Source organism: Pelodiscus sinensis, chromosome 22, assembly GCF_052426305.1.
Source record: "Pelodiscus sinensis isolate ZL-2025 chromosome 22, ASM5242630v1, whole genome shotgun sequence".
In the NCBI taxonomy this organism is placed as follows: Eukaryota; Metazoa; Chordata; order Testudines; family Trionychidae; genus Pelodiscus; species Pelodiscus sinensis.
Window position 1 is genome coordinate 20471819 of NC_143073.1, and position 70966 is coordinate 20542784.

Here is a 70966-nt window from a genome sequence, read left to right on the forward strand (position 1 = left end):
TTAAAAAAAATTAACATGGGCAAAACAAGGTATTCACCCTTAACATCGAAATGGCTAAACTGTTTATGCTGAAACAACACATACACACACAAATCCAGCAACCTTAGTCAGACACTCAACATGGAAGAATTCAGCCCAAATTTAGAAAAGTTATAAGCAACTGAAAATAGGCTGTTAAAACAGGACATGCCAGGTAACCTTAACTAAAGGAACACTACTAGTGCTGCTTATAATAAGGTGTATACCACCTTTTGTACACATTAAAGTAAATTGATTTTAATCTGATTTAAAGTTACAGCACAACTATGAATCTAGACAAGATGTCCATCCTTTATTGGCCATGAGCTCATTGTGTGTCCGGGCAGTGTCCAGCACACTTGGGCCCTGGTTTGGGTTATGATGTTTCTGTACCATGCCTGGCACAAGAGGGCCTGATTTTGGTTCCTGACACAGTGCCCGACACACTAGAGCTCCAATCTCAGTTGGCAATCTTCTAGGCCATGCTGTAATAGAAATATTAATAAGTAAATACATCTATATCACAATGTTTTGATGCACAAATCTCCAGCCTAGAAAAAAAAACTTTCAACAAGTATTTTCTGGCTCAGGATTGTGTTTTTATACAATCAAACTTTTCACTAATAAATAGAGAGCATTGCGTCCTGGAAAATGATTAAGTCCCAGCTGTTCCTTTGCTCAGCAATTATCAGAAGAAAAGGCAGAAGCGATAGTGTAGAGTTGACCCACTAGTGAATGGATAAAATCAGTCTGGGTAGCTCCATCTGGGTCACAGCCATTCAAACAAAGCACCATATCCCACATTCCACACTCCAACCAGCTGGCACTGAATGTACATTTGTGTCCTAATGGACCATGCTTTTCAGCAGGGGTTCGCGAGATGGAGAACAGCCTGGGATCTGCTCCCACAACTGGAAGAGAAGTTGGGTCTAGTGGGTCAGAGAACAGGGGGCTGGGAGTCAGGACTCCTGGGTTGTCCCCCTAGCTCTGGAAGTTGGGTGCTGTATAGTGATTAGCACTTAGACCTGAGAATCAGGCTTCTATTCTCAGCTCTGCTGTTAGAAACATTTCCACAGCAGCATGTAACTATCACCCGAGATCAGTGTTTCGTAGGGCCAGACACTGGACAGACACAAAAGAGACTGCCCCTGCCCAAGTCGAGATCAGGGCCCTGTTGTACCAAGCCTATGCAGCACTGTCCTAAAAAGCTCACAATATAAATAGACAAAGTGGGCTAAAGAGGGTGAGAGGGTTGTCCAAGGTCCCAGAGTACATCAGAGGCAATGCATATAACCCAGGAGCCCCTGATGCCTGGAGCAGCCACTGGGCCCCAGTGAAGAGATTTGCCAGAACATGAGCACGAACCAACCTCAGCCAAGGGATGGAGATTCCTGACAGGCTGCTCTTCATGGCTCTACCCAGTTCCAGCACTTCATGGCCTGAGCGATGGGGCTTTCACCCTCCCTCCCTCCCAAGGCCTCCAGTGCTGGGGAACAGACCTTGAGTCCCAGCATGACTTTCTTCTCATCTTTGTCCTCATGGTGAGGAGGCACTGGGCACTCTGAGGATGAATGTTAGTCAATAGGTGTGACGTGTCGGCCATTGGATGGATAGACAGGCAGACAGACAGACATCCCTCACCTAGCACTCATGGCTCCCCCTTGTGGGCAGCTGGCAGTATTTCCGCACAGCACTGGGTGGGTCCCACAGGTTCTCCAGCAGGCTCCTGCCCACTGTTCCCACCCACTGAGTCTCTGAGCAGCCAATGAGCAGAAGGCTCCGCCTACCCTAAAAGGGGCTGGGGATGAAATATTGCTGGAGGACGCCAAGTGGGCATGTCCCTCGTGCCATTGGCTGAGTCCCCGGATGCGGAAAGTACAAAAGCCTGAGAATCGAGATGGGGTTTCAGTCAGATGGCCCTGATGAGGTAAGTCCAGTCATGTGGTTGGGGGGGGGGTGCTAAGAGCCAGGGCTTCTGGGTACTATCCCTGGCATGGGGAGTGGGGACTAGTGAAGGGAGAGGCTGGGAGTCAGGACTTCTGGGTTCTATCTCCAACTCTGGAAGGAAGAGGGGTCTAGTGGTTGGAGCAGGGAGTGTCTGGGAGCTGGTACTCCTGGGCTCTTTCTGAAGTTTTGGGAGGGCAGTGGTGTCTATGGTTACAGTGTGTGTGGTGGGAGTTCCTGTTCCAGTTCCTGTTTCTTATTTTCCCTTGTTTGTTGTAGACATGGGGCCCATCGGAACACTACTGCTCTGGGCCTGGCTCACACTCCTCTGCGGTGAGTTGAACTGGGGGGCAGGTGCTGTATACAGGGGACATGTGCTATATGCCTGGACACATGGGGGGGGGGGCATTCTACAAGGATATGCCATGTGTTGGTGATAGGACTCTACCACATTCATGGCCATGAAAAACATCATGGACCTGAAATATGATCTCCCCTATGGAATCTGGCTGTTAGAGGTGTGTGGGGGGACGACGACACAGAATTGCCACCCTTACTTTTGTGCAGCCTTCAGAGTCAGACAGCTGGAGAGCGCAGCTGCTGGCTGGGCACCCAGCTCAGAAGTGAGGGTGGCATGACAATGGGAATGTTGTCACTTTTGTGGGTGAGTGAAGTGGGAAGCCATCTAAGGCACCCTGGTTGGGTGCTTCATGGTCACCACACACACACACACACACACACACACACACACACACACACCTAGCCAGCCCAAGGCCCTTTTCAAGGAGCAAGGCTGGATGGCACCACAGCCAGGGCCCCCTACTCGGCTCCAGCTGCTAATCCCAGCCAGGACGAGGAGCGTCAGGATTCCTTCATCTCCTGCCCCAAGGCCAGGTCAAACACATCTCCAGGACCTCCCTGGGCAGCAGAAAGCTCCATGGCTGTTGCTGGCAGCAGCGCAGAAGTACGGGTGACAATACCATAGCATGCCACTCCCACCTCTGCGCAGCTGCTGGCGACAGCGCTGCCTTCAGAGCTGGGCTCCAGGCCAGCAGCCGCCACTTTCCCACTGCCCAGATCTGAAGGCAGTGTGGCCAGCAGAAGCAGCTCTGGCTCTAAGGGTGGCAATACCGTAACCTTCCTACAATAGCTTGGTGACACTCCCTACCCCCCCGCTCCAAGACCCAGTTTTGGGTTAGAACCAATGTTCCCTCTAATTTTTTCCATCCATGTGCAAAATAAATGCTTACATGAACTCCGAGGCATATATAGATGAGCACTACCAAGAGATGCACATGCTGCCAGCTGTGATTGCTCTGATGATCAGCTGAATCTCTCCTGGAGGGCCACCTAAGAGCTCAGCGTACAGGGAATGTTGGTCAGGACCCCAATGGTTGCAATACTGAAACCTTTAAGTTTTAACTATCCGAAACCATGACATTTCAGATTCTTAAAATCCTGACTGTGAATTTTACCAGAATAGAGCATGAATTTGTAAGGTCCCTAGTTAGGGGGACATGCTGTGTGCAGGGGGGGTATACTGTATATGTGGGGGAGGATCTATGTACTGCGGGGACATGCAGTATACAGGGGGGATATGCTGTGTGCTGGGGGGCATACTGTATATGTGGGGGAGGATCTGTGTACTGTGGGGACATGCAGTGTATGTGGGGGAGGATCTATGTATCTGGGAGGACATCGGGTACATATGTGGGAGGATGTGCATATGGAAGGAGGGGACATGCCGTGTGCTGGGGAAGATGTGCTGCACGTGGGAAGTGTGAGCATTTGCTATATATGGCGAGATGCTCCCTGCCCTCACAATTCATCAGTATCAGTTACCAGGCAATGTGATTGTACCTTGGGCTTCCCCACTTCCCCCTGCCCTGGCTAAAGGATGGAGCCACAGGGCCTCCTCAACTGCCATGACACAGCCACCCTCTGCCCCCAGTGTTTGCATGCCCCTCACTGGCCAAAATAGCCCTTCTTCCCTCCCAGAGCCTCCCTCCTGCCCCCACACCTCCTGCTCTTCCCTCAGGCTGTGTCCAGACTCAGGGGTTTTTTCGAAAAAAGTAGCCTTTTTTCGAAAAAAACTTCACCTGCATCTAGACTGCAGCCGCGTTCTTTTGAAATTAAATCGAAAGAATGCGGCTTTTCTTTCGACGGCGGTAAACCTAATTCCATGAGGAAGAACGCCTTTTTTCGAAAGTGCTCTTTCGAAAAAAGGCGTTCTTGAAAGCAAACAGGCTTTTTAGAAAGAGAGCACTCACTCTGGACTCACTTGCTGCTTTCTTTCAAAAAAGCGGCTTGCTTTTTCGAAAGTTCCGTGTGCAGTCTGGACGCTCTCTTTCGAAAGAGGCTTGCAGTCTAGACATAGCCTCAGACGCCATCGTGCCCCACATCCCACGCTCATCCCTCAGCCTCCCTCCTACCAGCACACCTCCTGCTCCCCTCTCAGCCTCCCTCCTGCCCCACATGCCGCGCACCGCCTTCAGCTTCCCTCCTGCTCCCACATCCCGCTCTCTTCCCTCAGCCTCCCGCCTGCTCGCACACCTACTGCTTTTCCCTCAGACCTGCTCCTACCCCACATCCCACGCTCATCCCTCAACCTCCCTCCTACCCCCACACCTCCTGCTCTTCCCTCAGACTCCATCCTGACCCACATCCCACGCTCATCCCTCAGCCTCCCTCCTGCCCCCACACCTCCTGCTTTTCCCTCAGACTCGCTCCTACCCCACATCCTGCGCTCCTTCCTCAACGTCCTTTCTGCCCCCAGACCTCCTTCTCCCTTCTCAGACTCTCTCCTATCTCCACATCCCTCTGCCCCCTCACACACTCCTGCTCCCCCTCAGCCTCTCTCCTGCCCCCATATCTCCCTGCTCCCCCCTCAGCCACCTTCCTACACCCCATATCCTCTTGCTCCCCCTCAGCCTCACTTGTGTCCCCCATATTTCCCAACCCATGTGCCTACCTCCTGATCACACTGTTCCCCCCCAGCCTCCCTCCTGCCCTAAACATCCTCCTGCCCCCTCAGCATCATTTGTGCTCCTCACATTCCGCTACACCCATCATCCTACCCTCACACCTCCTGCTCCCCCCTCAGCGTCCCTCCTGCCATCTACATCACCCTGCCCCCTCATCATCATTGATACCCCCACCATCCTGCCCTCACATCTCATGCTCCCCCCTCAGTCTCCCTCTTGCCCCCGTATCACCATCCTCCCTCCTCTGCCTCTTTCTTTCCCCCATCACTGTGCTCCCCCACTCTCTCTCCTGCCCCTCATATCCTCTCATTCCCCCCTCTTCTAGATTTCCTCCTCTCCCCTTCTAAAAGGGGGCAAAAATGCCACCATGGGAGCAAAAGGGGTGGTTAGGGACCAAAGAGCATCCTTTATAAAACGGAGGTCAAATCCCAGTGAAAAAAAGAGATGAGAGTTTAGACCCTGGCACATCAAGCACAGCTGTAACAGGCCCAACACCGTATCTGAAGAGCAACTTTCAAAGACACAACAACTAACAGGAAAAATGACGAAGTGCATCAGCAGCAGGAGGCCTGCCAAAGAATCTATGGGCCCCTGGGCAGTTGAGGTGCACTCAGGGATGACAAGACCATTGCAGAGCAGCTAAATTAATTCTTTGCATCAGCCTTAATTGCAGGGGACGTGAGGGAGTGTCCCACCTCTGAGCCTTTCATTTTAGGTGAAAAATCTGAGGAATTGTCCCAGACTAAAGTGGTCATAGAGGAGGTTTTGTAATAAAGTGATAAGTTAAACAGTAATTCAAATATGAAATTGCAGACCTGCTAACTGTGGCATGTAACCTATTGCTTAAATCCACCTCTATACAAGAATACTGGAGTATAGTTCACACAGACTATTTAAAAGGCTTCAGAGAGGTGACTCTGACAATACCGCCAGTAAGTCTAACTTCAGTATCAGACAGATTGGTTGAAACTATTAGTAAATTGTCAGACACATAAATGAACACAATTTGTTGGGGGAGAGTCAAGGCAACTTTTGTAAAGGGAAATCATCTCGCCTCACCAATCTACTAGAATTCTTTTTGAGTCAACAAATGTGTGGCCAAGAGGGATCCAGTGGATATAGTGTACTTGGACTTGCTCTCACCAAAGGCTCTTCACAAAGTAAGTTGTCAGGGATAAGAGGGAAGGTTCTCTCATGGACTGGGACATGGGTAAAAGACAGGAAACAAAGGTAGGAATAGCAGCGAGGAGTCCTGTGGCACCTTATAGACTAACCGAAGTGTTGGAGCATAAGCTTTTGTGGGCAAAGACCCACTTCGTCAGATGCATGTCTGATGAATTGGGTCTTTGCCCATGAAAGCTTATGCTCCAACACTTCGGTTAGTCTATAAGGTGCCACAGGACTCCTCATCGCTTTTGCAGATTCAGACTAACATGGCTACCCCTCAGATACTTGACACCAAAGGTAGGAATAAATGGTTAGTTTTCAGTATGGAGAAAGTTAACTAGTGGTGTCCCTCAGAAGTCTGTACTGGGATCAGGGCTGTTCCAAACATCCATAAATGATCTGGAGAAAGGGATAAACAGTGAGGTGGCAAAGTTTGCAGATGATGCAAAACTATTCAAGATAGCAAAGTCCAAAGCAGACTGCAAAGAGCTACAAAGGGATCCTACATATCTGGGTGACTGGGCAATAAAATGCCAGATGAAATTCCGTATTGATTAATGCAAAATAATGGACACAGGAAATCATAATACAACTCTACATAATGATTGAGTCTAAATAATGATTGGAGGAGCTAAGGGAGGCAGAGAACTATGTTGATGAGACTTTCCGGGACACGGTAGTACTGTCCCACCTCCAGTCTGAGAGCTCCAGTGCTCTTAAGGAGGATGAAAGTCTCAAGGGAACAGAGCATTCAATGGGAGCAGAGGGAAACCATCCCGTAGTTGGGACCTGCCTCCCAGAGGATGTTGTGGTATCCTCTCGCACTGAGGATACCTCTGAGGGGGAGGTAATGCCAGTTAGGAAGAGGCAGGTGTTAGTAGTGGGTGATTCGATAATTAGAAACATAGATAGTTGGGTTTGTGATGACCGGGAGAACCGTATGGTCACTTGCCTGCCTGGTGAGAAGGTTGCGGATCTCTCGAGGCATCTAGATAGACTTATGTGTAGTGCTGGGGAGGAGCCGGTGGTCGTGGTACATGTAGGTACCAATGACGTAGGGAAGGGTAGGAGAGATGTCCTGGAGGCCAAATTTAGGCTGCTAGGAAAGAGACTGAAATCCAGGACCTCTATGGTGGCATTCTCGGAAATGCTTCCAGTTCCATGCGCGGGGCCAGGTAGGCAGGCAGAGCTTCAGAGTCTCAATGCGTGGATGAGACAATGTTGTAGGGAAGAGGGGTTTAGATTTATTAGGAACTGGGGACACTTTTGGGAGAGGGAGACTATACAGGAAGGATGGGCTCCACCTAAACCAGGGTGGAACCAGACTGCTGGCACTAAACATTAAAAAGGCCATAGAGCAGTTTTCAAACTAAGAGATAGGGGAAAGCTGATTGGTGCAGAGATGCACGTAAATCGGAGGGAGACTTCTCTTAGAGGAGAATCCATTGATAGAGATTCTCTATGCTGTACTCAGATAGAGAGGAGGGGAGAGGGCAAACCATGGGCCAGAGCAGACAAAAAACTGCATATAAAGGAATCCAATGCATCAGGGAAGGGCAGACAAATAAGCAGTGGCAAATTTTTAAAGTGCTTGTACACAAATGCTAGGAGTCTGACTGATAAGATGGGTGAACTATAGTACCTCGTATTAAATGAGGAGATTGACATAATAGGCATCACTGAAACCTGATGGAATGAGGAAAATCTTTGGGATACAATCATACCGGGATATAAAATATATCGAAAGGATAGAGCAGGCTGGCTGGGTGGCGAAGTGGCACTGTATGTGAAAGATAATGTAGAATCAAATGAAATAAAAATATTAAGTGAATCAACATGTTCAAGAGAATCGCTATGGATAGAAATTCCATGCTCCAATAATAAGAAATTAGCAGTAGGGATATATTACCAACCACGTGACCAGGACAGCGATACTGACATTGAAATGCTAAGGGAGATTAGAGAGGCTACCAAAACAAAGAACTCTATAATAATGGGGGATTTTAATTACCCCCATATTGACTGGATACATGTCACCTCAGGAAGAGAAGCGGAGGTAAAATTTCTCAATGGCTTAAATGACTGCTTCTTGGAGCAGCTGGTGCAGGAACCCACAAGGGGAGAGGCAATTCTCGATTTAGTCCTGAGTGGAGTGCAGGATCAGGTCCAGGATATAACCGTTACAGGACCGCTTGGGAATAGTGACCATAATATAATAACATTCAACATTCATAGAATCATAGAATAATAGGACTGGAAGGGACCTCGAGAGGTCATCGAGTCCAACCCCCCGCCCTCAAGGCAGGACCAAGCTCCATCTACACCATCCCTGACAGATGTCTATCTAACCTGTTCTTAAATATCTCCAGAGAGGGAGATTCCACCACCTCCCTTGGCAATTTATTCCAATATTTGACCACCCTGACAGTTAGGAATTTTTTCCTAATGTCCAATCTAAACCTCCCCTGCTGCACTTTAAGCCCATTACTCCTTGTCCTGTCCTCAGAAACCAAGAGGAACAAATTTTCTCCTTCCTCCTTGTGACACCCTTTTAGATATTTGAAAACCGCTATCATGTCCCCCCTTAATCTTCTTTTTTCCAAACTAAACAAGCCCAGTTCATGAAGCCTGGCTTCATAGGTCATGGTCTCTAAACCTTTAATCATTCTTGTTGCTCTTCTCTGTACCCTTTCCAATTTCTCCACATCTTTCTTGAAATGTGGCGCCCAGAACTGGACACAGTACTCCAGCTGAGGCCTAACTAGTGCAGAGTAGAGCGGCAGAATGACTTCACGAGTTTTGCTTACAACACACCTCTTGATACAACCTAGAATCATATTTGCTTTTTTTGCAACAGCATCACACTCTTGACTCATATTCAACTTGTGGTCCACTATGACCCCTAGATCTCTTTCCGCCATGCTCCTTCCTAGACAGTCGCTTCCCATCTTGTATGTATGGAACTGATTGTTCCTTCCTAAGTGGAGCACTCTGCATTTCTCCTTATTAAACCTCATCCTGTTTACCTCTGACCATTTCTCTAACTTGCTAAGGTCATTTTGAATTATGTCCCTATCCTCCAAAGAAGTTGCAACCCCACCCAGTTTGGTATCATCTGCAAACTTAATAAGCGTCCTCTCTATCCCAATATCTACATCATTGATGAAGATATTGAACAGTACGGGTTCCAAAACAGACCCTTGCGGAACTCCACTTGTTATCCCTTTCCAGCAGGATTTAGCACCATTAACAATAACTCTCTGACTATGGTTATCCAGCCAATTATGCACCCACCTTATCGTGGCCCTATCTAAGTTATATTTGCCTAGTTTATCAATAAGAATATCATGCGAGACCGTATCAAATGCCTTACTAAAGTCTAGGTATTTGACATCCACCGCTTCTCCCTTATCCACAAGGCTCGTTATCCTATCAAAGAAAGCTATCAGATTAGTTTGGCATGACTTGTACTTCACAAACCCATGCTTGCTATTCCCTATCACTTTATTACCTTCCAAGTGTTCGCATATGATTTCCTTAATTACCTGCTCCATTATCTTCCCTGGGTGTGTCTAGACTACATGCCTCCGTCGACAGAGGCATGTAGATTAGCCAGATCGGCAGAGGGAAATGAAGCCGTGATTAAAATAATCGCGGCTTCATTTAAATTTAAATGGCTGCCCCGCTCTGCCGATCAGCTGTTTGTCAGCAGATCGGGGCAGTCTGGACGCGCCGCGCCGACAAAGAAGCCTTTCTTGATCGGCACAGGTAAACCTGGTTTCACGAGGCATACCTGTGCCGATCAAGAAAGGCTTCTTTGTCGGCGCGGCGCGTCCAGACTGCCCCGATCTGCCGACAAACAGCTGATCGGCAGAGCAGGGCAGCCATTTAAATTTAAATGAAGCTGCGATTATTTTAATCACGGCTTCATTTCCCTCTGCCGATCTGGCTAATCTACATGCCTCCATCGACGGAGGCATGTAGTTTAGCCGTACCCCCTGTGACAGACGTTAACTGACCGGTCTGTAGTTTCCTGGGTTGTTCTTATTCCCCTTTTTATAGATGGGCACAATATTTGCCCTTTTCCAGTCTTCTCCCCTGTCTGCCATGATTTTTCAAAGATCATAGCTAAAGGCTCAGATACCTCCTCTATCAGCTTCTTGAGTATCCTGGGATGCATTTCATCAGGACTTGGTGACTTGCTGACATCTAACTTTCCTAAGTGATTTTTAACTTGTTCTTTGTGTATCCTATCTTCTAAACTTACCCTCTCTCTGCTTGTATTCACTACGTTAGGCACACCTCCAGACTTCTCCGTGAAGACCGAAACAAAGAAGTCATTGAGCATCTCCGCCATTTCCAAGTTTCCTGTTACTGCTTCTCCCTCCTCACTAAGCAGTGGGCCTACCCTGTCCTTGGTCTTCCTCTTGCTTTTAATGTATTTATAAAAGGTCTTCTTGTTTCCCTTTATGCCTGTAGCTAGTTTGATCTCATTTTGTGCCTTTGCCTTTCTAATCTTGCCCCTGCATTCCCGTGTTGCTTGCCTATATTCATCCTTTGTTATTTGTCCTAGTTTCCATTTTTTATATGACTCCTTTTTTATTTTGAGATCATGCAAGATCTCCTTGTTAAGCCAAGCTGGTCTTTTGCCATATTTTCTATCTTTCCTACACAGAGGAATTGTTTGCTTTTGGGCCCTTTGAAATACTTCCAACTCTCCTCAGTTGTTTTTCCCTTCAGTCTTGCTTCCCATGGGACCTTACCTACAAGTTCTCTGAGCTTATCAAAATCTGCCTTCCTGAAATCCATTACCTCAATTGTGCTGGTCTCCCTTCTACCTTTCCTTAAGATCATGAACTCTATTATTTCATGATCACTGTCCCCTATACTGTCTTCCACTTTCAAGTTCTCAACTAGTTCCTCCCTATTTGTTAAAACCAAATCCAGAACAGCTTCTCCTCTGGTAGCTTTTTCAACCTTCTGAAACAGAAAGTTGTCTCCAATGCAGTCCAGAAACTTATTGGATAGCCTGTGCCCCGCTGTGTTAGTTTCCCAACATATGTCTGGATAGTTGAAGTCCCCCATCACCGCCAAATCTTAGGCTTTGGATAGTTTTGTTAATTGTTTAAAAAAGGCCTCATCCACCTCTTCCACCTGGCTAGGTGGCCTGTGGTGGGAAGAACACCTCAGGAGTCCAGCACCCTGGCATTTAATTTCAAAAAGGGGAATTACACAAAAATGAGGAGGTTAATTAAACGGAAATTAAAAGGCACGGTGACTAGAGCCAAATCCCTGAAAGCTGCATGGAAACTTTTTAAAGACACCATAATAGAGGCCCAACTTAAATGTATACCCCAAATTAAAAAACATAGTAAGAGACCTAAAAAAGAGTCACCGTGGCTTAACCACCATGTAAAAGAAGCAGTGAGGGACAAAAAGGTAACTTTTAAGAAGTGGAAGTCCAATCCTAGTGAGATAAATAGAAAGGAACATTAACACTGTCAAATCAAGTGTAAAAATGTAATAAGAAAAGCAAAAAAAAGATTTTGAGGAACAGCTAGCCAAAAACTCAAAAAGAAATAACAAAATGTTTTTTAAGTACATTAGAAGCAGGAAGCCTGCTAAAAAACCTGTGGGTCCCCTAGATGATCGAGCTATAAAAGGAGCAATCAAAGACGATAAAGCCATTGCGGAGAATCTAAATGTTTTCTTTGCTTCAGTCTGAGGACATTGGGGAGATTCCTGAATCTGCACCATCCTTTGTGAGTGATGAATCTGAAGAACTGTCCCGGACTGAAGTGTCATTAGAGAAGGTTTTGGAACAAATAGAAAAACTTAATGTTAACAAATCTCTGGGACCGGATGGCATTCATCCAAGGGTTCTAAAAGAACTCAAATGGGAAATTGCTGAGCTATTAACTGTGGTTTGTAACCTATCCTTTAAATCGGCTTCCGTACCTAATGACTGGAAGGTAGCCAACGTGACACCAATATTTAAAAAGGGTCACTATCCTGACAATTACAGACCGGTAAGTCTAACTTCAGTACCGGGCAAATTAGTTGAAACAATAGTAAAGAATAAAATTGTGAAGCATGAAGAAGAAAATAATTTGTTGGACAAAAGTCAACATGGTTTCTGTAAAGGGAAATCCTGTCTTACTAATCTGTTAGAGTTCTTTGAAGGGGTTAACAAACATGTGGACAAGGGGGATCCAGTAGATATAGTATACTTGGATTTTCAGAAAGCCTTTGACAAGGTCCCTCACCAAAGGCTCTTGTGTAAATTACATGGCCATGGGATAAGAGGGAAGGTCCTTTCTTGGATTGAGAACTGGTTAAAAGACAGGAAACAAAGGGTAGGAATAAATGGTAAATTTTCAGATTGGAGAGGGGTAACTAGTGGTGTACCCCAAGGGTCAGTCCTGGGACCAATCCTTTTCAACTTATTCATAAATGATCTGGAGAAAGGGGTAAGCAGTGTGGTAGTAAAGTTTGCAGATGATACAAAACTGTTTAGGATAGTCACGACAGAAGCAGACTGTGAGGGACTCCAAGAAGATCTGACCAAACTGAGTGATTGGGCAACAAAATGACAAATGAAATTTAATGTGGATAAGTGTAAAGTAATGCACATCGGGAAAAATAACCCCAACTATACGTACAGTATGATGGGGGCTAATTTGCCTATGACAAATCAGGAAAGAGATCTTGGAGTTATCGTGGACAGTTCTCTGAAAACTTCCACGCAGTGTGCACCGGTGGTCAAAAAGGCAAATAGGATGCTAGGAATTATTAAGAAAGGGATAGAAAATAAGACCCAGAATATCTTACTGCCCCTGTATAAAACTATGGTATGCCCACATCTTGAATACTGTGTACAGATGTGGTCTCCTCACCTCAAAAAAGATATTTTGGCCTTGGAAAGGGTTCAGAAAAGGGCAACTAAAATTATTAGGGGTTTGGAATGGGTCCCATATGAGGAGAGGTTAAAGTGACTGGGACTTTTCCGTTTAGAAAAGAGGAGACTGAGGGGGGATATGATAAAGGTCTATAAAATCATGAGTGGTGTGGAGAAGGCCAATAAAGAAAAGTTATTTATTAGTTCCCTAAATAGAAGAACTAGAGGACACCAATGAAATTAATGGGGGGCAGGTTTAAAACTAATAAAAGAAAGTTCTTCTTCATACAGCATGTAGTCAACCTGTGGAACTCCTTGCCAGAGGAGGCTGTGAAGGCTCGGACTATAATAGTGTTTAAAGAGAAGCTAGATAATTTCATGGAGGTTAGGTCCATAAAAGGCTATTAGCCAGGGGATAAAATGGTGTCCTTGGCCTCTGTTTGTCAGAGGCTGGAGAGGGATGGTAGGAGACAAATCGCTTGATCATTGTCTTTGGTCCACCCTCTCTGGGGCACCTGGTGTTGGCCACTGTCGGTAGACAGGATACTGGGCTAGATGGACCTTTGTTCTGACCCAGTACGGCCATTCTTATGTTCTTAAATTAGATGTTACCACTGGAGACAGAGATCTTGGAGTCATCATTGATAGTTCTCTGAAAACTTCTAGTCAGCATGCTTCCCTAGTTTGTTAATGAGAAAATCATGTAAGATTGTATCAAATGCTTTACTAATGTCTAGAAATACCACATCTACCGCTTCCCCATTATCCACAAGGCTTGTTACCCTTTCAAAGAAAGCTATCAGGTGACAAGATTTGCTCTTGACTTATCTCCTTATTATTTTCTAGATGTTTCCTTAATTACTTGCTCCATTCTCTTTCCTGGCACAGAAGTTAAGCTGACTGATCTGTAGTTTCCTGGGTTGTTCTTATTTCCCTTTTTATAAATAGGCACTATATTTGCACTTTTCCAGTCTTCTGGAATTTCTCCTGTCTTCCATGACTTTTCAAAGATAATAGCTAATGGCTCAGATATCTCCTCAGTCAGCTCCTTGAGCAGCGAGGATGTATTTCATCAGGGCTTGGTGACCTGAAGACATCTAACTTCTCTAAGTCATTTTTAACTTTTTCTTTCCCTATTTTGGCCTCTGCACCTACTCCTTTTTCACTGATGTTCACCATGTTAGGCATCCAACCATCATCAAACTTTTGAGTGAAAGCTGAACAAAGAATCCAGTAAACACCTCCGCCATTTTCACATTTTCTGTTAGGCTATGTCTACACTGGTGGGTACTACTTGAAAGTAGGAATAAGGGATCTCCCGGAAAAGGGCTTATTTTCCGGAAAATCGCGTCTACACTGGCGCTTTTCTCCGGCAAAAACCCCGCGCCGGAAAAAAGCGGCAGCCATGTAAATGCAAATGCCGCGGGGGATATTTAAATCCCCCACGGATTTGCAATTCCGAAGTGTCTCATTAGCATCCCTTTTCCAGAAAGGGATGCCAATGTAGACACAGCCTTATTGTTTTTCCCTCTTCCTGGAGTAATGGGCCTACCCTGTCCTTGATCTTCCTCTTACTTCTAGGCCAGTGGTCCCCAACCTGTGGAGGTTGCCGGGCGCCAGGGGGCGTGGCCGTTCGCCCGCCGGGCTCCAGGGGGCGGGGACGGGGCCGTGCGGCCCCCCCCCATAGCCACGCGCCCTCCTCCAAGTGCCCTGGGCCACCTCCAAGGGCCGCGCGCCCGGGGCCGGCGCCCCCTCCCTTCCAAGCGCCGTGCGCCCAGGGCCGGCGCCCCCCATCCTCCAAGCGCCGGAAGTCGGGGCGGTGGCCGGCTCCCCCCCCTCCTCCAAGCGCCCGGGGCCGGGGCCGGCGCCCCCCCCTCCAAGCGCCGCGCGCCCGGCGCCCCCTCCCCCCCAAGCGCCACGCGCCCGGGGCCGGCGCCCCCCCCTCCAAGCGCCGCGCGCCCGGGGCCAGCGCCCTCCCCTCCAAGCGCCGCGCGCCTGGGGCCGGCGCCCCCTCCCCTCCAAGCGCCATGCGCCCAGGGCCGGCGCCCCCTCCTCCATGCGCCCGGGGCTGGCGCCCCCTCCTCTAAGCGCCTGGGGCCAGCGCCCCCCCTCCAAGCGCCGCGCGCCCAGGGCCAGCGCCCCGGGGCCGGCGCTCACCATGCGCCTGGAGCCGGCTCCGGCACTGTGCATGCGCTACGTGCCCAGAGCCAGGCCAGCCCCGAGCACGTGGCGGGCGCACACGAATGCCCCTATGGGCGCCATGGCACCCGCGGGCACCGTGTTGGGGACCACGGCTCTAGGCTATGTCTACACTGCAGGCTTCTTGTGCAAGAACAGCTGTTCCTGCACAAAAACTTGTGGAACATCCACACTACAAGCCAATTCTTGCACAAGAAAATTTACAGTAGATCGTCAGAAGAAAGGGCTTTTTGCACAGGAGTTATTCCTCTTCCCACGAGGAATAAGCCTTTTTACACAAGAGCTCTTGCGCAAAACGGCTAGTGTGGATGGAAACAGGGGTTTCTTGCACAAGAAACTCCTATGACTAAAATGGCCATCAGAGCTTTCTTACGCAAGAGAGCATCCACACTGCCATCTCTTGTTCAAAAAGATCTTGCACAAGAACTCTTGCACAAAAAGATCTTGCACAAGAAGCCTGCAGTGTAGACATAGCCCTAATGTATTTGTAGAAAGCTTTTTGTTACCCATTGGCTACATCTACAGTACGAGTTTTCTTGGCAAAATATATGCTAATGAGGGACTCATTTGCATGAGTCACCATCTCATTTGCGTATTTTCTGCCAATCCATTTTTTTGCTCGGGTTTTTGCGCAATAACAAGCAGTGTGGACATTTTCTTTTTGCACAAAAAACCCTTTTCCCGCAAGATCAGTAAACCTCCTTTTTTGGGGCATAAGGATCTTGCGCAAAAAGGAAACATCTACACTGCTTGGTTTTGTGCAAAAACCTTAGCAAAAAAAACGATCAGCTGCAAATATGCAAATGAGATCACAACTCATGAAAATGAATACCTCGTTAGCATATTTTTTGCTGAGAAAACTCGTAGTGTAGACGTAACCGTTATGTTTGTAGCTTCTTTGAGCTTGTAACCGTTATGTTTGTAGCTTCTTTGAGCTTGCTTTTTGCCTTTGCCTTTCTAATTTTACCCCTAGATACTTATATTATTGTTTATGTTCATCCTTTATATCATTTGACCTAGTTCCCACTTTTTGTAGGACTTACTTTTGATCATTCAAGATCCCCTAGTTAAGCCAGGGTGGTCTCTTGCCATACTGCCTATCTTTCCCTATGCAGTGGAATAGTTTATTCTTGTGCACTTAATTATGCCTCTTTGAAAAACTGTCAACTGTCTTCAGTTGTTTTTCTTCTTAGTCTTGCTCTCCATGGGATCTTACCCACCAATTCCTTCAGTTTGCTAAATTCTACCTTCTTGAAATCCATTGTCTTTGTTTTGCTGTTCTCTCTCCTACCGTTCCTTAAAATAATTTGTCATGATCACTTTCACTCAAGCTGCCTTCCACATTCAAATTCTCAACCAGCTCCTCCCTATTTGTCAAAATAAAATCTAGAACCACCTCCCCCTAATAGCTTTCTCTACTTTTTGAACATTTGTCTACAATACATTCCAAGAATTTATTGGATTATTTATGCCCCACTGTGTTCCAACAAACATCTGGATAGTTGAAATCCCCCATCTCCACCAAGTTCCGTGTTTTGGAAGCTTTTGTTTGTTGTTTAAAGAAAGCCTCATCCACCTCTTCTTCCTAGCTAGGTGGTATGTAGGAGACCCCTATTATGACATCATCCTTGGTTTTTACCCTTTTTAATCCATATCCAGACACTCTCAACAACTCTGTGTCTTATTTCCATCTCAACCTCAGTTCAGATGTGTACATTTGTAATATATAAGGCAATTCCTCTTCCCTTTTTTCCCTGTCTGTCCTTCCTAAGCAAGATGTACGCTTCCTGAATACTGTGTGCCATTCTGGTCACCCACTCTCGAAAAGACATATTAGAAATAGAATTGGGCACAGTACAGAGAAGGGCAACAGCAATGATGAGTGGTATAGAAGAGCTTCTGTGCGAGGAGCAATTAAAAAGACTGAGACTTTTCACTTGGAAAAGACAACTATGGGTATGTCAAGACTGCATCCCTCTGTTGGCAGAGGGATGCAGATTAGGCAGGTGGACACTGCAAATGAAGCAGGGATTTAAATATCCCGTGCCTAATTTGCATTAAAATGGCTGCCATTTTTGCTGACTCTACACTTTGTCGGCAAAAAGCGGCAGTCTAGAGGGGGATCTGTCGAGGAAGAAAGCCTTTTTTAACAGATCCTGTAAACCTCCTTGACGGGGGGTAGGATAAAGACTGATGTGGAGAAAGTCAGGAAGAAGGTGTTATTTAACCTTTTCAAGCAGGGATCATCCAGTGGAATTAACAGGCAGCTGATTTCAAACAAACAAAAGGAAGTGCTTGCTCACACAATGCATGGTCAGTTGAGGGGGGAGCAAGGAGATGGGGGCAGAAGGGAGGCTAAAGAGAGAGCAGGTGGAACTTTTTGTCAGGGGATATTGTGGCGGCCAAGAGTGTAAGGCTACATTTACACTGCAGAGTTTTTGTGCAAAAACAGCTACTTTTGCACAAAATCTTGCAGAGCGTCCACACTACAAGCACGTTTTTGTGCAAGAAAAAGTACAGTAGATCGTCAGAAGAGAGGATTTTTGCACAAGAGTTGTTCCTCTTTCTATGTGAATGGCCATCAGAGCTTTCTTGAGCAAGAGCATCCATGGCAGTGTGGACACTCTTGCACAAAAGCACATGGCAGTGGGGACGTTCTCTTGTGCAAGAACTTTTTGCGGAATATCTCTTCCACAAAAAGTTCTTGTGCAAGAAGTCTGCAGTGTAGACATAGCCCATGTGGGTTCAAAAAAAGAGTGGGCTATGTTCCTGGAGGCCAGGTTTATCACTGGCTATTAGCCACGAGGTGCAGGGATATAGTCCAATGCTCCAGAGAACTCGGTGTGGAGGGCAGGATGAATCGCACAATGATTGTCTGTTCTGTTCATTCCCTCTGAAGCATCTGGCACCAGCCATGGTCAGAAGACAGGATGTTGAACAAGATAGCCATGGGTCTGACCTAATCTGGCTGTTTTTATGTCCTCCACCCCTGCACACACACATCTTCCTGCCCCTCACAACCTCCCTCTTGCGCTCCATTGCCCCTGGATCACAGTGGGGTACCCTATCAGTAAAGCCAAAACCCATCTGGAGTCCAAGAAAGTGACCCCAGTTTAGGATTGTATGGGATGGTGGTTCCCAGCCATGGATACATGTACCTCTGGAGGTCCACAGAGGTCTTTCAGGCGTACTTTAACTCGTCTAGGTATTTGCCTCATTTTACAACAGGCTGCATAAAAAGTCAGCGCAAACTAAAACTTCACACAGACAATGATTTGCTCATACTGCTTTATATAGGATGCACTGAAATGTAAGTACAAGATGTATATTTCAGTTGGGTTATTTTATAATCTATAGGGTAAAAAGGAGAACGTTGCAATTTTTCCGTAATAGTGCATTGTGACATTTTTGTATTTTTATGTCTGATTTTGTAAGCAAGTCGTCTTTAAGTGAGGTAGAAGTTGGGGTGCACAAGACAAATTAGACTCCTCAAAGGAGAACCATAATCTGGAAAGACTGAGAGCCACTGATAGAGAGAATCCTGGAACTATAGAGTTGAAGACCTCACCGCCTGTATATCACAGTCCCCCAGCACCTCCCAGCACCCGCACACTCAACCCAACCACCAAATGAGACCAAAGTTACAGCTCACAGGAGACAGGACTAGAAGGGGCCAAGACCCACTAAGTGGGCCCCCAATGATAGGGCAATACCCAGATAATCTGACAATGGCAGTCCCCCATGTTGTGGAGGCAGGTGAAAAATCCCCCAAGGTCCCTTCCAGTCTTAGCTGGGGAGGGGGAATTACTTTCCTGACCCACCTATGGTGAGACCCAGCCAGCCAAGCGAAAATGCGGGGTGCCACCGCAGGGCCCGGGTGTGCGCTGCCCATTGTCCCCTCTGCAGCCACCAAAATCCCCCGTGTGTCAGAGGCAGGAGAAACATTGGAACCCAGAATACAGGTGGGGCTGGATCCCTTCCTGGCCTCTGCAGGACGCTGTCTGAGCCCAGAAGCACAAGAGTCTAGGAGCATCAGATGTAAACCAGAAGGCTGTGTCTAGACTGGCAAGTTTTTCCGCAAAATCTTCTGATTTTGCGGAAAAACTTGCCAGCTGTCCACACTGGCCGTTTGAATTTCCACAAGAACACTGACGATCTCACATAAGATTGTCAGTGTTCTTGCGGAAATACTGTGCTGCTCCCGTTCGGGCAAAAGCCCTCTTGCGCAAATCATTTGCACAAGAGGGCCAGTGTAAACAGCACAGTACTGTTTTCCGCAAAAAAGCCTCGATCGGGGCTTTTATGCGGAAAAGCGCGTCTAGATTGGCCACGGACGCTTTTCCGCAAAAAGTGCTTTTCCGAAAATGCTTTTAACGGATAACTTTTCCATTAAAAGCATTTTCAGAAAATCATGCCAGTGTAGACATAGCCAAAGTGTCCCCAAATCTGCTGAGCCCTGTGCCCCACTGCGAGAAGCAGCTCCGCCCTGCAATCCCATTCTGAAATGTGTCAAGATCTCTACAAAACAATTCAATAGTGCCTGCCCAACGCAGAGGCAATGCTGGGGGAGTGGAGGGGGGTTTGCCGGTGCCAGATCTAATTCTCTCTCTCTCTCTCTCACACATACCATATACCCCTCTCTCTCTCTCACACACACACACACACACACACATCTCTCTTTCTCGCACACACACACACACACACACACACACACACACACACACACACACAGACAACCGTCCTCTCACTCACACACATACATACCCCTCTCTGTCACACACACACACCCTTTCTCAGACACACCCCCTTCACACACCCACCCTCTCTCTCTCACCCCTTCCCCCAACACACACACACACACATACACACACACACACACACACACACACACACACACTTCTGTTTCTATTTAGCTCAGAGATTTTTCAAATTGTGTGCCAGGTCCCAAAACCATCAGAAGTTGGTGGATCTCACCCAGCTTGCTCCCCCCCCCCCTTCCCCACTCCCTGGCCTCCTGGCTGAGGGAGCTAGGATGCTGACTGGGTTCCCGCAGCCCTCCTGGCCCTGCTCCCTGAGCCAGGCCACCTCCACATGGCCAGGTGCTCCTGAGATAGGGCAGGCAGAACAACTCTGAGCTGCCCTGAAGGAGCCTCATGCCGGTTCCTTGGAGCCAGCCCCTGGCTGTGGAGCCCAGCGACATGAGATGCTGCCACGGTCCTCGCTCACCACTGTCCTGCTGCTCCTAGGTCGGCTGCTGCTCCTCAGGCCAAGGCAGCCTGTGGTGCAGTCACGTGCCTCCCAGAGCCCTTCAGTTGTGCCCCGACCACCAAGCGTTACTCATCATCTCTGGCCACGGGTCAGCTGTCCGCTCCCCGGCTGCAGGCTCCAAGCAGCTCTGCATGGCCTGTGCTGGCCCCTGCCACTCTGCAGTCAGCAGCAGGACACGCCAGCCTCCAAACTGCCATGCATGGGTGGCAAGTATAAGTGGCAAAGAGATGCAGTGCCTCCCCTGGGTCTTAGTGCTCAGCTCTCCCCACAGCCTATCCCGAGTCTGCATAACACTGAGCCTGCGACAGAGCTATTAAGTGGTAACAAAGCCATTTCACAGGCATGTGCCAACCCTGCTTTTACTGGCAAAACCAGGTGTGTGTTACTGTGTCTACCAGACCTTAGTATAAGACGTGCTTTAAATATTTCATTAGTTTGTGGCTGAAGATTCTAAAAACTCCTTGCAGAGAGATTCAGATGCACAGTCTGGGCTCGTCTACATTGGCCCCTTTTCCGGAAGGGGCATGTTAATTTCGCAGGTCGTAATAGGGAAATCCGCGGGGGATTTAAATATCCCCCACGGCATTTAAATAAAAATGTCTGCTGCTTTTTTCCGGCTTTTAGAAAAGCCGGAAAAGAGCGTCTACACTGGCCCCGATCCTCCAGAAAAAAAGCCCTTTTCCGGAGGATCTTATTCCTACTTCAAAGTACTTATTCCTTCAAAGTACTTCAAAGTAGGAATAAGATCCTCCAGAAAAGGGCTTTTTTTCCGGAGGATCGGGGCCAGTGTAGACGCTCTTTTCCGGCTTTTCTAAAAGCCGGAAAAAAGCGGCAGACATTTTTATTTAAATGCCGCGGGGGATATTTAAATCCCCCGCGGATTTCCCTATTACGACCTGTGAAATTAACATGCCCCTTCCGGAAAAGGGGCCAGTGTAGACGTAGCCTCTGAGTATTCAGCTTCAGTCTTAAATGCTTGGCTCTTCAGAGATGCAAGTTTTTAATGCATTCTTCAAAAGACCCCCCCCTTATCTAAAATACATGTGATAATTTTAATTTCGACAGTGCGAAACCTTGCTTCCAAAGTCTCCCTTGTCCTTTCTATTCTTCTTGACTCTTCTTTCACACACACACACCCCCTTGAAGAGAGCCTTAAAGGGACACCATTCCTTGTTCTTCCAGATAGCTGAACAAATGAGTTTCCCTTTTACTTCTTGTCTATTTGATGAACTAGTTTTAGAAGAACCCTCCACCAAAATCAGTACCTTACTAAGATACAAAACTCTTTGTTAGGCCTAAAATATTTGGAAACATATTTTTTGCATAATCACAGTGACATTTCATAAATATGCTTACTGTTCTTATGAAACTCATACAAAAGCAATTAGTGTTTCCTTTCTCTAAAATCAACGAACTTTGTAATAAACACACTAAGCTACTCTGACTGATTAGTTTAAAATAATGTCTTTGTTTCTGTGAATTTAAATATGTTGTAATCTGCAATGACTACTTTATGAAGGCTTAAGAGTATATAAAATATAAAATTTAAAATCAGCATAAATGAAGCAAATGTAAAACAGAGGGGCTGCACTAGTTGTTCCACAGTATTTACTGTTGTACCCACTGGACAACTGACTTGCCCTCACTACAAAGTTTTGCAAATAAATCTCTGATTTCACTTTAGGGTATAGCAATAAACCCAAGCCGGACATTTTTTATTCCCAAAGTTCATGCTTTTAATGAAGTACCTTCTGCATGTCCAGCTGTCACAGACTGGCAGGCAGAGGGAAAGAGGCTGTTTTCTTTAGAAAGATATTTTGGAAAGAACCCTTGGCTGCATTTGGGGTCAGGGATTTCGCTAGAAGGGGTGAGCAGAGAGAGGAGGGAGAAAGTGGGGAGGGACGGGGGGTCTGGGCAGAGCAGAGGTGGGGTTATGGGTGGGGGCCACAGGCTTGGGAGCTCTGCAAGCAGCAGTTTCACCAAGCATTAAGCAGCCCCCCAGCATCTCAAACGCCTGTTCCCCTGGGTGCTCACAGAGTCGTGGCTCCCAAAGGACCAGAACAGCACAGTTTACCAGTTGTGCCTCCCACCATCACTCCACAGACCACACAGCCCTTACCTGTGGAACAGGCACAGAACAAAGGGCTCTACCATGGCCATCAGCATGGGGGAGGGGGGAGGGCTTGTTAGGTAAAAGGTTTGAACCAAAGTCCCGGAGCCACCTCCCAAAGGGGCAATGGGGCAAAGAACTGAACTGGCTTCCAGACTGAGTTTGCTGAGGCTGGGGAGGGGATGGCAGGACGAGGCTGCCTACACGGGCAAGCAGCCCACTGGTGGCTGCTGGCAGCCAATATCCCCATAGCTGGAGAGGGAACAGAGGCGGGGAGGGCTCTGAGTTACTACTGAGAACTCGTTCCCAGGGGTCTGGCTGCCAGGTTTCACTCACATGCTCGGGGGTGTAACTGACCATCATGCCCTCAGATTAGATTGGCAGGGGCCAGGGGGAGCGGAGACCCATGGGCGTGGATTCCCTGCAACTACCAAGTTTTGTTGCCAAAAACTGCCTTTTGTCACCAAAAACAGAGAAAACATTTACACTGCAATGCAACTTTTGTGGGGAAAACACCCACTTTGGGCAACAAAAAGCTTTCACCCGGTGAAAGACTTTTTTCTTTCCCCCTCCCTTTATTTTCAACAAAGAGCTGTCAACAACGACAGTTCGGCTGTTTGTCTTCTGCCAGTATCCCAAAAGGGCTGCACTGATGGCTCTGCTCAGTGCTTTGTGATCTCTGCTGCCCTGTAGGCATGTGCCCCTCCCCTTTCAAAGCTCTAGGAAATACCCAGAAGCTGAGTGAGCCGCTCTGTTTGGGGAACAAACAAAGAGCAAATCATTGGAGTGCTCCTATTCTGTCCTGATAAAAACACAGTGGCAAGGCAGGCTGCTGCTGCAGGGGGAAGGGGGGAGGACACAGACACTGTGCTGGTTTGACATTGCTCAGCACGGAAAGCTCCCAGATCTACTCATGATGCTACTCCCAGAATCCCAAGAAGTGCAGGGATTAGCTGGGCCTTCCCACTACACTGCCCTGCTTACCCACAGTGCTTTGCTCTATCTGCCGACAGGGAAGTTGGCAACGTGGCCATGCAATGTCAACAATGGGAAGCTAAAAAACATGGTTTGACCTATTTTCATTTTTGGCAACTTTTGCGTGTCGACAGCACTTTTGTCACCAAACCTTCCCAGTGTCGCCATAGCCTGAGCCAGCCAGAGCTGGGGGGTCTGTTACAGGAGTGGCTGGGAGAGGTTCCGTAGACTGTGATGTGCAGGAGGCCTGGTGGGGGAGGTGAGAGCTTTCACGGGCCCAGTTTCTGTAGGAGGACGAGACACACTTCCAAGCTTCACCAAGTTCATCCTCAGCTCTGGGAAGCACAAAATCTGGTGCAGCAAAGATAGCGCGCCATGCAGAAGCTGTCTCTCATATCCTGGGGCTGATGCTGCAAAGAGCACTTGGAGTTTCTAGGGGGAACAAGTTTCTTTAGCAAACACTGAAATTCAAATGCCAGCAAGTAGCAATATTGGGAACAGGAGGTTATGTAAAAAATAAAAACCTAACATACAAGACCACAGACCTACCTAACCAGGCAGCCTTCTCTGAGCAGAGAATCAGCTGAACACACGCTCCACGTGTGACCACGATGGCCCAAAGTGCTAATGGGACCCTGGAATGCACAAAGGGGACAATCTGATATTTGGTGCAGTCCTGGGACCCCCGATGAATCAGGAGGTTGATAAACTGGAGAGGGTTCAGAGAAGAGGAGCAAGAGGGATTAAAGGGCTAGGAAACCAACCTGGAGAACAAATGTTTAATAAGGGCTCTTCAGTCTAGCAGAGAGGAAGGTCCAGCGGCTGTGAGCTGAAGCTAAAGAGCCTTGAAATAAGGGTAAAATTCTTGACACGGTGAGAAGTGAAGCATGGGAACAGCTTGCCAAGCAAGGAGCAGGGCCGATTTCCATCAGTAACAATTTTTAACCGGAAACTGGCTGGTTTTCTAACCTAGATATCGGGGGGGGGGGGGGGGGGGGGGGGGGAGAACGACGACTCTCTGGCCTGGGTGACACAGGAGTTCTGACTGGATGGTCTCAATTGACCCATCTGGCCTTTGAACCTATGAATCTATGAACTGTTATGTCTCATAAGCAGTGAAGCCGACCGAACTGCCAAGCCCCTGGACGAGGTATAGAATCATAGGACTGGAAGGGACCTCGAGAGGTCATTGAGTCCAGCCCCCCACCCTCAAGGCAGGACCAAGCTCCATCTACACCATCCCTGACAGATGTCTATCTAACCTGTTCTTAAATATCTCCAGAGAGGGAGATTCCACCACCTCCCTTGGCAATTTATTCCAATATTTGACCAACCTGACAGTTAGGAATTTTTTCCTCATGTCCAATCGAAAGCTCCCTTACTGCACTTTAAGCCCGTTACTCCTTGTCCTGTCCTCAGAAACCAAGAGGAACAAATTTTCTCCTTCCTCCTTGTGACACCCTTTTAGATATTTGAAAACCGCTATCATGTCCCCCCTTAATCTTCTTTTTTCCAAACTAAACAAGCCCAGTTCATGAAGCCTGGCTTCATAGGTCATGGTCTCTAAACCTTTAATCATTCTTGTCGCTCTTCTCTGTACCCTTTCCAATTTCTCCACATCTTTCTTGAAATGTGGCGCCCAGAACTGGACACAGTACTCCAGCTGAGGCCTAACTAGTGCAGAGTAGAGCGGCAGAATGACTTCACGAGTTTTGCTTACAACACACCTGTTGATACAACTTAGAATCATATTTGCTTTTTTTGCAGCAGCATCACACTGTTGACTCATATTCAACTTGTGGTCCACTATGACCCCTAGATCCCTTTCCGCCATGCTCCTTCCTAGACAGTCGCTTCCCATCTTGTATGTATGGAACTGATTGTTCCTTCCTAAGTGGAGCACTTTGCATTTCTCTTTATTAAACCTCATCCTGTTTACCTCTGACCATTTCTCTAACTTGCTAAGGTCATTTTGAATTATGTCCCTATCCTCCAAAGAAGTTGCAACCCCACCCAGTTTGGTATCATCTGCAAACTTAATAAGCGTACTCTCTATCCCAATATCTACATCATTGATGAAAATATTGAACAGTACGGGTCCCAAAACAGACCCTTGTGGAACTCCACAAGGTAGGAGGGTGGCTCGGTGCTCCTGGAAATGGCAGGGCCTTGAGTGGGTGGGGTAGGGTTGGGGGCTCGTCTCCCCTGCCAAGCCCTTCAGCACCCCCAGGAGCACTCCACCCAGGGCTCCAGTGGCGATTTAAAGGAGCCACCACCACTGCCACGGTAACAGCCACCAGGGGTCATTATGAATTGCCGGGCCCATGTTAGTTTCCCCCTGTGACGTAGTGGGGGTACTTGCTGGGCTGTGGTGACCTCTGCTGTCTGGAGCAAGACCCAGCAGGGAAAACCTCACTATGCAAAGGTGATGCCAAACCTGTTGAACCAGATAAACCCCATGGAGAGGAACAAAGGAAGGGGGAATGCTGCCCTGGCTGGGGGGCAGGGCGGGAAGAGAGTTAGTTAGAATGGCTGGCTGGGAGCATGGAGGAGACAGCCTAGGGAAAGGGGCTGGAGTTTAGGGGCCCAGTCTCCCCCCATTTCAAGGGGGCCTGAGGCATCCTAGCCCAGCTCTGTGACCAGATTACATCTGTGCTGTGCAGTATCCTGGAGAGGGAATAAAGTTCCTCTATTCCACCGGCTGGTGCAGTCTGTTTGTGCCATTTCGGGGCTGCAGGAGACAGGGGACCCCCAACTCGCCGTCACACCCCCTTTGCCCCCACCCTCGAAATCTTGCCTGCCTCTTACAGACAGGCCTTTCCAGCGTCGTCTCCATTCCCGGGACAGGCCATGCTGTCAGCTTGTCTTCCCGATGGAACGATCCAGGGTGTTCCAGGATCATGGCCACAAAGCCATTGTCTTTCCTCGTGACTTTCTTGGGTGCCTCTGTCCTGCCAATTCCACAGTCTTTTGATGAGCACTCAGCTGGCTCTGTAGCAAGCGGACAAGCCCTGATGCACTAAGGACCAGCCAGAGAGCAATAAGTATCTCTCCCTCCTACCTCCCAGAAGCATGTTTATCACCCTGTTACCTGGGGTTTGCTGAACCAAAACCATGAAAACTAGCCTGTGCTTCCCAGGTAGTTTCAGGACATAAATCAATGGGCACCCAGCTCCTCTGTCTGCTAAGTGATTGCTACACACAGGAATGCTTTCACCCCCAAATCTGTGTTTTTACTGGGTCTAAAGGACACATCAAAAATAACAATACTCTGGAGCACACTAAAAACTATAGTTCCCCAAAATGTGAGGAGGTGTTGAGTTGTCAGCAGTAGGGTTCCAGTGGCCAGCCTTCCTTCTAGCCCTGGGGAAGTTGGATACCAGTCTCCTAGTCTGTCAAAATCTCTTGGCCACTGTCTCCCAAATACACACTCTGCTTTGTATAGGTTGTTCAAAAGAAAGCACATAATTCATAATAACCTTTTCCTTAGCAACACCAACAGAACTAATAATTCTAATGATCAGTAAAGCAGCTTCCCCCTCCCTCCCCAACACCCTCCCAAAGAGTCAGACACACCCTAATTCAAAGTCAGCTATTCATACTCCTTCCCAGTGCAGCGGATCTGCTACTTTATCATTCCTTGCTAGCAACACCAAACCAGTGCAGCAGTTGTGGGCGATTCTTAGACAAAGGCCAAATGATTCCATGGTGTTCGCACTTCTAGGTAATTGTGGCTCAATACACAGAAAGGTGATGGCTATGTCAAGTCCAGCTCTCTCATAACATGGGGTCCTGCCTCATCTCACTGGCTTTCAGAGCATAATTCCTTCCGTGTGATCCAGACGTACATTTTGTTACAACTAAGATGACCTACAGTTTTCTGGGTCCTGGTAGAACTCACATCCGCCACCTTTTGGTAACCGCCATAGGCATACATCTGACTATGAAACTCTAGTGCCTCCTGCCAGCTGGAATCAAGACGTTCCTGGATCATAGCATCCACAGTTCCTAGTGGGAGGTCATTCCACAGACTCTCTGCACTGGTGGTTAAAATTTCCAGCCGTAGCCAGTTTCTCCATATTGGTTCTTGTGCCGGTGTTCCCTTCAGTTTCATAGAGCTTCCTCCTCCCAGACTTTTACCCTCCTCATGTATTACATATTGGAGTCAACCAGGAGCAGAGATGCAGGCCAACTAGCGCAATCCCATAGCTGGCCCAGTGGGTCCCTGTGCTGCCCTGCCTCACACTCCTCTGTGTAGAAGTCAGCTTCACCCTGGTGGCAAATCTTGCCATGTGCATGACTAATTCTTCCACGGCATCCTTTTCAATGAACTGTGTTTATTTTTCTTCATCAGCTGCTAGTCCCGAGCATCCCAAGCACCCAGATTCCTGCAGCGAGGTGCAGTGTCAACCAGGGTACCAGTGCATCGACAAGGATGGAGAGCCAGATTGCATCCCTACGTTTCAAACCTGCAACAAAATGCGCTGCAAAGATGGGACTACTTGTGAAATTGTTCATGGCCAGCCCAAGTGTATCCCCAAACCACTGTCCTGCCATCACATCAAATGCAACCCAGGCACAGTGTGTGAAGTTCAGAAAGGCTGGCCCAGATGTGTCCCCGTGCCGTCCTGTCAGACCATCCTTTGCATGGAAGGGACCTTTTGCCGGATGGCAGACGGTGAACCCAAGTGCGTCCCTATACCATCCTGCCAGAACACCCCATGCCCAGAGGGGAAAATATGCAATGTCATAAATGGTTGGCCCAAGTGTGTCCCAGTGCTGACCTGCAAGAACATTCACTGCAGGAAAGGCATGTTCTGCACCATTGTAGAAGGCTCACCTACATGTGTCCCAATTCCATCCTGCCAGGACACCCCGTGTGAAAAAGGCACCATGTGTAAAGAGAAAGACGGCTGGCCCAAGTGTGTGCCTGTGCTTTCCTGCAAGCACAAACACTGTAAAAAAGGGACTTTCTGTAGCATAGTAAAGGGTTCACCTACGTGCGTCCCCGTGCCAACCTGCAAGCACAAATATTGCAAAAAGGGGACTTTCTGTAGCATAGTGAATGGTTCGCCTACGTGTGTCCCAATTCCATCCTGCCAAAACACCCAGTGTGAAAAAGGCACCGTGTGCAAAGAGAAAGATGGCTGGCCTGAGTGTGTCCCTGTGCTCTCCTGCAAGCACAAGCACTGCAAAAAGGGGACTTTCTGTAGTATAGTGAGTGGTTTGCCTACGTGCGTCCCTGTGCCCTCCTGCAAGCACAAACACTGTAAAAAAGGGACTTTTTGTAGCGTAGTAAAGGGTTCACCTACGTGTCTCCCCGTGCCAACCTGCAAGCACAAGCACTGCAAAAAGGGGACTTTCTGTAGCATAGTGAATGGTTCGCCTACGTGTGTTCCCATACCGTCCTGCCAGGACACCCCATGTGAAAAGGGCACCGTGTGTAAAATCAAAGACGGCTGGCCCAAGTGTGTGCCTGTGCTATCCTGCAAGCACAAACACTGTAAAAAAGGGACTTTTTGTAGCATAGTAAAGGGTTCACCTACGTGCGTCCCCGTGCCAACCTGCAAACACAAACACTGCAAAAAGGGGACTTTCTGTAGTATAGTAAATGGTGCACCTATGTGTGTTCCCGTGCCATCCTGCCATAACACCCCGTGTGAAAAGGGCACCGTGTGCAAAATCAAAGACGGCTGGCCCAAGTGTGTGCCTGTGCCCTCCTGCAAGCACAAACATTGCAAAAAGGGGACTTTCTGTAGCATAGTGAATGGTTCGCCTACGTGTGTTCCCGTGCCATCCTGCCATAACACCCCGTGTGAAAAGGGCACCGTGTGCAAAATCAAAGACGGCTGGCCCAAGTGTGTGCCTGTGCCCTCCTGCAAGTACAAACACTGCAAAAAGGGGACTTTCTGTAGCATAGTAAAGGGTTCACCTACGTGTGTCCCTGTGCCCTCCTGCAAGCACAAACATTGCAAAAAGGGGACTTTCTGTAGCATAGTGAATGGTTCGCCTACGTGTGTTCCCATACCGTCCTGCCAGGACACCTTGTGTGAAAAAGGCACCGTGTGCAAAGAGAAAGACGGCTGGCCTGAGTGTGTCCCTGTGCCCTCCTGCAAGCACAAACACTGCAAAAAGGGGACTTTCTGTAGCATAGTGAATGGTTCGCCTATGTGTGTTCCCATACCGTCCTGCCAGGACACCCCGTGTGAAAAGGGCACCGTGTGCAAAGAGAAAGACGGCTGGCCCAAGTGTGTGCCTGTGCCATCCTGCCACAATATGCATTGTGCAGAGGGGAGCGTCTGTCAGGAGGACGGTGGCTGGCCCAAATGTGTCCCTGTACCATCCTGCAAGACCGTCCGCTGCAAAGAGGGGACCGTGTGCAAGGTTGAAGATGGTTGGCCCAAGTGTGTTCACATTCTACCTTCCTGCAAAGGCATTCGGTGCAGAGAAGGAACTCTCTGCCAGATGGTAAATGGCTGGCCCAGCTGCCTCCCCGTGCCGTCCTGCCAGAACACCCACTGCAAGGAGGGCATGGTGTGTGAGATGGTTCAGGGTGAGCCCATGTGTGTTTCTTCCTTACCTGTGTCATGTGCTGCCGTTTTGTGCCAAGAAGGGACCATGTGTGAGATGGGGAAGCATGGCCCCAGGTGTGTTCCTGTGCCACCATCCTGCCTGAATTTCCCATGCCCACCAGAGACCGTGTGCGAGATTGTTCACAGCTGGCCCACGTGTGTCCCAGTGCCCTCCTGCCACCACGTCAAGTGCCCAGAGGGCACTGTGTGCAAGCTGGTGAATGGCCAGCCCGAGTGTGTGCCCGCCCCTCTGGCCTGCGAAGGAGTGCACTGCCAGGACGGCACGGTGTGCAAGGCCATCGATGGCTGGCCTAAGTGCATGCGCTTCTTTAGAGCTGCCCCAGTATCTCCACCGTCTTGTGCTAAAATGACCTGCAAGCCAGGCCGCGTGTGCCGGGTTCTGGACGGCTGGCCCAAGTGTGTGAAGCCCTCCTGTAAGGGTGTGTATTGCAAGCCGGGCACCCTGTGCCAAGTGGTGAACGGCTGGCCCAAGTGCATGCCCACCCACCGCTCCTGCGACACGGTCCAGTGCAGCAAAGGGATGGTGTGTGAGGTGGCAGGCGGCTGGCCCCAGTGTGTCCCAGTGTCGCGCTCCCAGCCCGTCTGCTGGGCCTCGGGCCACCCTCACTACCACACGTTTGACGGGCACAGCTACGACTTCCATGGCACCTGCAGCTACACGGTGGTCAGGACCTGCCGCCACAAGGCCAAGCTCCCTGCCTTCCACATCATCGCCAAGAGCCAGAAGCGCGGCAACACCCGGGTCTCCTTTGTCAGCCAGGTCACCGTCAAGGCCTACCACTACAACATCACCATGGTGAAGTACGAATACGGGCTCGCCAGGGTAAGAACCAAGCGCGGTCCGGGGGCAGCCTGCGGCCAGGTCCCCAGGGTCCCTCTCACTCACTTGGTGGCAACCCAGAGGGACTCCCCGGGAGTTAATGGAGTCACCTTTGTGGGTGAGAGTCAGGTTCCATTGATTATAACAGAGCAGATCAGATGCATCTAGTGGCCACCCTTTTGTGGTGGGCCCTGCCCAGGTGGAGAGAGACACAGTCCCAGCCACAGCTGAGATTGGGGCCTCCTCATTCTGGGCACTGCCCAGACCCAGCCAGAGACAGACCCTGCCCAGCTGGGATCAGGGCCCCGTTGTGCCAGGTGCTGCCCAGACAGATGCTGCCCCAAAGACCTCACAGTCCTCTAAATCCTGCAACGGGGAGGCATTGCCAGTGGGAGAGCCAGGGTTACAATTTCCTGCTGTGCAAGAGAGTCTCTGTTTGACCCCTGTACTCTGGGGATAATGGTCCAGCTCTCCCTCCCTGGGGTTATGACGTTAAGTCCATTAATGGTTGTGAGGGGCCTAGATGCTCCAGTGGAGGAGATCGGGTGAGCCCCCAAGAGACAAGCGTTTCAAAGGCAGCGGGGGGAGACAACAGCTTAGTTCTTCCTGTGATGCTGCTGGGTTCCTGTGGGAAATTGGCACCCAGAGTCCTTGTAAAGGGTTGTGGGAAAACATCCCACCCCTCCGTAAGGGGTCAGGAATCCACCCTGTCGAGGCCTAGCACAGCTCTAAAGCCAGGCCTGAGGGATGACCCTGGTAGCACAGGTAGGGCTTAAACTCATGTTTTGAGAGACCCTGCCAAGGCCGTAGCCACAAGGCTGCTCTTTCCCTCTCTGCGGAGCGGGGCGTTTAGCCTGATGGAGGCTGTTCCCTTAACCCTCTCCAGGTGAACGGCCAGCGGACCCGCCTGCCCGTCTCCCTGTTCGATGGGAAGCTCTGGCTCCATCAACGGGGAGGCCAGCTGGTGTTGGAGGCCGAGTTTGGCCTGAAGGTCTACTATGACTGGAACTACTACCTGGTGGTCAAGGTCACCAAGGCCTTCCTGGGCCGGCTGTGTGGCCTGTGCGGCAACTACAATGGTGACCCCAGCGATGACTTCCTCACCTCTTCGGGGAAGCTGGCCACCAATGCCGTGGAGTTTGGCAAGAGCTGGAAGGTGGAGGATGGTGACAAAAAGTGCCGGCATGGCTGCAAGGGCAAGTGCGGGGGCTGCTCGCCAGAGCAAGTGAAGCGCTACCGCAGAGAGGCCTACTGTGGCCTGATCACCAAGGCAGCCAAAAATGGCCCCTTCCGGCATTGCCATGCCCTGATCAACCCCAAGACCTTCCTGGATGACTGCGTGGCTGACCTCTGTGCCTACGATGGCTACAAGCAGATCCTCTGCCGGGCACTCAAGACCTACGTGGATGCCTGCCAGCGGGAGGGCGCCGTGGTGACTGACTGGAGGAAGCAGGCTGGCTGCCGTGAGTAACCAGAGGATATGGAGCCATGGGCAACCATATCATTGAGTGCTGAAGGGTGGGGGACATGGGTTCTGCACCCAGTGAGTGCATTTCACTAGGTTTCCATCAGCACGGGGCTCTGAGTCCTGATGTGATGGAGTGGGGTGTCAGTGTGAGAATGGAAAGAGAGGGACAGATCCTGCGGAAGGGTGGATAGACAGAGTAGACGGATCTATAGATAGACATGGATAGATGGGTGGGTACCATGGATGGATGGAGAGATGAATGGATACATTGAGACAGATGGAAAATGGATGGAGGGATGAACAGGTGGAAGATGGATGGATACTTCAGCAAGGTGGTTAGATGTATGCTGTGGCTGGAGAGGCACTGTGGATGGATGGATGGATGGATGGATGGACTATGTGTGGTGTGCATGTGTATAAATACCACCTTCCACAGGGTGTGTTGCATCTGTTCTGTGTGTGTGGGTTTACATACATGGGCACACCCTCTGCTGCATAGAATCACGTTTGAGCATCTGTGTGTCATACTCACCCATACTGTTGCCAAGAGAAAGCGATTCCCCTTTAGTTTAGGAGGCCCAGGCCTGGTTGCACAGCAGGAGGCTCTGAGGCCTCTGACCTGCGCTAGAGCCCCAGGGGAAACAGAAAATGTAGCAGAGACTCTGGTGGCCTTGGCTTTGTTAGCAAACTGCATTCACTGTCCCTTTGTCAGCTCTGCCCTGCCCAGAGAACAGCAAGTACCAGCTCTGCGGCTCTGCCTGTCCTGCCACCTGCAATGCCTTCTCATCCCTGGACAAGTGCCTCTTGCCCTGCATGGAGACCTGCCAGTGCAAGCCGGGCTACATGCTGGATGGGGGTCAGTGCATCCCCAAGGGGCGCTGCGGCTGTGTCCACAGAGGGCGTCTCTACACCCCTGGGGAGCATTTCTGGGGGGACAAGAAGTGCCGGCAGAAGTGCCAGTGCAACCTGCAGAGCCGGAAGGTCACCTGCCAGGCCTCGCGGTGCCGGGAGGGCGAGAAATGCCGAGTGGTCAATGGCATCCGGGGCTGCTACCCCACCAGCTACGGCACCTGCTCCACCCTGGGGGAGTCGCACTACATCACCTTTGACGGGCTGCACTACGACTTCCGTGGCACTTGTGTCTATCTCCTGGCTGGCTTGTGCCACAAGAATTCCAAGCTGGTTAAGTTCCAGATCCTGGTGCAGCACGAAAGGAAGGGCAGCAAGAGCATCTCTGGCAGCAAGGTGGTAGAGATCCAGGTCTATGGAGTGAAGCTCATCATCATCCATGGAAAGGCCAGGGTAAGTGTGCAATCACTTTGGGTAAGTGTGAACTCATTGCAGAGTAAGTGTGCAGTAGGAGCATGTAGCTGCACACATGCAGGCACTTTCTTTTGACATCAAGGAGTCAAGTAAAGAGTGAGTAAATACAGAATAAAGAATGAGGAAAGGAACAAGGGAAAAGTGAGTAGCCACAGAGTACAGAATGAGTAAACAGTGAGTAAGCACAGAATATAGAATGATGCAGAAGCAAGGAAGTACTGAGTAAGGAATAAGCCAATAATGAGTAAGAAGTAACCATGGAGGAAGGAAGGAGTAATGAGAAAACAATGAGTGAGGACAGAATATTGAGAAAAGGAGTAACTGCTGAACAAGTGATGAGTAATGAATTATTAATGAGTAGCTAATAAGTCCTGCGTAAGAAGTGAGTAAGGAATATGTAACGAGTAGCTACCAAGTAAAGAACAAGTGTCGAGTAACGTGTGGGCAATTCAATAAATACCACGGATCAAGAAATGAATTTACTACTAAGGAGTAGTGAATGAGTAAATAGCAAATAAATACTGAGAAAGGAAGGAGTAAGCACTGGATAAGGAGCAAAGAAGTAGTAACTACAGAGTAAGAACTCAGTAAGGACAGAGTAAGAAATGGATGCATAAGGCATACATATTAATGGAAATGTAACTTCTTAAGTAAGTAGTGAATACTGAAAAAGGAGTGTGTAAGGCAGGAATACACAGTGAGGAACAAGGAAGTTATAACTCTTTACTAGGTAATGAGTAACTATTGAGTAAGGAATGAGTATGGAATGAATCACTGAGGCTACATCTACACTACATGCCTCTTGCACAAAAAGCCTTTTGCGCAAGAGTTTTTGCACAAAAACTTCTTGCTCAAGAGCACATCCACACCTTAAAGCACATCGCAAAAGCCACACTGCATGGATGCTCTTTCTCAAGAAAGCACTGATTGGCAATTACAGAATGGCCATCAGAACACCTGTACTTTTTCCCTCTGGAGCATCCACACTTGCCTTTTTGCGTAATAGCTGTAGCACTAAAAGGAGCTATACCTTGTAAAAGGAGGTTTACCTTTGCCAGAAAAAGCCCTTTCTTCTGCCGTTTTACTGTTGATTTACTTGCGCAAACACGTATTTGAGGTATGGATGCACCATGTGGTTTTGCGCGAAAACCTTGCACTGTAGACATAGTCTAAGGGTAGTAAGTAGGAAATGAGTAACTCCCAGTAAGGAATGAAAAATGGTGAATGTGAAATGAGTAACTACGGCATAAATTGTGAGTAGAGAATGAATAACTATTGAGTAAGGAATGAGTATGTAATGAGTAGCAGATGAGTAACTACTGAGCTAGGAATGAATCGTGAGTAAGTCATGAGCAATGAATAAAAATCTATTAACTAAACACCCAGGACTCAGGATTAGGCTTCATGAGTCAAAGATCTACATGATTTTCCATGTTCCTGTCCACATTTGTGTGGGATCTGCATTGACCTAGACACCTATGGATGCTTTCTCCTGTGCTAAAGATATTTCCATGGCTGGAGGTCAGTTTTAATCCCACTGTGTTTTCTCTCTCTTCATACCCACTGCTGCTCCCCTCAGCTGAATGGCCTTCAGATCAACCTTCCCTACAACATTGACTATGACAAGATCACGGCCTACCACCGGGGCTGGGACATAGTAGTGAGAACAGACTTTGGCTTGACAGTGACCTTTGACGGCCAGAACCACATCCGCATCAAGGTGCCGGCCACCTACAGACGCTCAATGTGTGGTCTGTGTGGCAATTTCGACGGGGAAGATGACAACGACATGACCATGAGTAACATGCTGCTGGCACCCACCCCCTCAGACTTCGGGAGGAGCTGGAAGATCCGGGACATCCCGGGCTGCATGGAGATGGAAAAGGAAGACTGCATGGACATAGAGAGCGTGGAAAAGAAGCACAGGGAGGACAAAAAGGAATGTGGGCTCCTTCTAGACAAGGATGGCCCATTCAAGAAGTGTCACAGCAAGGTGAATCCAGAAGGGTACTTCAAAGACTGCATCTACGACTGCTGCTCCCACAAGAACGACCAGTCTGTGGTCTGCCACATCCTCGCTTGCTATGCTGCAGCCTGCCAAGCAGCTGGTGCCAAGGTCTCTAAGTGGAGGACCAAAAAATTCTGCAGTGAGTATGCCCACAGCATAGTGTGTCCTCGACCCCGCTGGTACTTGTGCGTTTAGATCTGAGGGTCCCAGGTTCAATTCTTGCTAGAGCAAGGATGGGCAAGATCCAGCCCAGGGCCTGCGCTGCCACGCCCCCACCCCCAGGTCAAATGGGACTCGGGGGAAGGGGAGTGTACAAAGTCATTCGCTGTTCAAAGCGGCTGGCAGCTCCCTCCTCCCCTCAGGGGAGCTCAGTGCCTACAGGGAGCCACTAGCCATTTTGAACAGCGAATTACTTTGTGCACTCCCTGCCCCTGGGTCTGGATTGGCCTGGAGAGGGGGGAGTGAGCGAAGCCTCCTCTCCCCACCACAGGCACGCAGCACCTAGAGGGAGCTAGCTGCTGTTCAAAAGGGCTGGAGGTTCACTCTAGGCCATGGGTTCCCAAACTGGGGGGCATGAAGAACTTCCGGGGGGGGGATGAGGCAACCCAGCCCCACACACACCCATCAATCCCACCCCAAGTTTTTCTGCTATTTTTTTGGGAGGGGGGGCATAAGGGTTTCTCAAAAATCAAAAAGGGTGCGTGATGCTGAAAAGTTTGGGAATCACTGCTCTAGGCGTTGTGTACCCCTGTAGGGTGGAGGCAAGAGACTTTGTGTGTTCCTCTGCCCCCAAGTGGTGCCTAAAGGGAACTGCCCCTTCTGCCCAAGGCCCTACCCCTTCTGTCCAGTGCCCCGCCTTTTGTGGGTGGAGCCACCCTGTGCCCACTACCCACAATTCCTGAAGTGGCCCTCCAGCAAAAATTATTGCCCACCCCTGTACTAGAAGCTCCATCTAAATCCATTCCCATGGACAAGTCAGCTGACTGCACTTCCACAATCTACTTCTCCCGTGGGCCCTGTCCTAGCTGTCCAGGAAGCGGGTAGAATCTAAGGGCTGGTTGGGTGGGAGAGGGGCAGGCGCATGCAGGAGAAGGGGGTGGATGGGAGTCTGGATAAGAGGTATTGGGAGAATAGAAGGGATGGGAACAGGTGTCAGGGTCAGCACCAGGAAGTTGGGCCATCCACGTCCATCTGATGTTCCCTCATAGGGCCACCTTGCCCCAAGAACAGCCATTACGAGATGTGCTCCAGCAGCTGTCCAGCCACCTGCCGCAGCCTCTACGCTCCATCCCGCTGTCCCAGCAAGTGCCGAGAGGGCTGTGAGTGTGATGAGGGCTTTGTGCTGAGCGGTGACCAGTGTGTGCCCATCTCTCAGTGCGGCTGCGTCCACCGGGGCTTCTACTACAAACCAGGCGAAACCTTTTACCCCAGTGGCTTCTGCAAGCAGAAGTGCTCGTGCCAGGTGGGCGGGATTGTGGAGTGCCACCAGTTCTCTTGCGGCCCCAATGAGGAATGCCGGGTAGTGGATGGCATCCAGAAGTGCCACCCAGTGGTGCCCAGGACTGGCACATGCCATGCTGCTGGTGACCCCCACTACCTGACCTTCGACGGCTTCCCCTATGATTTTCAAGGCAACTGCACCTACGTCCTTGCCAAGAGCTGTGTCCGAAAAGGCTACCTGCCCTCCTTTGCTATCCATGTGAAGAATGAACGGCTGGGCAAGAGCAAAGCTGCTGTCACCCACTCCGTGTCCGTCATTGTCTACAAACACACGTTCACCCTGGTACGGAAAAGGCACGGCGTGGTGCAGGTAAGAGCACAAGCAGGGCTCTGATTGGTGGCAGGAACGTGGTAGATGGAGGGTGCAGAGAGAGGAGCGGAGAGATAGTTACTAGAATGGTGGGTAGGTGGGTTAGTGGATGGATGAGGAGAAGCATGAATGGAAACGAGTGGAAGAAAGATACAGCTCATTTGGTGAGTGGATTCTGGTGGATGGATGGATGGATGGATGGATGGATGGATGGATGGATAGGAGTGTGTGGGGATAGGTGGATATGGTGAATGGGTGGATGGATGGATCAGAGAGATGGATGGATAATGTGGATGAATGGATGGATGATGGAGGAATGGAGTGGGTGGGTATATGACAGAGAGATGGACAGATGAGGAGGATGGAAGGGTAAGGGGGAGGGTGAATGGATATATGAACAGACAAGAGGAATGGATGGATAAAGTAGGTGGCTGGACAGACAAATGCAGGTGGATGGATGGACAGATGGATGGATGGATGGATGAGTGGATGAGCAATGGAAGAAATAGTGTATATGGGATGGATGGATGGATGAGTGGCTGAGCAATGGAAGGGGTGGTGTATATGGGATGGAGGGAGGAATGGTGAAGCACTGGGATGGGTTATCTAGGGAGGGGGTGGAATCACCCTCCCTAGAGGTATTTAAGTCCCAGCTTGACAATGTTCTTCTGAGGTCTCTTCCAATTCTGGGATTCTCTGACTCTGCTGGTGAGGGGAATAGGCTGGATAGACAAAGTGGGAGGATGGAAAGATACGTAAGGGGGCCTCTCATAGACAGTAGCTGCCTTACACAGTAAATGCCACAATTCCTATTAATCTCACTCTCTCCCCTCCCCTGCCCAGATGGACGGCGTCTTGTACTACCTTCCCTTCCAGCTGGAGAGCGGCTTGGTGCGTGTCTACTACCACGGTGCCAATGTGGTGTTGCACACCAAATTTGGCCTGCACCTCTCCTTTGACCTGTACTACTACTTGGCCATCACCGTGCCCAAGAGCTACCGTAGCCAGACCTGTGGCCTGTGTGGCAACTACAATGGCAAACCACGGGATGATCTCCTGCGGCCCAATGGCCACATGGCCCGGGACCTGCGGGACTTGGGTGTCTCCTGGAGGGTAAAAGTCCCCAAGGAAGTGTGTGACCACGGCTGTTCCAGCCTGGTCTGCCCTGCCTGCCAGGAGTCCCGGAAGGCCGGCTACGTCCACAACAACTACTGTGGCATCATCCGGGCACCCTATGGGCCCTTCAGTGCCTGCTACTCCACCCTCAACCCTACCATCTTCTTCAACAACTGCGTGCACGACCTGTGTAAGGCTGGGGGGAACCGGCAGCTGATGTGCAGGGCCATCCACAGCTACGTCACTGCTTGCCAGACAGCAGGGGTCAAGATCAAGCCCTGGAGGACCAAGAAGTTCTGCCGTAAGTGTTGCCCATAGCTGATACCAATCCATCCCTCCTCAATATCGCACTGCTTGTGTCTGTGTCCCTTCAGCCATGTCTTTCTTGGCCCAGACATTCATGGCATCATCCATCTTCAGAATCTATTTCTCTCTTCTTCCACACAGCCACAGTATTCCTTTCCTGCCAATACCTATGTATCTACCCAACTGTCCATCCAGCCTTCCTCCGAATCCTTCCCTCCACATCCATCTGTTTGTAAACTCTCCTACTTGCTCCATATCTGCGCAGTATCTATAGATCCCTCGGTCCACAGTGTTTGTCCACCCATCCATTCACAGTATCCATCCATGAGATCTCTCTCCATCCTTTCATTCATTTGCAGTAGCCACCCAGCTATCCACCCACAATAGCTTTCTCTCCATTTATTCACTAATCCAGCCATTTACCCCTTCATGTGCAATATCTCTGTCCACCCAGTCATCCCTCAGCAGAATCTGCATCCCTGCACTGATCTATCCACGGTATCCATCCATCCATCCATCCATCCATCCCTTCATCTATCCTTTGCTCCTTCCCTTCACCCACCCATCCCTCCACAGTGCCTCCACTCATCTCTTCCTCCATCCTTCCATCCATCAGCCTTATCTCTGTCCATCCATCCACCCTTTCACTCAAGTGTAGCTCATAAAATCCCTTCTTCCCTCTGTTACTGCTCCCTTCCACCCCCATCCCATCTCTCCTCTCTCCCTGCACTAACCCCTCCATTGCCCTCTCTTCCCCTCTAGCCATGAAGTGCCCGGCCAACAGCCATTACAAACTCTGTGCCAACCCCTGCTCCAGCAGCTGCAAAGGAGTGTCCGACGTCACCAAGTGCCCCAAGCGCTGTGCTGAGGGGTGCCAGTGCAACAAAGGCTATTTCTGGGCTGGCAACGAGTGTGTCCCCATTCGGCACTGCCACTGCTTCCGCAAGGGCAGGTACTACAAGGTGAGCCCTCCCCTGAGAGGTCCCGCCCAGCTCACCAGGCAGCTGGAGGCAGAGAAGGACCCGTAGCTGCCCCATGGAACTGGGGGACCAGGGTTGCTGTGTGAGGGGAGCAGGGGCTGTGGGGAGACCGAGAATGGGGTGAGACTGGGGATGGATAGCTTGACATGCCCCAACATTGGAACCCCCCAGCCTGAAGCAGCTGCTATGGAATCAGAAAGGATGTAACATTCCATTCTGGAGAGTCCTACAGCTGCGGATAGAACCCAGGAGTCCTGACTCCCAGTCCTCCCTTTCCAGCCCACCAAACCTCTTCCCTCCAGAACCTGGGACTCCTAGTCTGGCCCCTCCTCACCCCACACACACAGACTCTAAGCAGCAGCCCCCATCCTCCTCCCAGAGCTAGGGGCAAAACCCCAGCAGCTGCTCCCCCTCCAACCATGTCTTTCTTTCCGGCAGCCAGGGGAGAGGGTGCTCACGGCACGGTGCCGGCAGCAGTGCAGGTGCTTCCCAAAGGGCGGGGTGATGTGCCAGCCATTCCAGTGCCCGGCGGGGGAGTTCTGCGAGCTGAACCAAGGCCGGTGGGGCTGCGTGAGACGGGATGGGAAGTGCACCATCACCCGTGGTGGCGTCTTCACCTCCTATGACGGGGTCTCCGGGAGGGTGCCCCTGGATGGCACCTACGAGATCTCCACGCTCATCGACATCAAGTCTGCCAGCTGGTTCCGAGTGGTGGTAGAATTCCAGACCTGCAAAAAGTGCCGTGCACCCAAAGTCACGTCCGTCACCATCTCCTTCCATAAGCTCACCATCCTGGTCAACCGCAACGGCAAAGTCTTGGTGAGGAGAAAGGCAGGGGAGGTTCCTGTCACTTTGTCTGCCTATTGGTCCACCCACCCACCCATCCATAGCATCTGTCCATGCGTCTAACCCTCCCTCTTTTGTATCTCAAGTCCCCAGCTGTCCATAGCACTTACAATGTCCACCCATTCAACCCACTTATGGCATCTGTCCATCCATTTAACCATCTGTACATTGTATCTTCCATCAATATCCACCCATAATGCCCACCCACCCAACCAACCACACGTAGCACCTGATGTCCATCCATCCATCCATCCATCCATCCATCCATCCATCCATCCACATATTTACAGCATCTGTCTATCCATTTAGCCATCCTCCTGTTTATTGTATCTGGAGCATCCCTCCATCCCTTGCACCCACAGTGTTCGTGTCTGTGCCCACCTGCTGCTACCCTCTCCCCTCAGTCTCAGCTCTTTGTGTGTCTGGAGTCCTTGGCAGTGACCGCTCCATCTGCCATTCCAGGTGAATGGCCGTGCAGTGCGACTCCCGGCCAGGCCCTCCAAAGCCGTGTCAGTGAGCCGGGCAGGAAACGTGGTGACTGTGGCCCAGGGCTCGGTGCTGCGGGTTCTCTTCAGCACCAGCGGGGACGTGACGGTGAGAATTAGCGGGAAGCTAGCCAGGAAGGTGCAAGCCGCCTGTGGGAACTACAACAGGAACCGTGCCGACGACCTGCGCCTGCCCGATGGGACAGTCGTGGAGAACATCAGCGAGGTCCTCAGCTACTGGAGAATCTCCGAGAAGCCCGAGGAAGGTACGTGAGTGGAGCAGAACCAAGAGCCTATGTCCAAGGGAGCTACAGGGCCAATGTCACAGACTGGTATCCCCTGCCCCAGACCAGATCAATGGTCCTATCTCCACCCTGCCATTCACTGACCCATCTACCCTGGCATCCCACCTCCATCCTGCCATTCACTGACCCATCTACCCTGGCATCCTGCCTCCATCCTGCCATTCACTGACCCATCTACACTGGCATCCCACCTCCATCCTGCCATTCACTGACCCATCTACCCTGGCATCCTGCCTCCATCCTGCCATTCACTGACCCATCTACACTGGCATCCCACCTCCATCCTGCCATTCACTGACCCATCTACCCTGGCATCCCACCTCCATCCTGCCATTCACTGACCCATCTACCCTGGCATCCCACCTCCATCCTGCCATTCACTGACCCATCTACCCTGGCATCCTGCCTCCATCCTGCCATTCACTGACCCATCTACACTGGCATCCCACCTCCATCCTGCCATTCACTGACCCATCTACCCTGGCATCCTGCCTCCATCCTGCCATTCACTGACCCATCTACACTGGCATCCCACCTCCATCCTGCCATTCACTGACCCATCTACCCTGGCATCCTGCCTCCATCCTGCCATTCACTGACCCATCTACACTGGCATCCCACCTCCATCCTGCCATTCACTGACCCATCTACCCTGGCATCCCACCTCCATCCTGCCATTCACTGACCCATCTACCCTGGCATCCCACCTCCATCCTGCCATTCACTGGCCCATCTACACTGGCATCCTGCCTCCACCTTTCCATTGATAGGTCCATCTATTGTTCCCCACAACCTACATTCCCCCCCCAAGTCAGACCAGTGGGCCTATCCTACCCAGTATTCCCCCTGTCCCACTTCAGATTTATGGGCCCCAAAAATACAGGAACACCAGACAGTTTTGGGGAATTTTTGGTACACCAGAATTATGACTCTCAAACAAAAAGAAAGTGAAATGATTCCCTTTTTTTTTTTTTTTTTTTTTTAAGATTACGACTGAGATACAAATGTCTGAAGCCCTCCAAGGATTTGGGTTGCCTTCTGAAAATCCAACAGGCTCTGAGACACAACGGATTCCAGCTTAGCACAAAGCACTAAATTCCCTTGCCTAGATCCCTGTGCAGAGAAGCTGACTTTGTGAATTGCTTGCTATGCAGAGATGCTGTTTAAAAGCTGCTGTCAATCAGCGATGAATTTCCACCAGCTGAAGAGCCTAGTCTACATTACAGACGAGTGCCTGATTTCCAAACGCTCCGTGTTTTTTTACTCAATATTACCAAGCCCCTTTTTGTCTCAAAGTGTTACGCAAATTATTTATGTCGGGCTCACTTTCCCTGCCACTGCACCTCTGGGGAGGCTCCTTGTGGAACAGCCTTGCAGCAACACTGCATGGGGATGGTTCTGCCAGCACTGAGATGCAGCCACCTCTGGGGCAGGGCAGCTAGGGAACAGCTGCCTGGGGATGGCTCATCCATTGTTGAGATGCAGCCTCCTCTGGGGTGGGGTGCAACAGGGGTTGCAAACACAGGTGCGCAGCAACACTTTGGGACAGGAAATGAGGGAGAATCCTGGATTCTCGACTGAAAGCGCTGTAAGAATCTACTAATCAATAAATGCTTCCAGCAATGGCTTTGGGTTTGCTTCTGTGAAGTTATTTTTCTCCCAGCTACGTCTCAGGCTATGTCTAGACTACAGGCTTCTTTCAGAAGAAGCTTTTCCAGAAGAGATCTTCTGAAAAACCTTTTTTCCGAAAGAAAGCGTCTGAACAACAAAAGTGCATCGAAAAAACAATCTTCTTTTCGAAAGATAGCATCCATTGAGTGTGGACGCTCTCTCGCGCGTAAGCTGTGATTACTATGGGCAGAGTGGCCACCAGGGCACCTGTGCTTTTTCCTCTTTCCTCTTCTTCCAAAAGAACTCCCTCTTCCCCACCCCCACACACCTTTTTCCAAAGAGCTCTTTCGCAAAAAGGCTTCTACCTTGTAGAAAGAGGTTTACTAATGTTGGAAAAACCCCTCTGCTCTTTTGATTTTTTTTCGAAAGAATGTGATTGCAGAGTGGACGTAACTGGAGTTTTTTGGAAAAACATCCGTTTCTTGGAAAAAAACCTCTGCAGTGTAGACATAGTCCAATTAGCCATTTCTCTTTGCCCATGGCTAGACAGACAAACAGCCTCCTACTCAGCCTCCTGAGTCTCTGGATAGATCAACAGAGTGAGCAGCGGATGCTGGATGGAGCAATAGGTCAATGAAGTGATGGCTGGGCTGGTGAAAGACAGGATTACACTGACCCCGAGCATCATAGAAAGAAATTCAGGGAAATGCATAAAAAGAGGGGCCAGCTTGGGAGAGGAAGCAGATTCACAGCTTCAAGGTGCAATGTCAGAAGGGAACTTGGTGACCATCCAATCTGAGCTCCTGGAGCTCAGGATCCAGGGAACTGCCCCATAACAATCCCAAGAGCAAATCTATTAGCAAAGTAGCCAACCTGGAGTTCAAAATGGCCAGGGAGAGGGAGTCCACCATGCTCCTTGCCACTGATTAATTCCCCTCTGTGCTGGGATGGTATCTTTCCTCTGGGCTACGTCTACACTGCCATGATTTTCCAGAAATGCTTTTAACGGAAAAGTTTTCCGTTAAAAGCATTTTCGGAACAGAGCGTCTAGATTGGCACGGACGCTTTTCTGCAAAAGCACTTTTTGTGGAAAAGCGTCCGTGCCAATCTAGACGCACTTTTCCGCAAAACAAATCTGAGCTGTCTACACTGGCCCTTTTGCGCAAAAGTTTTGCACAAAAGGACTTTTGCCTGAACAGGAGCAGCATAGTATTTCTGCAAGAACACTGACAATCTTACATGAGATCCTCAGTGCTTTTGCGGAAATTCAAGCGGCCAGTGTAGACAGCTGGCAAGTTTTTCTGGAAAAGAGGCTGATTTTCTGGAAAAACTGGCCAGTCGAGACACAGCCCTGGAGTATAAAGGGTTAAAACAGGCCTGGGAAAGGGCTGAGGCTGTGAGCCAATTGGGAGAGGGTTTGTGGCAGCCAGTCAGAGCCCAGCGGGGCTGTATAAAAAGATGGCGGGGCAGGAAGAACTCATTTTTGCTCCAGCTCTGGAGTGAGAGAGACTGAGCTGCCTGCTAGCAGGGATACCTGGGGCACAGCAGTGCTGGGGTGATCCAGGGAGCTCAGGCCTGACTAAACCCCAGGCTGAGGCCCAGCGACAGGGGCCCAGGGAAGTACTAGGGCTGCAGAGGAGCAGCCAGGGCAGCAGAAGGCAGCAGGTCCACACCCCTTCGCCCCTGAGGCAGGGCCTAGATGATGAGTGTCAGTGGGTCAGTGAGGCAAGGTGGGTACAGAGGACGGGGGTTCTCTGGCAAGGGAGAACCCCGGAGCATGGGGCTCTGCTGAGGGACAGTCCTCTGAGGGAAGGGGGCCCCTTCAGTCAGGATGGGCTAAGCACCCTCTGTGCCTCAAAGCAACTCCTGGTACCCCCACAGAACACGGCCCTAGAATTATGTGCAGCATGTTTTGTACAAACCAGGTCTCGTGAAGCGTCGTTCTAAATGTCCAGATCTGTTGACCATTCATGTCCTATTGGATCACAGGTGCTGTCAGTGGATGTGGAAATAGGAAGAGCGTGTGTGTGTGTTAGTTACTCAAACAGGCTGGAAGTTGGAAACCCCCACTACCAGCCTCTCAGGGTATGTCTACACTAGCCCCCTAGTTCGAACTAGGGAGGCTAATGTAGGCATTTGAAGTTGCAAATGAAGCCCGGGATTTAAATATCCCGGGCTTCATTTGCATCTTCCCAAGCGCCACCATTTTTAAATGTCCCTTAGTCTGAACTCCGTGCCCATGGCTACACGCGACACGGAGTAGGTAGTTCGAATTAGGATCTCTAATTTGAACTATCGGTACGCCTCATTCCAGATACAACAGTGAAGAAGCCAGACCACGCTGAGAGCCCCATTAAAGGGAGCCCACACGCCCAGGGATGATCACAGGATTGGCTGCCACAGGGCAGCAGTCGGCGCCTTTTCAAACCAAAGAGCCAGACTACATCCAAATTTGGAACAAGGGGTCCGTGCCAGTCTGCGAATGCCCATTTGCATGACAGAAAATAGACAGCTGAATACTACTGAGAATGGACATGCAGATTCCTAACAGCATCAATGGGCCATCGCACTCACAGACTTTATTTCATGGGACTTCTGCGGCTGCGGTGCAGTTTGTGGATGCTGGCTGCAAGAGTCAGGTTTGGGCTTTCAGAGGGGTTCAGGGCAGGGGGTTGGTGTATGGGAGGCAGGGCAGGGCACTGGGGGTGGGAAGTAGAGAATGGGGGAGGGAGGTCCTGGGGCTGGATTACCTCACCTGGCCACGGCTGGGCTGCTGCACCCAGAGGGCAATGGCTAGACGAGGGACGGGGCCAGGATCACCGCAGCTGGATCGTGGCCTCCCCTCCTACCTGTGCTGCAGCAAGAGGGGGGCTGCCACTCCTGCCCTTCCTGTGGCCTGATGGGGATCAGACCGGGGGGCCTGTCCCAGGATTGGGGCCAGGGACAGGACGCTGTGGCCAGATGGGGTCTGGGCACTTTTACTTCCTCATGTTAGTTTGCCAAACTTCATTTTAAATAAAATACAATATTACGTCTGATAGAAAAGGTTCCAACATTGTCTTTATTTATGGCAGGGGTGCAAAGTTTTTGGGGGTGGGAGGCCACTGACCCACAGAAAAATCAGTCAGGACCACACAAGTGAGGAGCAAATTAAAAAACTCCAAAAGCCCCACCCCTCACTCCCCTGGTCCCCAGCTGAGACACCTCACTCACCTGCACTCCAGCCTCAGGGGAGGAGGAGCAGGGAGGACAGAGGTTCAAGGCCTCAGGCCAGATTAATTTTTCTGGGGTTCAGGGCTAGTGGATTTTGTGGGCTCCCCTGATCTCTGGGTTGGGGCCAAAAATGAGGGGTGCAGTATGGGGGATAGAGCTGCCAGTGAGTGGGCTAGGGATGAGGGTACAGAATCTGGGTGGGAGGTGGGGTGTAGGAGCAGACTGGCAGCAGCTAAATTAATGATTAGGGTTTGATAATTAGAAAAAATTTTTATTGGAAACCAAATTGTTAAATCCTAGCAAATGATAAGAGTTTATGGGGATGAACTAAAAAAATACATGATGGAATCCCCATTTAAAAAAAAATCCACTAAAATTAACTACATAAAAATACAATCATTTCAATAAAGCATGTGCAATTTCCTTTTATTTTTCAGAAAAAATTAATCAAATTAAGGACCTGAACAATGCCAGGTAAATCTGCCAGTAGTTCTATAAGTACAAAGAATGGTGTGTAGTCTAGGCCTCTAAACATTAGGAAACACCAGAGTTAAGGGTATATGTGCAACCTTCACACAGGCTGTTGTGTTATGATACAGACTCACAGATCTGGCCATGAGGTCAATTCCCTTCCCATTACTGCATCAATTTCCTCCAAACTACTAAAGGAAAATGGTTCTTTCTCCATCCCTTGATGTCTAAGGGTATGTCTACACTACAAAGTTAGTTCGAACTAACGGACGTTAGTTCGAACTAACTTTCATAGGCGCTACACTAGCGCTCCGTTAGTTCGAACTTAATTCGAACTAACGGAGCGCTTAGTTTGAACTAGGTAATCCTCATTTTACGAGGATTAAGCCTAGTTTGAACTAGCTAGTTCGAATTAAGGGCTGTGTAGACTAGGCTAGGCTAGCCCTCCCCAGATTTCCCTGGTGGCCACTCTGGCCAACACCAGGGAAACTCTATTGCCCCCCTCCCGGCCCCAGAGCCCTTAAAGGGCCACGGGCTGGCTACACAGTTTGTGCCAGTTGCAAGGCTGCAAGCACCCGTGCCAGCAGACCCTGCACCTGCCACAGGATGAGCCAGCCACCCGAGGGCTCCCAGCCTTCCACTGCTCCCCAGGACCAGCCTGGCGGCTCCCAGGAGCCTGCCCAGGGGCGCAAAAGGCGGGTGCCCGCTTGGTCAAGTGCGGAGATCGTGGACCTCATCGAGGTTTGGGGGGAAGCCTCCAATGTCCACGATCTCCGCACTAGCCACAGGAACGCGGCAGTCTACGGCCGCATGGCTGACAGCCTGGCCGCCAGGGGCCACCAGCGCAGCCGGGAGCAGGTGCGCTGCAAGATCAAAGACCTGCGGCAGTCCTACTCCCGGGCCTGCCTGCCAGGGGCCGACCCGGAGGCCTGCCCCCACTTCCACGCACTGGACCGCCTCCTGGGGGCTCATGCCGTCCCTGACCCCCGGGACGTGATAGACCCCGGAGCAGAGGGCCCGCTCGAGGAGACGGAGGAGGAGGAGGGCTCCGAGAGCCAGGAGCCTGCCGCCAGCCTGCCAAGGACCCGGGACCCCCGAGGCACGCCACAGAGCCGCTTGCCTGTGTCGTCCGAGGCCGGGGAGGCGTCCACCTGTGAGTACCCTCGTGTTCCCCTTATGTGTATGGGGGGCTGGGGCGAGAGGGAGCCCCGGGACCGTGCGCCTGGGCCTTGCCCACCACGGAGCAGCAGCTGGGGAGCCTGCAGAGGCCCTGGCCTTGCAGAGGGGAGCTGGGTTTCACACACCTGGGCCCCTGGGGTAATTGACCGCTGGTCTTGTTGCACCACAGCCGCAGCACCTGGGCCTGCAGGGCGCACCACACCGCCTGCAGCAGCTGCCCGTGCCCGGGCAAGCAGGAGAGCCAGGAACAAGGAGGACTACCAGAGGCGGCACCTCTGGTTCATGGACCACCAGCTCCGCAACCAGGACCACTGGGTCCAGGAGGACCTGAGGCTGCGCCGGAGGAGTTTGGAGGCCCTGGAGGAGCAGGGCCATGCCCTGCAAGGCCACCTCCAGAGCCTGTTCGACCGCTTCCCATTTCCTCCTGCTCCTGCTGCTCCTGCTCCTCCTGCTGCTCCCGTTCCTGCTTCCTCCACACCCCCTGTCCCTCCTGCCTCTCCCTCCACAACCATTCCCCACCGACGCCCCCGGACCCACAGTGTGGCGAGACGGGAGAGGCAGCTGGACTCCCACCCCTGAGCTTTCCTTTCCATTCCTCCCTTCCCTCCCCTTCCAGCTCCCTCATCCCAGGTTTCCCCCTCCCCTCTCCCACCCTCATTCCTCCCTCCCCCCACCCCAGTTATGTGAAATAAACAGACAGTTTTGGTTGAAAAACAGGTGTCTTTATTTTACAGTAGGTAGGGAGGGGAAAGGGGAAGGGGGGTTGGGTGGAAGAAGTCCCCAGTGGGGCATGCAGGGAGAGGTCAGTCCTCCTCCTCCACCAGGAAGCTCTCCCGCAGGGCTTCCCGGATCCGGACGGCCCCCCACTGGGCTTTCCAGATGGCGGCGGTGCGGGGCTGACCGTAGTGTCCAGCCATGCGGTCAACCTCAGCCATCCAGGCTGGCAGGAAAACCTCCCCCTTTCTCTCAAATAAATTGTGGAGCATACAACATGCTGCCACCACGGGAGGGATGTTGTGCTCGGCCAGGTCCAGACGGGTGAGGAGGCATCGAAAGAGGGCTTTAAGTCGCCCGAAGGCCCCCTCCACCACGATGCGGGCCCTGGTCAGCCTGGCATTGAAGGCCTGGCGGGAGGGATTGAGGTGCCCCGTGTAGGGCTTCATCAGCCATGGCTGCAGTGGGTATGCGGCATCCCCCACCAGGCACACGGGCATGTCCACGTCCCCGACCCTGATGTGGCGGTCGGGGAAGAAGGTCCCGGCCTGCAGCCGCTGGCACACGGAGGAGTTGCGGTACACCCGGGCCTCGTGTGCTTTGCCGGACCAGCCCACATTAATGTCCGTGAACTGTCCCCGGTGGTCACACACGGCCTGCAGGATCACGGAGAAGTACCCCTTGCGGTTCACGTAACAGGACGCCTGGTGTTCCGGGGCACGGATGGGGATGTGCATCCCGTCGATGGCCCCCCCGCAGTTGGGGAAGCCGAGGGCGCTGAACCCCCGGATGATGGCCTTGACCACCTGCGGAGAGAGACACAGCAAAGCGCCAATCATTGGGGCGCCCAGGTGGCTGGGAGCGTTCGTGCCCTGGCAGTGCCCCACGCCCCACTCCCGGAAGCAACCCCCCTGGCGGCGCGTAGTACGGCCGGGACAGACCGACCCCCTCCGGTGCAGGGCGCTTTCGCCTCCTCCCGCCCCCCCTTTGTCCCTGGGGTGGCCCATCCCCTCCTTGCAGCCCCCCTCCCCCCGGCTCGGTGGCCGACGAGTGCCATACCTGCATGAGCACCGCTCTGACGGTGGATCTCCCCACGCCGAACTGGTTCCCGACGGATCGGTAGCTGTCCGGCGTGGAGAGCTTCCAGTGGGCGATGGCCACCCGCTTCTGGAGGGGGATGGCGGGTCTCATGCGAGTGTCCCTTCTGCGCAGGGCAGGGGCGAGCCACTCGCAGATCTCCAGGAAGGTGTCCCTCCTCATCCTGAAGTTCTGGGTCCACTGTCGGTCCTCCCAGCACTCCAGGACGGTGCGGTCCCACCAGTCGCTGCTGGTGTCCACACCCCAGACGCGGCGGGGCACGCCAGTGCCGGGGCGCCGCCGCGGCTCCTCCACGGCCCCCAGGGCGGCCAGGCGGAGAGGCAGGGGGCTGACGTGCACCAGGAGGTGCCAGGCAGCCTCGAGCCATTGCTGGCAGGCTTGCAGCAGCAAGTCCAGAACGTGCACCAGAAGGTGCAGGGCGAGCCGTGGCTCCATGTTGCCACCTGCGGTGGCCCCCCCGAAGGGAAGCACCGACACAGACGGGCACAGAGACCAACGCTTTGCTGTCCCTCGGCGAGGTTGGCAAGCAAGCAGGAAAAGCTGAGAACCGGCTGTCCATGGGGGTCCCTTTAAGCTCGAGCCTCAGATAGCCTCAGACAGCAGCCTCACAAAGCAACTACTGACCTGATGCCCTGCAAGAACCAGTTTCAGCTGCCCTTAAATGCCCTCCTGCGTCCAATCAGTGTGGACGCGCTAGTTCGAATTAGCAAAACGCTAATTTGAACTAGTTTTTAGTTCTAGATGCGCTAGTTCGAATTAGCTTAGTTCGAATTAACTAATTCGAACTAAGTTAGTTCGAATTATCGCTGTAGTGTAGACATACCCTGAGTCAAGACCAGCTGCCTTTCTGGAGTGTACTTTGTTTCAAAACTCACTACTGCCCCATACAATAGGCCTGCAGGAAGGTGAGGGAGGGCAGATCTAACAGACTCTTCTGGCCTTAAAGTCCACAAATTTAGGAAAAAAAATGAATGTGACACTGAGTGGCTGGCCAGAGGCAGGGTATTAGCTCTGCAAGGCAGGTGTGAGTGTGGCAGTGACATCACAAAGGCTTTTTGCAGCATGTCACCTTATTGCTCAAAAGTAGTTGTGAGTCAATGATATCAGAGCATCCATGACAACAGCCAGGTGGGACAGGCTGCAGGGCAGGGGCAATCTCGGAGACCCCCATGGCTTTGCCGCAGGTAGTCTCCTTGCAGTTTGCCCGTGAGATCATAGAATCATAGAATCACAGAGCTGGAAGAGACCTCAGAAGGTCATCAAGGCCAGACCTCTGCCCAACTAAATCAACCCAGCCAGGGCTTTGTCAAGCTGAGACTTAAACACCTCTAGGGATGGAGACTCCACTCCTTCCCTAGGTAACCCATTCCAGTGCTTCACCACCCTCCTAGTCAAATTGATTTTCCTAATATCCGACCTGGACCTCTCCCACCGTAACTTGAGACCATTGTTCCTTGTTCTGCCATCCATCACTACTGAGAACAGCCTCTCTCCATCCTCTTTGGAACCTCCCTTCAGGAAGTTGAAGGCTGCTATCAAATCCCCAGTCAATCTTTTCTTTTGTAGACTAAATAGACCCAACCCCCTCAGCCTCTCCTCGTAGGTCATATGCTCCAGCCCCCTAATCATTTTGGTTGCCCTCCGCTGGACCCTCTCCAATGCATCCACATCCTTCCTGTAATTGGGGGCCCAGAACTGGACACAATACTCCAGGGCCATGTCTACACTGGCCACTTGATTTTGCGCAAAAGCACCGAAGTTCTACTGTCCGAAATCAGTGCTTCTTGCGCAAATGCTTTGACGTTCCCGTTTGGGCAAAAGCCCTTTTCCGGAATTGCTTTTGCGCAAGAGGGCCAGTGTAGACAGCTAAAAAGTGTTTTGCGCAAAAAAGCCCCGATGGCTAAAATGGTGATCGGGGTTTTCTTGCACAAAACGTGTCTAGATTGGCACGGACACTTTTCCGCAAAAAGTGCTTTTGTGCAAAAGCGTCCGTGCCAATCTAGACGCTCTTTTCTGCAAATGCTTTTAATGGAAAATCTTTTCCGTTAAAAGCATTTGCAGAAAATCATGCCAGTCTAGACATAGCCCAGATGTGGCCTCACCAGAGCCGAATAAAAAGGAATAATGACATCTCTGGATCTGCTGGCAATGCTCCTCTAAATGCACCCTAATATGCTATTAGCCTCTTGGCTACAAGGGCGCACTGTTGACTCATATCCAGCTTCTCATCCATTGTAACCCCAGGTCCTTTTCTGCAGAACTACTACTTAGCTGGTTGGTCCCCAGCCTGTAACTATGCTTCGGATTCTTCCGTCCCAAGTGCAGGACTCTACACTTGTCCTTGTTGAACCTCATCAGATTTCTTGTGGCCCAATACTCCAATGTGTCTAAGTCACTCTGGACCCTATCTCTGCCCTCAAGTGTATCTACCTCTCCCCCTAGCTTAGTGTCATCCGCAAACTTGCTGAGGGTGCAATCTATCCCCTCATCCAGGTCGTTAATAAAGACATTGAACAAAACCGGTCCCAGAACCAAACCTTGGGGAACTCCGCTAGAAACCGACCACCATCCTGACATCGAGCCATTGATCACTACCCGCTGGACCCGACCTTCTAGCCATCTTTCTATCCACCTTACCGTCCATTTATCCAATCCACATTCCCTTAACTTGCTGGCAAGAATATTGCGGGAGGTCTGCCCTCGGCCTGGAGAGAATTCACCAACATGGGTGTGAGGAGGAGCCTCTATGGAGTGATCTCCTTTCCAACGACTAATTGAGCTCTGATGGCAGATGATCCTGTAGAGAAGGTAAAAGCCTCTGTCTGATCCACCTGGTGCAGGCCACACTGAAGGCAGGGAAAACACTAGGCTAACATGGGAGAATTTTTTCCCACCTAAGCCTTTGTCCTGTGTTACCACTGGGGACATTAGGGTCTGTCTTCTATGGTTTCCCTTTTCTCTGCTTCTCTGCCTCCACTGGTGAGGAGGGGGCTGCTCTCAAGCTCTCTTGGTGGAGGGGACAAAGAGCTGGGACAGGAAGAGTGCTTTGAGAGTGACCTGAGCTGTCCCTGGGCCATCTGGGGGAACCTTCTGCCCCTCAGAGTCTCAGAGCTGATTAGCTGATCTGGAGCAACACAGAGCTCCTCTCCCCAAGGGCCCCCCGCCCTCTGCGTTCTGATGGCCTTTAGCTGGCCCAGCAGGAACCCCCAGTTCCTGCCCCTCAGACACTCAGGGCTGATTGGTTGAACCAAGGGGCCAGAGAAGACTCAGGACTTTGTTGTTCTCTAAGGCCCAGTGAATGGGCCAGAACCACTTGCCGCACAGTCGCCAGAAGGGTTGTGGGTCTGTAGCTCCTCTGGCATCCCTTGATTCTGATCAGCCAGGGTGTGAACCTCCAGGCCCATGGTGAGTGTGACAGTCAGGGCTTCTGGTCCTGTTCCCAGGGCTGCCCCTGCCTGGCTGTGGGACGTCAGACAAGGCCCTTCGCCTTCCACGGCTTCATTTCTCCCTCTGTCAGTCGGGTGTAACAGCCCTCTCCTTCCTGCCCCATGGCGGGGCGCCTGGGGAGCTGTGAGGAGCCGTGTGAGGGTGTCACCGGCGGTAGGGTGTAAGATGAGGCGTCCTATCATGTGGAGTCATTTCAGATGCTGGGGGGAGGGGTGCAGTAGAGGCCTGTTCTTCCCCCCTTCCATTGTGCAGTTTCCCAGTGCACCCGCCAGCCAGCGCCCAGGGCCAGAAGCCGTCAATTCCTCCTGCGGCCACTAGAGGGCGAAACATCCTCACAAGTCCCCTTTCTCCTGATCATCACATTTTGGAGGCTCCGATCTGTCCCCTGCCCAGTTTGATGGGACAAATGGGGTTTTGCTGCTGCGTAATAGCTGAAAGAAAATCGGTATTTCATGACGTTTAAATCATTAAGAGGAGCCACTCCTTAGTCCAGGCTGAAGCATCTTCCCCGGTGCCTGCACCAAGGCGTCTCCCCTGCGGGTGCCACGCGACACTGTCACCCCACCTGACAAACAGGAGACACTTTGGTTTCATAAAACAAAATAGTTTTGCAAAGAATTTTCATCCAACTCGATTCACGTGGAAAACAAACTTGTTCAATGCTCGTGGGATTTCCCAACAGAATGGTTTCCTGGGCTCTGTCCCTGCCCGTCAGAGTAAGAGTGAGAACCGCGGACCCTGCCCTCGCCTTGCCGTGTGACCTGGGCAGGGCACTTCCCGCCTCTGTACCTCACAGCCCAGTCTGGCCGTGGGACGAGAGGCACCTGCGTGACCCTGGCAGCAGAGAGTCTGGCTGAGCAAAGGGGCACTAAAGCACCTGCAGGAGGGGCTGTTTCATGGTGCCGAGTGCCAAGGCAGGTCCATATGCAGGAGTTTCTGTGGAGGGAGGGTTTTTTTGTAAATGTGGACCACAAGGGTGTGAATTTCCTCCCCATGGTCCTCCAAGTAAGCAGGGAAATCAGCCCCAGCCTTCCTCTGCCGGCCTGAGCACGCTTACTCCGGGGACGCTGGGGGGTACTTTTGCATCCTTTGTACCCCCCTGTGCACAGGCCTGCAAGGCATCTGGCATTTGCTAAATTGTGCAGCCCAGAGGTACAAGAAATGGTTGGGGCCAAGTCCTCAGTAGGATTGAATGAGAGGCCAGGGAGTGTGTGTGTGGGGGGGGGGGTCTCCCCAGGGCTTCACACCTCACTGTGGTGGCAGGTGCAGCCCCTGGATGTCCCTGGTTGTGGCAAACCTCCTGGCTGCCAGCCTGGGGCACCTGCTAGCAGAACCCCGTCTCCCCCGTCCCCCCGTCCCCACACAGGCTCCAATGCATGTCGGGGGGGCACCCAATGAGGAGGGCTGGGAGGCAATTTTGCCTTAACTCTGGGGAGGCCTGGAAAGGAGAGACTGGAAGATCCAATTTCCTGCCTTTCCTGCTAACTGGGATCCCACTGGGCCCTCCTGGGCCAGGACTACCAGGGCCACACAACATTGGGCCCCTCCTCCTCCAGGGCCAGGGGAAGGGCTGGGACTTGGAGCCAGACTCTGCCAGGCTCAGTGGGCGCTGATCACAGGGCCCAGGCTGGCCCAGGCGTCCCACTCCCTGCCACCGTGGGGAAGTGCAGCGGCCTGGCTGGGACTGGGCAGCAGAGCAGAGCAGGTTAGTGAGTCGCTCCACTGCCCGCGGCTTCCACCGCCGTGGGGAGCATGGGGAGCCCGGCCCTGCTGCTGCCCTGCACCGGGCCACGGCAGGGCCCCGCTTGCGACTCTCCGAGGAGCATTCTCAGGGAGGGGCTGGCGGCAGGGCCGTCCGTAGATGCAGCCTCTCGGCGGGCACTCTGGGGAGGTCCAGCCTCTCCATGGGGGCACTGGGGTGGCAGGAGATGTGGGGGGAGGCCCAGAGTTGTGGGGCAGGAGCAGGGCAGGAAGGCAGCAGGAGTCAGACTGATCGCTGGTGGCGGGAGGCCGTGCGGCCTGGCTGGGAGATGGCAGAGCAGGCCGAGTCCCTCTGCTTTCTGAGAGCGGAGAGGCGGGCATGACCCCAGCCGGCATGATCCCAGCTGGCCCCCTGCTAATCCCTCAGCCCACATCGCTTTGGGGGGAGTTTGGGGGAAGGGGTGGAGTGAGGTGGAGGAGGGGCAGGAATAGGTGGGGTGGAAATGGGGGCTGGGGAACAGGCTTGCACTGCCCTGTCCCCTGCCCTCAGGGGCAGCTCCCATTGGCTGGGGCAGGCAGGAAGGCGAAGAACTACTCTGGGAAGCAGAATGAGCAGGGGCAGGCCGCAATCTGGCCCCTTGCCCCTTCCCTCCCCCCGCAGCAGTTTCCCCAATGGCTAAGCCTAAGCAGTACAGGGGCGTTTCCCAGGCCCTGGTGCTCCAGGCAGCGTGGGCAGGGGGCAGGGCCAGTGAGATTGGGGGCAGAGGGGACCCAGGGGACGGGGAACAGGGCAGTTGGCTAGTGAGGATCTCATGGGTGGGGGTCAATAACTTTGTATTAAGATATATAGATCTTGTAAGAAAAAAATGTCTTTTGAGCTCCTCCCTTTCCTTGATGGCCCTGTTGAAATGAATGAGGTGTGAATAGAGAATGAAAGGGGAGCCCCTCCAGCAGCAGCTGCAAGGTTGGAGAAGGTCTGGGAGCCAGATCCAAGATAATACCTGTAAAGCAGCTCAGTAAAAAGACTGGACATACAGATGCCTTTGGAGTGATGCAGCAAGTGCTGCCCTTGGAAGAACTCTCTTTGAAGCAGTATTAAGAAAGGCCAGGTGATGACTAACTGGCGGCATGAGAGGGATAAACAGGAGGCATCTTGCAAAGGGACCCCGGGTTTTTGTCTTGTCAACTTGGGAGGATTCAGATCAGCAGAAGCCCAGCTCCACCTCTTCCCCATCTAACTCACCTGGCCAGTGCAGTTAGGGGGAGCAACTATTGGTAACAACAAGATGGGGTGTGCTTGTGTGTGTGTGAGTGCATGAGTGTAATGTGTCCTATGCATATGATAAAGTGTTGATTGATCTATGTATGTTCAATAAATGTGGCGTGTTGCCTTATCCCCCTGAAAAATATCCCGGGTGCTTCTTTTAAGCACAACAAGGACGTAGGGCTAAGTGTGGAAGCACTGGGTGGGGCTGGCAAAGGTGTTGCACCTGGGCCCCAAGGCACGGAGCGGCTGCCTAAGGGCACAAGCAGCTAAGATGGAGGCTGTCATGGCTCCTTCCCCACTCTGGCATGATAAATGCAGAAGTGGGGGCCAGCAAGTGTACCCCAAAGTCTTATCTACCAGGCTTTGGTATAAAACTTCCCCCCGAGATCTTAAAAACCTAGATCTTGGGAATAAAACTTCCGCTGCCACCACCCAAATGTTGATAAAGAAATCAGGGGAAAGATCATTTGGGAAATCTTACCCCTAAAATAAAAATCAAGGCCCACAATTAACCACTGCCAGTTAATAAAAAGAAAAGAAAGAACTTTTATTATTACAACAATATTCCTGTTGCAACCATAATGACGAGATAGGGAGGTAACAAAATATACTCATGGAGAAACTCCATGGGCCTAGAACTTAGTTACAAAGAAAAGCCAAAACATCTTTTAAGCAGTGCCAGATCTCAGATCCCATACCCAATCCTTAAAACAATAAAACCTAACGAAACTGCCTAAACTTTACCCTACTTACAGAAAATGAAGAATGGTGTCTTGGAGAGAGAGAGAGACATGCTTGTCCCTCTCTGTAGTTGCAGAGAACTCCCTCAGAGACAAAAAGGAGAAGAGAGAGAAACCCAAATTCCTTTGTCCCAGTTTGAAAAATCCCACCTACATTCCTATTGGTCACTCCACCTGGCTAGGTGTAGTTAACCCCTTAATCCCCAGGCTGCTGGCTAACCCTCATAATCATGACAGAGGCCATCAGAGACTGGGGAGTGTCCCAGACTGAGAAACAGGCCTCGGCCTTCACTGGGATGGCTGGTGCCACCAGAGTTTCATGCCCCACGTTAGCTCCCTCCCCAGCCCCTCACGGAGCTGTGTGAGAAGGGTGAACCAGACGGGGGGTCTGGCCCGAGCAGGGCCAGAGGGCTCCCTGTGGGCTGAAGGAGCCCTAGTCAGGGCCCTGGTGCTGGCAAACCCAGACTGTGACAAGCCCTTCATGGTGTTCACTGAAGCCTCAGACACTGGGCTGGGGATGGAGCTGACACAGGAGAATACAAAGAACAAGACCTGCCCCATTGCATACGTGGGCAGGAAGCTGCTGCCCCAGGAGCAGAGCTGGGCGGCCAAAGGAAATGCCTGGCCTGGGTGGGCTGGGAAAAGGCTGTGGCCGAACCTATTTCAGCTGCACGTCACAGTGAGCACTGGCCACTCCACTCTCCCCGCCATGGCGACACTAAATAAAAGGGACCAGGCTGGGCTCCTCAGGTGGAGTGAGGCCCTCCAGCCATCCCTGCTTCATCACCTGTGACTGGGACACAGACCCCCTAAACTTCCACCCTCCCCATCACCTCTCAGTGGAACACAGACCCCCCCCCAAGCTTCCCTGCCCTATCAGCCCTCAATGGGACAGAGAGCCCCCCATTCTACTGCTCTACTAGTCTGCTCTACTAGTCATTCTTCTGCTCTACTCTGCGCTGGTTAGGCCTCAGTTGGAGTATTGTGTCCAGTTCCGGGCACTGCATTTCAAGAAAGATGTAGAGAAATTGGAGAGGTTCCAGAGAAGAGCAAGGAGCATGATTAAAGGTCTAGAGAGCATGACCTGTGAGGGAAGGCTGAAGGAATTGGGTTTGTTTAGTTTAGAAAAGAGAAGATCGAAGGGGGGACATGACAGCAGTTTTCAGGTATCTAAAAGGATGTCATAAGGAGGGGGGAGAAAACTTGTTCATCTTGGCCTCTGAGGATAGAACAAGAAGCAATGGGCTTACACTGCAGCAAGGGAGGTTTATGTTGGACATTAGGAAAAAGTTCCTAACTGTCAGGGTAGTCAAACACTGGAACAAATTGCCCAGGGAGGTTGTGGAATCCCCATCTCTGGAGATATTTAAGGGTAGGTTAGATAAATGTCTATCAGGGATGGTCTAGTCAGTATTTGGTCCTGCCATGAGGGCAGGGGACTGGACTTGATGACCTCTCGAGGTCCCTTCCAGTCCTAGTATTCTATGATTCTATGGTTCTAACCTCCCCTTCAACATCACCCCTCACTGGGACACAGACTCCCGAACTTCCCCTGCCCCATCACCCATCACTGGGACCCAGACCCACAAACCTCCCCTGCCCCATCAACCCTCACTGGGACACAGACCCCCCCGAACCACTCCCCCACCCCATCACCTCTCAGTGGTACACAGAACCCCCAACTTCCCCTGACCCATCACCCCTCACTAGGAACCTGACGCCCCACCCCCCACCAGCCACCCTCATCACCTCTCACTGGGACGCAGCCCATCCCCAACGTCCACTGCCCCATCAACCCTCACTCAGACACAGACCTCCCCCCGCCGACATCCCCATCACATCAGCTCTCACTGGGACACAGACCACCACCACCACCCCAACCTCCCCTGTCCCATCAAACCTCACTGGGACAAAAAAAAACACCCCTCGCCAGCCACCTTCACCACCTCTCACTGTGATACAGACACCCCCCCCCCCACCACCAGCCATCCTCATCACCCCTCACTGGGACCCAGACTCCCCAGCTATCCCCACCCCATCACACCTCAGTCAGACTCAGAATCATTAAGCTTCAATCGGGTGTTTATTGGTGCAAGGCAGTAGGGAGCGGGGGCGGGGCTGTCACACGCTGGCTGGGAGGCTCTGATGGACACGGAGGCTGGCCAGGCCCCCTGCTGTGACCCACGTGTGTGAGGAGATGGGATCTCACGCTCGGGTTCTGGCTGCTTGTCCCAGCTGGTGACTTCCCCGGGCACAGGCAGGGGCCCCTGGCACAGTGCTGAAGAACTCCCATCCCGGGGTTGGCTCTGGGATGCTGGGCCCGGCTGGTTGGGAGCCGTCCCTGGGACAGGTTCTCTCCTCCCGTAGCCTCAGCAGAGTTGAGTCTAACACTCAGGGGGAGGTGGCAGGGTCGGGCGGGGAGCGTCGGCAATCAGCACCAATCATCAGCCGGGCACGGCCGGCATCCTCCTCCGGGACCGGCGTCTTCCTTGTTCTGCACCCAGGGAAGGGGGACGCTCGCCCAGTCTCATTCCTACTGGGTTTCCCAAGCAGGTTTCCTTGACAAGCCAATGCAGGATAACTTCACAGAGAGAAATTCTGCACCTCGTCTCCTTTTACCAGGATCCTACTCTCGCCTCCAAAGTTCTTCTCGTCATAGAAGATCATGGCTCCCTTAGGGTATGTCTACACTACAGCTCTAATTCGAACTAACTTAGTTAATTCAAACTAAGCTAATTCGAACTAGTGCATCTAGAACAAAAAACTAGTTTGAATTAGCATTTTACTAATTCGAACTAGCGCGTCCACACTGATTAGACGCAGGGGGGCATTTAAGGGCGGCTGAAACTGGTTCTTGCAGGGCATCAGGTCAGTAGTTGCTTTGTGTGGTTGCTGTCTGAGGCTATCTGAGGCTCGAGCTTAAAGGGACACCCCTGAACAGCCGGTTCTCAGCTTTTCCGCTTGCTTGCCAACCTCGCCGAGGGACAGCAAAGCGTCGGTCTCTGTGCCCGTCTGTGTCGGTGCTTCCCTTCGGGGGGGCCACCGCTGGTGGCAACATGGAGCCAGAGCTCGCCCTGCACCTTCTGGTGCACTTTCTGGACTTGCTGCTGCAAGCCTGCCAGCAATGGCTCGAGGCTGCCTGGCACCACCTGGTGCACGTCAGCCCCCTGCCTCTCCGCCTGGCCACCCTGGGGGCCGTGGAGGAGCCGCGGCAGCGCCCTGGCACTGGCGTGCCCCGCCGCGTCTGGCGTCTGGACACAAGCAGTAACTGGTGGGACCGCACCGTCCTGGAGCGCTGGAGAGACCAACAGTGGACCCAGAACTTCAGGATGAGGAGGGACACCTTCCTGGAGCTCTGCAAGTGGCTCGCCCCTGCTCTGCGCAGAAGGGACACTCACATGAGGCCCGCCATCCCCCTCCAGAAGCGGGTGGCCATCGCCCTCTGGAAGCTCTCCACGCCGGACAGCTACCGATCCGTCGGGAACCAGTTCGGCGTGGGGAGATCTACCATCGGAGCGGTGCTCATGCAGGTATGGCACTCGTCGGCCACTGCGCCGGGGGCGGAGGGGGGCTGCAAGGAGGGGATGGGCCGCCCCAGGGACAAAGGTGGGGAGGGAGGAGGCGAAAGCGCCCCGCACCGGAGGGGTCGGTCTGTCCCGGCCTGTCACATTACCGAATTGGAGGGAAGCAGCCAGATCGCTGCTGCACCCTGAGGTGGGGGTGTTGGCCCCAGAAATTGGTATAAGAGGGAGCCATGTGGGGTATTGAATGGGAGCTTGTTATTTTCTGATCCTGTGTACACTATTTATGTGAGTATATAATGTCTGTGTGTGTAGATCTGTAATCTGTGTGGAAGCTGAATATTACTCTGAATGTGGTTAAGCATTGCTATGGACAGGCTGAGTAGTGAAGCCCTGTGGAACAATGGCACTTGATGGCCCAAAGACACACCTAAAGCATGAGGGCGGACACCTAAGAGCGGCCAGCAGAGAGAGGCTGAGGACCAGGTGAACTGCTGCATACCAGAAGAGGCCAGGAAGGGGATATAAAGAGGCCATGTGGTCGATGCCATTTTGTTCTCAGCTCAGCACTTCATCCCAGAGGCAGCACTGCAGGGATCGAAGAGCCTGGAAGACCTGTGAACCCATCCTGATGATAGGATGTGCAACACGAACTTTTAGACCAGCAGCGGTACATCTCTGCTAGAGCCTGTATCGAGGACTAGGAGATTCGGTGCATGTAAAGTACTGTACTTTAATAACCTTACTCTCAGGCTTTTCTTTCTTGTAATAATAAACCTTTAGATATAGATTCTAAAGGATTGGCCCAGCGTGATTTGTGGGCAAGGTCCAGAGGGTAAATTGACCAGGGATCTGTGGCTGGTTTCTTGGAAACGGACAGAACTTGTTCGGGGTAGGTGGGATTGGGTGCTAGGACCCCCCCACCTGTGTATGAGGCCCGGGGCCATCTGGGGCACGGATATTGCTGGGGTGTCGGAGGGGTTTTGCTCGGGAGGCTTCAGGCAGGCAGCTGAAGCGCTCTGTGGGACTGGTTTGTGGCCTGTGTGGAGAGGTCACCAGTCGGGGGCTGTAAGGAGCCCCGGATTCGAGCAATTCGCCCTAAGAGGACACCCTCAGCTGTGCCCAGACACGGCCCGGTCCGTCACACGGCCGTACTACTCACCGCCAGGGGGGTTGCTTCCGGGAGTGGGGTGCGGGGCACTGCCAGGGCACAAATGCTCCCAGCCACCCGGGCGCCCCACTGATTGGCGCTTTGCTGTTTCTCCGCAGGTGGTCAAGGCCATCAACCGGGTGCTGCTCCGCAGGTTGGTCCGCCTTGCCGACCCGCATGCAGTCATCCAGGGATTCGGCGCCCTCAGCTTCCCCAACTGCGGGGGGGGCCATCGACAGAATGCACATCCCCATCCGTACCCCGGAACACCAGGCATCCCATTACGTGAACTGCAAGGGGTACTTCTCCAACCTCCTGCAGGCCGTGTGTGACCAGCAGGGACAGTTCACGGACATTAATGTGGGCTGGTCCGGCAAAGCACACGACACCCGGATGTACCACAACTCCTCCGTGTGCCAGTGGCTGCAGGCCGGGACCTTCTTCCCTGACCACCACATCAGGGTCGGGCACGTGGACATGCCTGTGTGCCTGGTGGGGGATGCCGCCTACCCACTGCAGCCATGGCTGATGAAGCCCTACACGGGGCACCTCAATCCCTCCCGCCAGGCCTTCAATGCCAGGCTGACCAGGGCCCGCATCGTGGTGGAGGGGGCCTTCGGGCGACTGAAAGCCCGCTTTCGATGCCTCCTCACCCGTCTGGACCTGGCCGAGCACAACATCCCTCCCGTGGTGGCAGCATGTTGTGTGCTCCACAATTTATGTGAGAGAAAGGGGGAGGCTTTCCTGCCAGCCTGGATGGCTGAGGCTGACCGCATGGCTGGACACTACGGTCAGCCCCGCACCGCCGCCATCCGGGAAGCCCAGCGGGGGGCCGTCCGGATCCGGGAAGCCCTGCGGGAGAGCTTCCTGGTGAAGAAGGAGGACTGACCTCTCCCTGCATGCCCCACTGGGGCCTTCTTCCACCCTACCCCCTTCCACTTTCCCCTCCCTACCTCCTGTCAAATAAAGACACCTGTTTTTCAAACAAAAATGTCTTTTTATATAACATAACTGGGGTGGGGGGAGGGTGGAAGGAGGGTGGGAGAGGGAAGGTGGAAACCTGGGACAAGGGAGCTGGAAGGGGAGGGAAGGGAGGAATGGAAAGGAAAGCTCAGGGGTGGGGGTCTGGCTGCCTCTCCTGTCTCGCAACACTGCGGGTCCGGGGGTGTTGGTGGGGAATGGTTGTGGAGGGTGGGGCAGGAGGGACGGGGGGTGTGGAGGAAGCAGGAGCAGGATCAGGAGGGGGAGCAGGGGGAGCAGGGAGAGGAGGAGGGGGAGCAGGAGCGGGAGCAGGGGGAGCAGGGGGAGCAGGAGCAGGAGCCAGAGCAGGAGGAATTGGGAAGCGGTCGAGCAGGCTCTGGAGGTGGCCTCGCAGGGCACGGTCCTGCTCCTCCAGTGCCTCCAAGCTCCTCCGGCGCAGCCTCAGGTCCTCCTGGACCCAGTGGTCTTGGAGACGGAGCTGTTGCTCCAGGAACCGGAGGTGCCGCCTCTGGTATTCCTTTTGGTTCCTGGCTCTCCTGCTGGCCCGGGCGCGGGCGGCTGCTGCAGGCGGGGTGGTGCGCCCTGCAGGCCCAGGTGCTGCGGCTGTGGTGAAACAAGAACAGCGGTCAATTACCCCAGGGGCCCAGGTGTGTGAAACCCAGCTCCCCTCTGCAAGGCCAGGGTCCCTGCAGGATCCCCAGCTGCTTCTCCATGGTGGGCAAGGCCCAGGCGCACGGTCCCTGGGCTCCCTCTCGCCTCAGCCCTCCGTACACATAAGGGGAGCATGATGGTACTCACATGTGGACACCTCCCCGGCCTCGGACAACACAGGCGAGCGGCTCTGTGGGGTGCCTCGGGGGTCCTGGGTCCTGGGCAGGCTGCCGGCAGGCTCCTGGCTCTCAGAGCCCTCCTCCTCCTCCTCCTCCTCCTCCTCTTCCATCTCTGGAACGAGGTGTACAGATAGTTCGGAATGGCTTGCTAGTTCGAACTATCTAGCCCGTGCCGCGTGTAGCCGCGCGGCACGGAGTTCGAACAAGCCAGCATTTAAAAATGGCGCCGGCCGGTTTATGCAAATGAAGCCTGGGAAATTCAAATCCCGGGCTTCATTTGCAAGTGCGGTATGCCTAAATTACCCCGCTAGTTCGAACTAGCGGGGTAGTGTAGACATACCCTGAGATATTACTTATGGGGTAATACATTTAAATTGATAACCGATCATGCCCCCTTAGTGTGGTTAAATCTGATGAAAGATATGAACGCTCGCATTATGCGGTGGTATCTAGCACTCCAACCATATTGTTTTGAAGTGGTGTACCGGCCTGAGGCGTCTCATCAAAACGCAGATTTCTTTTCGCGAATAGGGGAGCTGGAACCAACCCCGACGGAGCTACCCCAAAGGGGGGAGGTATGTGACGGACCTAGCGGGGTCCGCACTGACCCGGGTCGGGGGATCACACCCCCCCCGGTGTGGACAGGGCAGGCAGGTGGCCCGAACGGCCGAAATAGCCCCGGTTGGGCTGAGACCCGGTGCCGGGGAACGCACACGGCCCTGCGGCAAGAAGGGCGAGGCCAGACGTGGCCGTGGCGGGTGGGCAGAGAGCCCGAGGAGCGCGCCAGCTGCGCGGAGCTGCACAGAGCAGGGGGCAGAGCTCCGAGCCCTGGCCACTGTGCAACGGGGCGTGCAGACGCCGGAGGGGTGGGGCTGGCGCCCCCAGTGTCCTTTCCCGGAGTGCTTCAAAAGACTTTTGCCCAAACAGGAGGGCTGTGTCTACACTGGCCACTTATTCCAGAAAATCAGCCGCTTTTCCAGAATAACTTGCCAGCTGTCTACACTGGCCCCTTGAATTTCCAGAAAAGCACTGACGATCTACTGTAAAATCATCAGTGCTTTTCCGGAAAAACTATGCTGCTCCCGTTCGGGCAAAAGTCCTTTTCCAGAAAAACTGTGCCAGAAAAGGGCCAGTGTAGACAGCACAGATTTCTTTTCCGCAAAAAAAACCCCAATCGCGAAAATGATGATCAGGGCTTTTTTGCAGAAAAGCACGTCTACATTGGCATGGACGCTTTTCTGGAAAAAGTGCTTACCCGGAAAAGCATCCTGCCAATGTAGACGCGCTTTTTACAGAAATACTTATAACGGAAAACTGTTCCATTTTAAGCATTTCCGGAAAATCATGCCAGTGTAGATGTAGCCGAGCAGCATAGTATTTCTGGAAAATCACTGGCAATCTTACATGAGATCGTCAGTGCTTTTCCGGAAATTCAAGTGGCCAGTGTAGACAGCTGGCAAGTTTTTCCGCAAAATCATATGATTTTGCGGAAAAACTTGCCAGTCTAGACACAGCCGACGTGTCTTAGGGCTTGGCTGTAGACAATGGATCGCGTGATGTGTCCTGCATGGAAGCTAAAGGCAGTTCGGTAAGAAGAGGGGTCAGTTGGTTTCCGGGGTAGGTTGGTATTTATTTGACCATCATAGGTGGCAAGTTATATGGACTCGTGGTGCCCGTGCTCCACCAATACTCAGAGCCGGGGGCCCTGCTCCACTAATATGGAGCGAGGTCTCTCCCCCGGCTCTGCCTGGAGCGTGTCCCAGCCCCCACTGCTCAGGAGGCTTTGACGAGTGGGGCCAGCTGGCCTCCACGCTGCGGGGAGGCTCCTTTGTCTCCTGGGGGCGGGGGTCGAGCTGCCCTGTGTGTGAGCTGCTGGTAGGCAGATCCACCCCAAGCCACATACCTGCATAGCCGCTGCAGGGGAGCATGGTGATGGTGGTGCTGACCACCTCTCGCCCTGCCATGACCCTAGTGATTTCTCAGCCGCTCAGGGTTTTCGGCCGCCTCTCATCTCCAGAAGACGATCAGTTCCAGGTCCTTTCTCCCCCAGAGAGGTTAGTCCCCCCGCCCCCCATTGCTGCCTCCTTTTACCCCCCATCTGATCCCCACTGGCTCCTCAGGGGGGATTATTCCCAAGATGCCCCTGCTCGATGTTCTTCCTTCCCCAAGGAATTATCACCCCTCCTGTCCCTGTTGCAATCTGCATTGAGATCGGAGGGGGGGGGTGTTGGTACAAGAGGATGGGCTGTAAGAGCCACAAGGCTGTCACCCCACTAGGTTTTATATTCGTGCTACAGGCTGGTGGGAGGGATGTAGAGGGATAGACATGGGGGGAAGTAGGCGGATATATGGCAGAGGTAGAGCTGCAGTACGTGTGCCAGGAGGACCCCAGTGTATGTGTATGGACTAATGCTACAGTAACATGCTTAAAACAATTTTGTTTAATAATGTAGGAATAAGGGCAATCCTGTATGTGTGGCTTCCACTTGAGTCTCAGCTCGCATCTCTATGACCAGTTGCTGCTGTACATGGTGATTTTTGGATGGGAATTCCACTTTCCTCTCAGTTGTGCAGTTTTAGGATCCAGGATTACATCTGTTAAATTTCCCTTGACTTTCCTCTGGTGGGGGTGTGTGGAATTGGAGCGGCGCTGATTGGCTATAAATAGATGTCTAGAGAAGGCTTTGAACAAATCTTGGTGTGTTAGTTATGAACACACAGCGTCAAACTGCTTGGTTGTCAGTAGTGTAATAATGTTTCTTTTTATTTCCACTGTAGTGGTTGGCTTTTAACACTGTTACCAAGCTCTGTTTAGAAATGCCATAGAGGAACTTGATATTTTTTGGTACCTGGTTTATGAAAACTGTGTGTGTGCCTCAGCTTCCCCTATGCATTTCTTAAGGATCTAGGTGCAGGGAGAAGGGTGTCTGATTGTTGTAGAGCCCTAGAGGGCCAGTGTGATGCCCTCTGCACAGAGAATGGCTGACACTCTGTCTCCTGGCAACTGATGGCCAGGGCCCCTCTCCTGCAAGGTGCCAACTGAAGGTGTTAGAGAACAAAGCGGTCAGGTGGCCTCCTTGTCCAGAAAAAGAGACAAAGGCCAGAGGAGGGGCTAGAGACAGTGTCAGTTTGGAACTGGCTGGGGAAACAGGGAGAGGCTCAGAACTTGGGTCTGGGCTCCCCACCCCAAAAGATGGGGTCTGGAGCCTGGGCCGGGGTCGCGGCAAACTGGAAGGCAGAAGGTGAGTTGTAGAGGAGGGGGCTTGTGCTGAGGGGAGGAGAAGAAAGGGGAAGGCACCAAGGGACAGGGGTGCAGGAGAGACAATGAGGGCCAAAGTGGTGACAATGAGGAAAAGGGCAGGAGAGGAGGTGTCAGTAGGAGGGGGACAGGTTGATGCTGGGAGAGGAGGGGTTAAGGGCATTGGAAGCAAGAGGGGGAAGGAGTAGGTGCTGGGAGAAGGTTTGAAAGAAGGGGTGGGCATGAGGAAGGTAGGGATGGAGCAAGTCATGTGTGAGGGCACAGGGGCATAAGGTGAATGGGAGCAGAGAGTGGCAAGGGGGTGGACATGGGGGAAAACGAGGGCAAAGGGCGCAGGGTAGTGAGGGAAGGGGGAGGCACCAGGAGGGTTCAGGGCTAAGGGAAGGTGCAGGTGCCAGGGGATTCTGGGGGTGAAGCAGAAGGGCAGACACTTTCAGGGGAGGGACCAGCACCAGAGGAGAGAGGCAGGGCAGGTTTGTAGAGGGAGGTGTTAGGAGAGGGGATGAGGAGGGGTTGCTCACATGATCAGAGTGGGGCTACTGGAGGAGTGGGCACAGGGGGGAGAGAAGGGCTGGTGGAGGGGGGCAGGTTGCAGGAGGGCTGAGGGCAATGAGAAGAGCAGGAGTCAGGATAGCAGGGGAGGGTGAGAGTTGGGGGGCAACAGGCACTAGGGGACCTGATGGAGCAAGGGGAGACATGGCAGCAGAGAGAAAAGGTAAAGGTTGATAAGATATTTATTAATAACTTGGGTGCCACAGTGGCACATCCAAACAAGCCACATGAACTCAGTACTGGTGCACAACACAAAATTCATTCTGCTCATGAGGCTATGTCTACACTGGCAGCTTCTTGTGCAAGAATATCTTGCACAAGGGCTCTTGTGCAAGAAGCCTTGTGCAAGAACACGTCCACACTGCCATGTGCGAGCTGTGCTTTTGCACAAGAGCATCCATGGCATTGTGGACACTCTCTTGCGCAAGAAAGCTCCAATAGCCATTTTAGCCATCGGGGTTTCTTGTGCAAGAAATCCCTGCCGAGTGTCCATGCTGCCCTCTTGCACAAGAGCTTACACCTGTTAGAAAAGAGCATAGCTTTTGAGCAAGACACCCTCTCTTACCACGCCGTACTGTAAATTTCCTTGTGCAAGGAAGGGCAGTGTGGCTGGTCTGCGGGTTCTTGTGCAAGAATGGCTGTACTTGTGCAAGAAGCCACGAGTGTAGACATAGCCTTCAAGGGAACACTTCCCCCAGCCTCTCTGCCCCCGAGTTAATGTCTCACACATTGGGTTAATGCAATTGCAGGATAGTTGCATGAGGGGGGTTTGGTGGGGGCCAAACTAATCTCTGTTGGTAGGAGGATGGTGGGAAAAATCCTTCAAGAGGGGTGATGTGACACCTTTACTTCTGGTCTTGTGTCCATCTTGCCCCAAGCGTGTTACCTCCAGAGGCCTGGCTAATGGGAGTTGGGGGCGTTTCTAATGGGGGTCAGGAGCTGTGGCTAATGGGGCACCACCAAAAATTATACAAACCTGCCACCCATGTTGACCATCATTTATGTTTACAGCAGTGGCCTGGAAGTGGCTGTCTCATGTGGACTGGTCCAGGCTGTGGCTGATGGGTGGAAATTGTTGAAATCCCTGTGGAATTCTTCAAGGGTTTCCTTCCCATGGGGCCATATGATGAAGATGCTGAGAATGTGGCATAAGTAGCAAACAGGTGCTGGGGGCAGGAGCTGAGGAAACGTTGTTCGAAGTCAGCCATAGAAGTGCTGGCACGCTGTGGGGCCATGCGAGTGCCCGTAGCAGCGCCACTGACTCCAGTGTGTAAGTTGTCCCCAAAGGGGAAAGAGCTGTGGATGAGGACACAGTCGCGTAGCATAGGTGTCCGGCAGCCTAGGTGGGGGAAGCTTTGCCTTCCCAAACCACCAGGCACAATCACACCCACACTCCCGCCCACAGAACTCCTGCTCTAGGCATTCTGGGGATGGCGTGCTGCTGACCCCAGTGCCCATCTTCCCCATGCTCCTGGCCGGAGAGGCTGGAGCCACACAACCTCCTCCCTCCCCCATGCTCCAGAGAGGCTGAGGAGCCGTGTTGGCACCATCTTCCCTCCCAGTGCTCCAAAGAGGCCATGGAGCCACGCACATTCTGCATCCTCCCTCCCCCAGTGCTCCGGGGGCCAGGAAGGCTGGGGTATGTGCACACCCCCTCCTCCAGCACGAACCTCAAACCCACCCCAGCCCTCCCTGGCTGACCCAGGACAGCAGTCCCTGCCAGAGCACTTGTTCCTCATTCCTGATGCTGCCCTGGGACAGGCGTGCCCCTGGCGGGAGGGTGCAGCAAACACAAGGGAACAGACCAGCTGCTGCTCTGGCACAGGCTGGCTCTGCAGCAGCTTCACAGCTGGTTGGTTTGCAGGGCTCTGGGCTGCCCGAGACCTCTCTGCTCCCGGGCAGCAAAGGGCTCCTGCAGGAGGAAGCTACGGGACAGTTAGAGCATCGGACACCCCTGGGCGTCTCCTGAAGGAAGCCCCCGTCAGGCTTTGCTCTGTCTCAGATCAGCCTGGCCCGGTTCTAAAATCCAGCTGCAACACCAGCTCCCCTGGGCCTCACACGTGTTCTCACGCCCTCCCCGAACACGCACACACACCCCCAAACACCCTCTGCAGAGTTCTCCCTGGCTTCTCTTTCCACCCGCTGGGCTCTGCAGACAGAGCGCTATCGCCACCTGCTGGCACAACCCTGCCATGGCTGTACCCCACAGGTTTCCCATCTCCCCTAACATGCCCTCAGCTCCCCCCTGAGACCTGCTCCCCTGTGCCTCCCCCCAGCCTCACACACCATCCTCCCCCTCATCCTTCCTCTGCATTCCCTGCCCCCCATCCCCAGCCAGCCCCCAAGCCCAGCACTCACAGCTGACCCCAGCCTGCTCAGCAGTGGCCTTGGCTGGGGTCAGGGTGGGGGTGCAGTGAGATCCTGCCACGTTCCCGTGACTCAGCATCACTCCCGTCTAGAGTACCGGGTTATGGCAGGGCTCCTGGGGGGTCAGTGCTCGGAGTCAGGCTTTCAGGCCATAAGGCTGCCTGGTGTCTGGTTCTGACCTGGTGGAGAAGGGACCCTGGTGGCTTCGGTCGTCCGCAGCTGCACTAAGCTGGCTCTGTCTGGCTCCGTGCAGCCCCCGCCTTGGTCAGGAGAAAGCTGGCAACCCTGGGGTGAGCAGTAGCCTGGTCAGGCTTAGGGCACCAGCAGAGCTGGGGGAAGGGAGCAGGACTGAGCTAGCACAGGGCTGGGATAGCAGGGGCTGCAGACCAGGGGTCAGGAGATGGCCGAGTTCTGGGTGTGGAGCTGTGCACTGGGTGTGGAGACCAAGGGTGTTGTCGTCTCACAGGTCGTGCTCACACTTGACTCAGTTGGTCCCTGGGAGGAACCTAGGGTTGCCTGATGGTTGAAACAAAAATAGAGAAGACCACCACCATCACCACCACCACCACCACCCCAAAAAAAAACACCAGGAAAAAATTCTGTTGAAGGGGGAAAAAAAAGGGGAGGCTAAAGTTGTTGAGCAAAGAAAAAAAATAAAACAGCATGTCCCCTTTAAAAGTGACTGCAGGGATAGGAACAGGGAAGCTGTTGAGCACTAAGACTCTTGGTCGACAGCCAGTTTGTGCCAGCAGCCTTGCGGAACCAGCTAAGCATGGGGGCTGAGGTCAGGTGGCTGGGAGTGTTGGGAGCCGGGGGGAGAGGCCGGGCACTGAGTGTTTGTAGTGTTGCCAGGTGCCTGGCATTTTCACCTCCTGGCCATCTCAGGTGTCCGGTAGTCTCTGAATTTTTTACCAGACAGGAGGCGAAAATACCGAACTGTTCAGGTGAATACTGGACACCTGGCAACCCTAGTTCTAGCCCATTGCTTCTTGTTCTAGTGGTGAGGTCCTAGGCCCGTCCGACTTGTCTAGGATCTCGGCCCTCCTAGGCATGGGGGAGGCGTCAGACACAGTGCTAGCATGGAGCTCCCGATAGTCCACAGACACCCGGAGGCCCAGGGGCTGTAGAACGGCTCGAGCCCCCCCTAGAGTCAGCACATATCTGACCTCTCTCACCAGGTCCTGGGCTGCTTTCCCAAGGACCCGGAATGGGGTGCACCTGATGGGGGGGATGGGCTCCCGT

General features: G+C 52.3%; 1 protein-coding gene across 1 annotated transcript; it reads left to right on the top strand.

Annotated features, from left to right (window-relative positions):
- Positions 1-2241: 2241 nt before the first annotated feature.
- On the top strand, positions 2242-43250 carry LOC106731961 (IgGFc-binding protein-like). The gene is made up of 11 exons (XM_075907339.2): positions 2242-2295; positions 27918-30979; positions 31863-32439; positions 33157-33746; positions 35347-35914; positions 36984-37585; positions 38429-39002; positions 39770-39969; positions 40426-40806; positions 41296-41584; positions 42610-43250. The coding sequence occupies exons 1-11, from the start codon at positions 2244-2246 to the stop codon at positions 42618-42620; spliced, it is 6906 nt and encodes a 2301-aa protein (XP_075763454.2). The 5' UTR covers positions 2242-2243; the 3' UTR covers positions 42621-43250.
- The last annotated feature ends 27716 nt before the right edge of the window (positions 43251-70966 follow it).

Coding starts and splice junctions, on each gene's coding strand:
- LOC106731961 (XM_075907339.2), top strand. CDS start 2,244: ATGGGGCCCATCGGAACACTACTGCTCTGGGCCTGGCTCACACTCCTC. Junction 30,980..31,862: donor ACGAATACGGGCTCGCCAGG/GTAAGAACCAAG, acceptor AACCCTCTCCAG/GTGAACGGCCAGCGGACCCG. Junction 39,003..39,769: donor GAGGACCAAGAAGTTCTGCC/GTAAGTGTTGCC, acceptor CTTCCCCTCTAG/CCATGAAGTGCCCGGCCAAC.